General features: G+C 32.3%; 6 protein-coding genes, 1 long non-coding RNA gene and 1 pseudogene across 7 annotated transcripts; 1 reads left to right on the top strand and 7 right to left on the bottom strand.

Moving 5' to 3' along the window:
- Positions 1–1,004, bottom strand: part of LOC126656795 (uncharacterized) — a 1,275-nt pseudogene extending 271 nt beyond the window's left edge.
- Positions 1,005–9,920: 8,916 nt separating this feature from the next.
- Positions 9,921–14,291, bottom strand: LOC126655603 (ABC transporter F family member 5). The gene is made up of 9 exons (XM_050349839.2): positions 13,318–14,291; positions 12,595–12,936; positions 11,733–11,873; positions 11,453–11,632; positions 11,192–11,347; positions 10,958–11,059; positions 10,741–10,869; positions 10,282–10,386; positions 9,921–10,170 (listed from the first exon to the last, which is right to left on the bottom strand). The coding sequence occupies exons 1-9, from the start codon at positions 14,161–14,163 to the stop codon at positions 10,075–10,077; spliced, it is 2,097 nt and encodes a 698-aa protein (XP_050205796.1). The 5' UTR covers positions 14,164–14,291; the 3' UTR covers positions 9,921–10,074.
- Positions 14,292–26,517: 12,226 nt separating this feature from the next.
- Positions 26,518–29,139, bottom strand: LOC126656248 (S-adenosyl-L-methionine:benzoic acid/salicylic acid carboxyl methyltransferase 3-like). Its single transcript, XM_050350761.2, has 4 exons — positions 28,905–29,139; positions 28,393–28,791; positions 27,770–28,024; positions 26,518–26,986 (listed from the first exon to the last, which is right to left on the bottom strand). Exons 1-4 carry the CDS (start codon positions 28,977–28,979, stop codon positions 26,612–26,614), a joined length of 1,104 nt encoding a protein of 367 aa, XP_050206718.1. The 5' UTR covers positions 28,980–29,139; the 3' UTR covers positions 26,518–26,611.
- A 3,961-nt stretch (positions 29,140–33,100) lies between these two features.
- Positions 33,101–35,327, bottom strand: LOC126656794 (uncharacterized). The gene is made up of 2 exons (XM_050351412.1): positions 33,264–35,327; positions 33,101–33,154 (listed from the first exon to the last, which is right to left on the bottom strand). The coding sequence occupies exons 1-2, from the start codon at positions 35,325–35,327 to the stop codon at positions 33,101–33,103; spliced, it is 2,118 nt and encodes a 705-aa protein (XP_050207369.1).
- A 7,507-nt stretch (positions 35,328–42,834) lies between these two features.
- On the bottom strand, positions 42,835–45,863 carry LOC126654465 (uncharacterized). The gene is made up of 3 exons (XM_050348325.2): positions 44,021–45,863; positions 43,389–43,933; positions 42,835–43,311 (listed from the first exon to the last, which is right to left on the bottom strand). Exons 1-3 carry the CDS (start codon positions 44,913–44,915, stop codon positions 42,835–42,837), a joined length of 1,917 nt encoding a protein of 638 aa, XP_050204282.2. The 5' UTR covers positions 44,916–45,863.
- A 3,420-nt stretch (positions 45,864–49,283) lies between these two features.
- LOC130014530 (salicylate carboxymethyltransferase-like) lies at positions 49,284–52,531 on the bottom strand. The gene is made up of 4 exons (XM_050350799.2): positions 52,392–52,531; positions 50,852–51,250; positions 50,157–50,411; positions 49,284–49,794 (listed from the first exon to the last, which is right to left on the bottom strand). Exons 1-4 carry the CDS (start codon positions 52,464–52,466, stop codon positions 49,426–49,428), a joined length of 1,098 nt encoding a protein of 365 aa, XP_050206756.1. The 5' UTR covers positions 52,467–52,531; the 3' UTR covers positions 49,284–49,425.
- A 6,421-nt stretch (positions 52,532–58,952) lies between these two features.
- On the top strand, positions 58,953–61,330 carry LOC126656280 (uncharacterized). The gene is made up of 4 exons (XR_007633190.2): positions 58,953–59,039; positions 59,118–59,195; positions 60,787–60,859; positions 61,267–61,330. It is a non-coding gene; the product is annotated as an uncharacterized LOC126656280 (long non-coding RNA).
- A 2,751-nt stretch (positions 61,331–64,081) lies between these two features.
- LOC126656278 (salicylate carboxymethyltransferase-like) lies at positions 64,082–68,259 on the bottom strand. Its single transcript, XM_050350802.1, has 4 exons — positions 68,107–68,259; positions 67,380–67,778; positions 65,305–65,559; positions 64,082–64,534 (listed from the first exon to the last, which is right to left on the bottom strand). Exons 1-4 carry the CDS (start codon positions 68,179–68,181, stop codon positions 64,166–64,168), a joined length of 1,098 nt encoding a protein of 365 aa, XP_050206759.1. The 5' UTR covers positions 68,182–68,259; the 3' UTR covers positions 64,082–64,165.
- Between the last annotated feature and the right edge of the window lie 3,830 nt (positions 68,260–72,089).

The raw sequence follows: 72,089 nt of genomic DNA, 5'->3' as shown, positions 1-72,089 counted from the left end.
ACACAAAATCACATTTTCACACTTATAAATTCATCTCGTGAATTTAATAACTATTTTCGAGGTCCTACTTAATAAAAATTAGACACGCGCGAAAATAAATACTATCAAATAATACGGGGTATTACAATTGTGGAGCATTGCGCCAATTTCCGTAGGAGGGCCACTGATGACTTCCACGCCCACCGCCATGTCCACCGTGTCTACCGTGGTTGTTGCCCCTATTGCTTCCACGGCCTCGAGTCCGAGCCATGTTATTTCGGTTGCTGCCTCGGTTGCCGGATGAGGATATGAGGCAGGCGGTGGTGAGGAAGAAGAATTGTGTTCGTTATTTGCGGTATGGACGAAGGCTGAATTGTTCTGGACGCTGGCCTTCTTGGCAAAACCAGCTTCTTCCAATACAAGCATAGAACGAGCCTGATAAAACTCAGGTAAAGGATCACTTTGTCGGATTAAGGTACCTACACCGTTATAGGCTTCAATAAGTCCAGCTACCATTTGCAGAACCAGGCGATTATTCGACACCGGAGCACCAACATCTTTTAACTGATCTGAGAGAATTTTTAGACGTTGACAGTACGCCGGAGCATTGGGAAATTTTGCCATTGTCGTGTTTGAAAATTCTTGTTCGAGGGATACTGCACGTGAGTGCTTGTTGTTTGAAATATGTCACTGAGTCGGTTCCATGCCTCCATGGCTGTTGAGTCAGGAACAAGAATTGTGTGCAGCAAGTCACTTGAGATGGTAGAATATATCCATTGAAGAACAGTAGCATCAAGGGTAGACCAGAGATCGTCTTCGTCATCTCCTTCTTTTTCCAGGGCTTTCTCCTTGCTTGTAGGATTAGGAATGATGTGTACAACGACTCTATGGGATTTGCAATGAACTTTGAATAATTTTGTCCAAGTCGCATAATGGACTGTTTCCATCTCAAGGGTGACGGTGATATGAGATTTGATATTGGACACGGTAAGAGCCTGGTGGAATTTTGCTTTTGAATCAGACATGGTGTTAAAGCTGAAGGTAGTGAAAAGAAGCGAAAGATGAGAAAATTGGAAGAAGAAGAAGAAGAAGGTTGAACGGCAGAGAGAAGAAAATAGGGTTTGAATTTGTTAAACCTCTGATACCATATTGGAATATGATTCCTTGCCTTCATCATTTTCAAATAGGGGTAGATATACAACATTTACAGCTATATCAATTCCTATAATGCAGCTGTGCTATTTTATATACAACATTTACAGCTATATCAATTCCTATAATGCAGCTGTGCTATTTGACTAACATAATTACTTTCCTATTACAGTATTACAAGATTGATTCTATTTAATTACATGATTTATTCTAATAATGAGGAACAAAAGGTTTGGATTCCTTCAACCAAACCCATATGAGGATTTCTAAAGGATTATTTATCGTTTGAACAAGGTTAACATTGGCTACTTCCGTATTAGTGCTTTTATATCCAAATACCCTCATGGCATTCATAATCGATCAGAGTCAGGCCCTCTTCTGAAACCACCAGTTATTCCTCAGGCTCCTCGTCCGATCACAAAGTCGTCGACCAATGACAGAAGATCGTATGTCCAGGTAGTGCAACAAGCTCCAATGATTTTTGTTCAATCTGCTAGCTCGCTTTCAAGCATCACTTATTACTGTCAAGGACGTTAAAACAGTTCTATAAGCTGCTGTTTTAGTGAAATCAAAAGGGATATCTTTTAAGGCTTTATCGTTTCTGGGAGTAGCTGACATTCGGATCAGGTTTAGTTCTTTGGAGGCAAAACAAGTTTTTAAATCAATTCAATTTCCTTCTCTAAGGGATTTTTTTGCTTCTTGCAAACAATTTGAGAGGGATACTGCTAGCACATCTCGCTTTATCTGGTTGAATATTGTGGGTTTTCCTATCTGTGCATGGGAGGAGGATTTCTTCATGCAAATAGGAAATCGTTATGGTGCTTCGATTACGATTCACCCTTTAATCCTTTCGAAGGAGAGACTCGATACGGGTTTGGTTTTAATCTCCACAACAAGAGATAATATCAATGAGTCGCTTCTTGTTTCAATTGAGGGAAAGGACTTCATCATTCGTATCTCTTAATCTGATTTACCAATAATGATTAATGATGGTATTTATTCAGAATCTAATTCTGATTCGTTGGCTAACTCGGGTGATAGCAAAAGCTCGGACTAAGAGAATTATATTGGCGTGTACGATTCTTTAGAAGCTAATTTTTATGCCAAATTCCTCTCCTGCGTTTGATAGTGTCCAAAATTTCCCTTTAGCTGCTGTTAGAAATTCTATAGCTACCGTCCATGTTGTTGTTGATATAGACAATGAGGAACAATCTGCTAATGATGGGTTTTCTTTGGGTTCACATGATGGTCATCAATCCTCTGTGGATTTTACACCAGCAAATTTCAAAGGTTTTAATAGTTAGGGACTTAAAAACAAGAAATTTAATTCATCAGGGTATTTAATCTCTTTGACGAACACTCGAGGCAGTTCAGGTTCTTCTTTTTCAAACATTCTTATCAAGAACCGCAATAGATTGATGACAGCTGAATATGAAGCAAAAACGACTTGGGATGTGGGGCTTCATATGGGATTGTTCTCTGCAGTGAATGAAGTAGCGATTATCCAACTGCTATCGCAAAGCATTGCGAAGGAGAAAGCACACTGCCAATGAGTTTTCTCATTCCTCTAGGTATGTCAATTTTGATATGTCGCGCAATTTTAACTTTGTCTCCTGGAATTGCCGTGGTGGATTATCTTTTTCTCGTAAGTCTCGTTTTATTCGCTCTATGATCTCTTCACAGCAGCTTTCTCTCTTGGGTTTGATTGAAACTAAAAAAGAAATATTTGACGATTTTAGTGTTCGTTTGCTTTGGCCAAATTTAGATTTTGATTTTTGCTTTGCTCCTTCTATTGGCGCTTCGGGAGGCTTATTATGTGTCTGGAACAAAAATTGAATCTCTCCTTCAAGGATTTATATAGATAATAAATGGATTAGCTTAGATTTTATTTGGAATGTGGTTCCGGTTAGATTCATTTTGGTCTACGAGAGTAACTGTCCTACTGAGCGGGCATCTTTATGGGTTGACATTCTTTATGAGCTTGTTTCTGATGTGATGTGCATTATGGTGGGTGATTTTACTGAAATCTTAGATCCTTCAGAACGATTTAACTATGCTGTTTTTCTCCTCCTATGCTAGCCTTTTCAAAATTTAATTCGACATCGAACTTGGTTGAGTCTGTTCTTCATGGTAGGTTCTTCACTTGGCAAAACAGGACATCTAGATCGAAGATTGATAGATGTTTTGTATCTCCGTCATTTTTTTCAGTTTGGGCGAATTTCACTTTGAAGGCTCTTCCCAAATTATTCTGATCATATCCCTATTCTTTTTTTCCTTTGAGATTGCAAAGGATTGGGGTCTGAAGCCTTTTAAATCGATTAATGCTTGGTAGAGTCACAAGGATTTTGATTTGTTAGTGGAAAACTCGTGGAGCTCAATCTCTCAAAGGCTTCCAAATGCCAACTTGGTGGTCAGATTGCGGGAGCTTCGGTCAGCTATTAAGACTTGGAATCGTGAGGTTTTTGGAGATTTAAATGTGAAGCTTTCTTCGGTTCAATATGCAATCTCAGCCTTGGAAGCTAAAAATGATCTTCAACCTATAAATGAGGAGGGCGGCATTCAGCTTGCAAGTCTTTTGGCTGATTTTGATCAGCTTTCTAAACATTTAGAATCTTTCTAGCACCAAAATCGAGGCTTAACTGGAATTTAAATTGAGATAGGAACACTAAATATTTTCATACTGTTGCATAGATTCATTCTTGGAACAATGTTATTTCTGACACTTACATTGATGGAGTTTGCTATAGTTCTCCGGATTCAATCAAACAAAGAGTGCATTCCTTTTATAAGGAATTATTTAGTCAGTATTCTATTATCAACTTTTCTCTGGATGGCCTACCAGTTAAATCTTTATCTGGTCTTCAAGCAGCTTTCCTATCTGTTTCAATCGGAGTAGGAGATTCTCGGCACTTTGTTGGGTTGTGATAGCAATAAACCTCCGGATTCTGATGAATTTAATTATTATTTTTACAAGAAGGCGTGGAAAACTCTAAAGCTTAACCTTCTCTCGTTATTCATGGAGTTCCATAGTTCAGCATCTTTTCCCGTTAGTCTGAATACTGCCTTTTTAGTCTTGATTCCGAAGTTTCAAGGTGCTTCTGATATTAAAGACTTCAGGCCGATTAGCTTGATTTATGGAATTTTTAAATTGCCCTCTAACACTCTGGAAAATAGACTTTCTCCTCTCCTGCCTGCTGTGATTTCAGAGAATCAATTCAGATTTATTAAAGGTAGAAGTATTCATGACTGCCACATGATTGCTACAGAATTTGAGTTTATTGCATTGGGTAAATCTAGAGAGGAAGATGAATGGCTACGTTAGCTCTTAGATGGCTGAAGTCAATGCCAGCAATATGTATACATTGCGATGGTCAATCAACTATTGGTAGGGCATATAACTTTATGTATAATGGTAAGTCTCGGTATATACGACGCGAACATAATACCATAAGACTACTCTCGACTGGAATTATTATCGTAGACTATATAAAACCAAAGGATAATATTTCGCATCCGCTAACCAAAGGGTTAAATCAAGCGCTAGTTGATAATCATCGAAGGAAATGGGACTAAAGCCTATAGTAAAACATGTCAATGTAATGGAAATCTAAGTTAGTTGACTAAAGATCTAAGATCTAGGTTTAAAAGGACAATGTAAATTGTAAAGACCTAACACGACTGCTATGGGGGGTTACCCCAACATATTTATATGATGGAAAACAGTGAAATCCGTAGGAAAAGTATAAGCTACTAGTTTTGAATAATTCTTGTATCGAATAGTTTGGGATTCGAAAGAATAGAGTAATGCAGGTTATTCATGTTAATATCAAATAACAAATCACCTATAAGAGAAAGAGAGAAGTGAGGCCGCTTTAGAGAAGAATCGTCAAAAACTCAATTCCAAGAACTCTTGCAGAACCGGGCAGATGATTCATGGCCAAAATGAATATAACCATGAGAATCAAATTTTGTTAGTATGAATATTGTGTGAGATATATTGTCGTTTACACAAAAGTTTAAAACAGTTTAAGGACAATCAACTATACTATTTCGATGGGTATATTCTCTTGAGGGAAGGTTCAAAGAATAACACCTACCTATTTTATGCTATATGACCGTTCAACTTTATCATTTATGTATCAATTTTTTCTTACATTAATTTAATTCATGTTATGGGTGTATAATGAATCGAACAGTGAACTATATCTCAAATGGAATAAACATTGGGCAGCAAATTATTAGATCGTGAGCTTAAATGTTCCTACAAGCACTTTTCTTTCTCAATTTTCAAAAAAAAAAAAAGAATCATATTAACATATTCAACGGTCTAACTTTCAGCTTATGTTAGAATCGAGTAGATAAATTATTCCTTATATCAAATTTATATTTCTTAAGAGACGAGGTTCTTTTCTGCCTATCTCACCGGTATATTTCAACTCTTGGGCGGCGGCTCCAAATATGACATGATAATAATAGGGTGTTAGAGAAATGAGAAGAAAGAGAAAATAATTAGAAGAGAAAAAAAAATTATGTTATATTTTTTAACATCTCATTGGATAGATGCATGAAAAATTTATGGATCAGGTTTAGGTTAATTTTTGTTTTATATTACTATTAGCATATATTTTGAAATTTTCTCATTCAATTTCAACATTATTTTATCCTTTCCCCAAATTCATTGAAGTCGCCGCGGCCACTACCATTACCATCAACAACGGATAATGATGCTGAAACAACCGGTAATTTTCCACTTGAAACCAAAACAAAGAAGGAAAAAAAAAACAAAAGTGACGTGAATATTTTTACAAAATACTTGAATTAGTTTTGCAAAAATAATATGTATACGAAAAGTTATAAAACAAAGGATATATTCATCCCCTTGACACAAAATATCAAATAAATCAATTTTGCCGCTTTTATTACAAACTAATTCAAAACTTACGTTTTCATATAAAAAAACCCCGTAACTTATATTTTTGTATTAACAAACCCTTCTGACATAAAAAAAAAGAGAATGGATTAACTAATTATAATTATTTAATACTAATTAAACACAATTAAACCCTATTTAACACTAATAAACCTAATTAAACCTAATTCTAACCCCTCGGAAACCGCCACCGCCGCCGTCCTACCGAAATATGCCATGAACGAGCTGTTCATCTCTTTTGGTTCATTCCTCTTGTGTTCATCCTAAAAGGGATGAACAAATCGTTCATCTCTTTTGAGATGAACAAGCGCGTTAATCCTTAAGTGGTGGGTCGGTGGGAATGGAGGCAGACGGCGGGGAATGGATAGTAGAGAAGGGAAGAAGAAGAAAAAAAAGGAGGGGGGAGAGAGAAAAGGGAAAAGAGAAAGAAAAGGTCCCTAAATTTTAATTAATAATTAAAATGATTATTAAATTATAAAATTATAAAAATATAACTGAAATTTAAAAATTATGAAGGACTAATTTAAGAGATAAATAAAATAGGGTTAATGTCAAACAAAATCACGAACTTTATACGTTTTCTCATTTTAATCGCCCTGTATAAATTTTCTCATTTTCATGCACGAACTACCGCATTTTCTCAAATTCATGCACGGTGCTGAGGTGGCACTCATTCATTTGTGTAAAATGTCCTCCACCTCAGCGAATTACACCAATAGAGCTGTGACACCTCAACACCGTGCATGAATTTGAAAAAAATGGTAATTTGTGCATGAGAATGAAAAAATTTAAAGTGCGTGATTAAAATAAAAAAACGTATAAAATTTGTGAATTTTTATGACATTAACACCCAATAAAATATTATAGAGGAAATTAGATGGAGCACGTGAATTCTGAAACTATTCCCAAAATTACGTGCTTCTCATTTTCTTTTGATACAAAATAATGTGTTTTGACAAACACGTGACCCACTGTTAATTATTTCATCCAATGCTTGTTATGTTGCTTATTTTTTTTCTTTTTGTTTTTTCCTCTTCTTCTTCTTAATTATTTTCCTCCTTCATCTTTTTTCATTTTTCTTTTTTCCTTCTTCTTCTTCTTGCAATCATCCTTTCATCGATATTTTCCTACCATCTCTGCAGCTCTCTATTTTTTTCCATCTGCTCTCATCTCTGCTACCACCGGCTGCTTGAATAACAAGTAATTTATGGTCACGTCTTCTCTGTCTGCCGCCGCTTGATAATAGTTTCTTTATGCCAATGTATTGGTAGTTTAAAATTCTAAATTGTTTCCCTCTTTTTGGTTGCGTAATTATGCTTATGTTTCAGTAGCTAATAATTAATGCTTGTGTTTTTTGTACTTCTCATTTGTTGGATTGTATATTTTGATTTTGATTTAAGGATATATAAATTTAATAAAATATGTGTTGTTTTATACTTCCAGCATTTAATTGTTGTGAGCTTCTATGAGTGATAGTTTGGGCTTGCAAGATGGAGGATGTTCCAAACGACGAGTACTGGTGGTGAAAAATGTGGAGAAGAGAAAGAAATAGTTTCTTGTAGAGATTATTAATGTTTATTAATTTTCATTTATGGAATGGTATATCGAAAGTATACATAAAATATACAATACTACATATTCCTTCTGCTTTCTAGTTGTTCATTCAGTCAAATGAATTTATCTATAATTACTTATATATTAGAGTTTTAAAATAATATTAGTTATTATCTTTCTAATTATTCTTGTCTAATAAATCACTTTATGACTCAATTTACAGAACATTTATTAAATAGCTATTATTATCTCAATTTTAATATATTATATTTGCTGTCCTATTGTGATTGCGGAGTGGTAATTGTTTCAGCCAAGGAGCATACTGTAGGTAGTGACGTACAAGATGGGAATTATTATACCAACAAACACTTTCATATTAATTTTTTATACTAAAGGTATAAAAATATACAGATAGTATACATAAGTTATACCATATACATAAATTTAGAATTCCTAAAATATACACTTGGTATAGTAAAGGAATACATGAAGTATACATTTGTTATAATAAAATTATACAAAAACTATGTACTCGTGTGTTTTACAGGTTCTAATTTTGTGCAAAAATAGCATACGAAAGGTGTACAAAAGGTATACCAAAAATATAAAATTAAAATACATAAATTGTTTAATTGGTAAACATAAAGTGTATATTTAGTATACTAAAAGGTCTATGTTATTTGAACAAATATTTAATGAATTTCACATTAATATAATTATATGGGTATATATATAATATACAAAAAGTATACAATCACACTGACACCATAATTCTTGAAAAGTAGTTTACTTTTTGTACTTTTGGTATGCTTTTTGTATATTTTTAGTATATAAACTGTATATTTTTAATTGATGTGATTTCTATATATGCTCATACATAGGATATACGTAAGTATATATTTAACATACATAAAATATACGTATAATATACTAAATATTAATTCTAAGAATGTGAATATTTTAATTTAATATTTTTCATTAATTGTACAATTAAAATGAAAGATTAACTGAATATTATTGATGTACAAATGATGTACATAACATATACAAACATAATAAAACCAGAAACTAGAAAATTAAAACGAATATGCAGGATAGACGTAAAGTATATTGAACAACATGAGTAGTAATAATTATATTAAATATAAAAATTAAAAAAATTCACAATTAACTAATAAAATTGTCGCATTATATACTAACATCGTGCACATCTTTCTTTTAGTACAAATTATCGCATTGTATATTTTATACGTAAAATAAAAATAAAGTATACTAAAAATAGACATATATTATATTAATATTAATATTGTGTAAAACTGTATTACAATATTGTGCTATATAATATAACAAAATATTTAACTTGAGGATTAGTGGGTTGAAGAAAAAGAGCACTTCTTGATGAAATAGTATCAAGTTGAACAAATCAAAATTAAACTTCCCTTCTTTCTTATAGTACAAATCGTAACTCCTAAAAATGTATAATAAACAGCAAACTATGGCTTTCACTCTTCCCATACTCAAACATTAAGTGTCACAGTGTCACAGTGTCATTGACTCACTTAAATTTTGTCATATAAAGAACATTCAAACCATACCCAGCAGGCCAGCAATCAAGATAATTTTCAAATAAACCAAACTAAAAACATTAATAGCAAAGAAAATGATTATTGCTTTTGCCCAAATCTTCACCGGTCACCATCATCATAGTTCATAAATTTAACCACTTTGCTCTATTCCGCGCCGTCCACCTCCATGGCAGTCACCGCTGGATTCTTAGAAACCACTACTTAATCAGCCCCAAATAATACCCAATCTCAAACCCAAATCCGCTTTAAAAGGTAGACCAAGAATGAGAAAATCGAGCGGAGGAAGAAGAATCATTATAGCTGGATATGAATTTTTTATCTGAAAAGTTAATTACGTGTTACTTGCAAATTTTAATAGAAAATCACGTGTGAATGCAATTAATTAAGGTTAATAAGTGTTGCTCCCAAAATAAACAGTCAACGCGTGTTTTTGGTAATATTTTAACAATATTAAGTAGATTTCAAAAAATCCCAATATTATAAGTCTTTTTAAACTTTTTCCACTTTTTAAGGAGAGTGTGGTTCACTTGCTTGAGTGGGGTAAGGGCTTTTTGAATTGATCCTTTGTTCAAAAGTTGAGGGGTGAATTGATCCTTTGTTTAAAAGTTATATATAAATCCAATCCAATGTTTTTGCAAAATATAACAAAATAAGTAGATAATTAATTTTTTCTTAATTTATAACATGAATAAGCTCAAGCATGATTTCACATTGGAACCTAAGATAAAAGCTGATTTCTATTAAAATGTATTATTTACAATGGCCAAGTTCGTTGCTGAAAATAGCCGACAACATTGGCCTAAGCACTTTACATTGTAAAATTAGTTCAAATCAAGTGTAGTACTCTCTATCAATTTACAGTGTGTGCATCTTTCAGTTCCATCTCTTGGAATTCTTCGCTCCTTTCGATTTTTGTTTCGCAACCTGAAACGCCTGCATTTTTTGTTTCTTCCTTGCTTCCTTCTCAGCCTGTCGAAAAAATAAATACCGATATAAATAAAGGTTACACTTACACCAGCAATGGCACTAGTAACTGCTTTCTTATTCAAGTAATCGCACTGAATGGAAGAAAAAATTGACCTTCGACATCTTGGATTTGGCTTTCACCTTTGGAGCCTTTTCATCGAGCTCAGCCTCACGTTCGAGTTCTCTTTCCCTTGCATCAAGGTTTTTCTCCAGATAATACTGTAAATCAAAAAAACAAATTCATCAAATTTCGTGTACAGCATACGCTCTGATATAGCATTTGGATATAAAGACATTGCTACAGCAACGGGCAAGATATTTCCGGAAAATACATCTAATAGCAAGGGAAACGAATGAGATAACGACAATAAACTAAGTTACATGGAAACCTATGGAATCACACGTTTCAGCGTTTCGTTTCTTTTTTCTGAAACACTTAAGAACTCTCAAACTTTATATTAATAGCGTAAATTATTTGTTCAGCTGTTTCTGGTATCGGGCATTTATACTTTCATGCAACATAAACTATAAAGAAGATAGAGAAGGACATAAAGAAAAGAAGAATGATCTTACATTGTAATCCCCTGCATAATCCTGGAGCTTGCCATCTTTAACTTCAATTACTCTATTTACTATTTGCTTTATAAAATAACGGTCATGAGAAACTGTGATGACTGTGCCCTGGTATTCTGTTATGGCATCCTGATGAAACATTACGACACAGATGAACCACAGCATTTAAGCAAACTAAATACAAAATGAGCATAAATAACGAAGAAAAAACTCCTACCTCAAGCATTTCTTTTGAAGGAATATCGAGATGATTGGTTGGTTCATCCAAAACGAGCAAAGTTGAAGGTTTCACCATGAATTTGCAAAATGCTAGACGTGCCTGGATATAACAAGACAGCATTAGAAGCATTCAACAAATAACTCAAAATGGAAAAACCATAAATTCTAAAAGAGCAAGCAGCTGAAAAAAATATAAGATTTATGATGATAAGAGAGTGCCACTGAAGTTTACCTTCTCCCCACCACTCAAAAAGGAAACCTTTCTATCAAGCATATCCGCTTTGAAATTACAACGACCAAGGAGTCCTTTTATATCATCAAGTTTCCAGTCCTCAGCAACCTCTTCCACTGTTTGAAGCACTGTTTTGTCCAAATCAAGTGCCTCGGCCTTCAAGAGAAGTAGATCAAACTCAGTCAGCAATAACATCAAATTGAAACAGACAACAAACACTAAATGACTAGAGTGTCTCAACGGTTTGCGACAATAACACACCTGGTTCTGCTCAAAATAGTTGGGCAGTACATTATGCTCCCCAAGTATAATTTCACCTGCTTTTGGCTTCTCTAGGCCCTTGATCAATTTCAATAACGTACTCTTCCCACATCCATTTGGACCAATGATGGCAATTTTCTCACCTCTTTCTATGGTAAGATTTGTTTTATTAAAGAGGACCTGTCACAAAGCACACCGAAGCAGTAAATAATTTGTTGAAGATAATCAGAAAGCACGGAATTAGTTTGTTCAAAGCAGCCTCTCAAGTGATGAAACTCACCTGATCTTCATAACTGAATTCCAAATTCTTAATCATTACAACAGTTCTTCCACTTCTTCCGCGCTCTGGGAACCTTATCTTCATTTGTTTCCGTTGAAATGGCTTCTCTATTTGATCCTCTTCCTGAAGTCTCTCCAATTTCTGTAATTAAGAGTTTCAATAGAAAAAGGCAAAAGAATGTAAGCATCCAGAAAACATTTAACAGAGGCAAATTTAATAAGATGAACAATCAATCCAAGCAAATAGCATTTGAAGAAAAAAAAAAGTGACAACGACAAAGATAAAAACGTCCAAAATTTAGTTTTGGAAAAATAAATAAATACATAATAGCACATCAAATTTCATTTCATATGTCAACCTAGTTAAGAAGATGATCAAAAAGAACAATTGATGCCAAGTTCATCCACTGTAAATGCAAGTGTAAAAACAGGAAGGGATTCAGGTGCTAGAAACTAAAGACCTCTCAGTATCGCTATGCGAAGATATCTTAAATCAAAAATATATTCTAGTAGTAAGAACCGATGACCATTCTAAGTCATACTTTATATTAAGCTTATCATCAATCTATTATAGATTGTGGATTTAAAGGGCATTATGCCATAAAGATTTTCAAGGTTAGCAAAGGAGCAGGGCACATCGTGTCAGGAGAAATGATAAGGAGAAAACACATATTAACGCCATAAAATTCTTCCTTTCAGTAACTTCAAAATTACAATCAGATTCAGTCTATTGCAAATTAAGAAAACATCACAGTACGCTAGCTCAACAAGTAAAAACATTATGCTTGAGTAATATCACGAAAAAACGTTTTAATTGCTACTCAAAGCAATGAAATCAAATAGTTCCAAACATTCAACTGTACCTTTTCAGCTGAAGAAGCACGCCCAGAATTTGCTCCAGCACCCAACCTGCTTATCAAGTCCTTTGTGTGCTCAATATCCTTTTGCTGTTTTTCCCAGGCAGCATATTGAGTTTCAATCCATGCTGCCTTCGATTCAAGGAACTGAGAATAATTTCCCATATATGTCCTAGCCACACCCATTTCAGTCTCCACAATTTTCGTACACAGTTGATCTAAAAAGGCCCTGTCATGCGATATGATGACCATAGGCACTTCTTGCTTCTGAAGATAACCTTCAAGCCACTCAATTGTATCCAAGTCGAGGTGATTAGTAGGTTCATCCAAAAGCAACAAATCCGGGTCCTGAAATGCACATTCAAACAAATATGTCAACCATCAACTATTAGTATCAGAAACTTGCATTATAAATCATTAATGCAAAGAATCAGCATAGAGCTATCCTTTCTTTGTTCATTCAAATCTCAACATGAGTCGCCAGCCACTAGATAATCAGATAAATAATCATATCACATTATAAAAATTAATGTTCATAAGTTGGCACTTCTTCAATAATGATCACATAAAATAAATCTGTATTATCATATATTACAAATATAAATTCATCAGTCCGACACATCCCGAGCAAACATACCAAGTTCAACTCTTAACTAGGAGTCTATGACTACTTTGGTACTAGAGAGAAAACGTTCATTTTACAAACTCCTTTGATAAACAAGAGCATACCTGAAGCAAAATTTTCCCCAGTGACATCCTCATCTGCCACCCACCACTGAAAGAAGCAACCAACCGATCAGAATCCTCCGGTGCAAACCCAAGTTCAGGCATCAATTTACTAATCTTAGCATCAACCTCATCCAAATCAACAGCCTGAGCTCTCCTCTGCAGCAAATCAAACTCATCCAACAATCTCCCCATCAACTCCAAATCCTCAACGGACCCCTCGATCGCCTTCTGAACCTTCTCTAACCTCTCAGAAATCTCCATTTCTTCACCAAACGCACTAGTAAACTCTTCTCTAACAGTCCTACTCAAAGAAACCTCAAATTCTTGACTCAACAAAGAAATTTTCAAATTGGGTTTAGCTTTGATTACATTCCCAGAGTCAGGCTCTTCATGTCCTGCAATAATTCTCAACTGGGTAGTTTTCCCTGCTCCATTAACACCTACTAACCCAACTTTCTCACCTTTTTTCACTTCCCAGGTCACATCTTTTAACACAGTTACACCCTTGTAACTTTTACTGATGTTTTCGAGCTTAATACCTGAGGTAATACCTGAAGCTCCGGTATTCGATTGTTTTTTGTTGCTTTTACGGTCGAATTCATTGCCGGAGTTGCTAGAAAACAAGGACTCAATATCTATGTCAGGCTCAGCAACTGACGTGGCTGTTGATAAACGAGCACTGATTCTTGAACTGGGTTTGAATTTGAATGACTTGGGATTGATTTTAATGGGTTTTAAGCTGATGGGTAGTGATGGATTCTGATTGAGATGAGGTCGGAGTGGTGAACCAGTTAAGAAGGAAGAAGAGTGGAGGTGTAAGCGATGGAATCTGGTTGATAAGTCCATGTTTATGTCGTGTTTGGTTAGTGAGAAAATTGAGGGGAAAATGGGATAAGGGAGTGAGATTTTTCTTTCACCGGAGAGAAAATCGCAATCTCTTAGCCCATTGAGGAAAAGATAATTGTGGAAGGGAGGAAGGGTTTTTGATGTCATGGCAAAAACCGAATTAAAATCTGTCCACATAAATTTTTGTTTGTTTTTTTGCTTTTTGTAAAATGTTCTTAATCTTGTCTTAACTCACTAATTATCCCTCATATTTGAACCTTTTATTACTCACGTTCCTAAGATCGTTTCAGCAACCAATAAATGGTCAACGCGTCTTCTTAACTTGTGACAGACGATCAGTGGCGTAGCCAGAATTTTAAATTAAAAGAGGCAAAATATAATATTTTTTTATATAATACATAAAATTATAATTTATTAAAATTATGGGGGGCAAAGTGTAATATTTTTCTACATATAATCTAAATTCTAAAAGAACTATAGTTGGTAATTTAACTTTTTTCTTAAATTAAAAGGGGCAATTGCCCCTCTTGTTCACTGTGTGGCTCCGCCACAGCACACAATCATTTAATTCAGTTTTTATTTGTTTGAACAACTAACCTAAAAACTCTTCATTTTTAAGTCAGATAACCCTATCATTTATATTTTTATTATAAAAAATAAGTTTAAAGTAACTTTATCGGCACAATTAGGGAACTTTTTAATTTCTATTTCGGATCACTCAACTCCAATTTGTACTTTACGCGTTTTTAAAATACAATTATGGGGTTATCTGATAAAAAAAGAATTTTGGAATTAGTTGCTCAAACAAGTAAAAATTGGATTAAAAGACTTTGTGCCACAAGTTTGAGGGGTGCGTTGACCCTTTGTTCGTTTATCAACTATGAATAAAAAATTAATTTTTATTTTATTTTTATTTTTTATTTAATTTTTGGTCGCAATTGTTTTTGGCCGGCGGTCGCAAAGGCGATTCCCAGTGGGTGTGTGGCAGCAAGTAGGTGGATTTCGATTTCAAATTTTGTGATAAGGGGATAAACTCAGCTGCCATGATTGATTTTAGGTTTTCTGATAGAATGCGTGTGACGTTTTTCTATTTTAAAAATTAAATTATATATATATTAATTTAATTTAGATTTAGTTAAAATAATTAAACATTTAAATTAGTCTTAATTAGATTATGATTTTTTTTGTTAGTTTTTAAAGATGAAGGATCTATTTATCTTTTTTTAATGGAAAAGAAATATAATTTTATCCTTAGACTTGGTTAATTGAATGATTTCATCGTCTAAGTAAACAATTTGTCAAAAATTGAAAAATTGAGGTACAATTGAAACGAAAAAAATACAAAATAGGGTAAAATTGACTTATTTTCAACGTCAGAATAAAATTAAAAAAGGGCTAAAAGGTCGGATTTTTTAAGATATTAAATCTTTCTAAAAATCTCCAATCCTGTTGTGATTTGTAGAATAAATGAGTTTGTAGTTTTGAAGAGTTCTTCTAGATTTGGGGTAATTCTACTTCGATTGTTAGATTTTAATATTTCAATTTATTATTAGATTTTAATTTTAGTTTAATGGGAGATTTTTAATTTTAGTTTAATGGGAAATTTTTAATTTTAAAATTTACTATTAGATATTAGTTTTATTAATAGTTGATTTTCTTTTATTCAATAAACGTTTAGTTTGCTTCCAAACTTATTACAAAACATCAATTGAGACTAAATTTAAGGCTTTGAGAATAAATACCTTAAACTGACATTTTAGCATGTAGTACTCTTTCATATACTAATATGTTAAGGGATGTTTCTTGCGTTATATATAAATTGGAGCTGATGTAGCAAAATATTATTGAGAATATTATAAAAATACCACAAAAATAGCTCAACATTTCATACATTGTCAGCTAACTCCATTATTTATCATTCATACAAAAAAAGTACAAAAGTTTACAACAAACACCATTCCATTAAAAATGTGACACATGGCAAACATGACATTATCTAAATAAAAAGGAATAAAAACAGCTAGCACATGTGATTTGCGTGTCAGAGCGCGTCAGCGCGCGTTATAGCGCGTCAGCACGTCAGAGCGTCAGCCAATAGCACGCAAGCAACAACAAATTATAGACACAGTTTTGTAATATCATCTGATACATCTCCGATACATCTCTGAGATATCATTGATACATTCTCCAAAAAAATAAAATTGACAGTTTTTTATTTATCTTTTAAAAATATATTTTGATTATATATCGTATTTTATTATTCCTGTATATTTATAAATATAAAAAAATCCACAAAATTATTCAAAGTATTATTTACAAAAATTAGAAAGCTAGTTTAATTAACTACAATTAATAATTATGTATCAAACAAATATATGTAAAAAAATATACAGTGTGTAAATTTAGTAAAAATATATAAATTTAGTAAAAATGTATTTATCATGTATCTATTTAAATACATTTGAAAATATATCTATCGTGTATAAATTATATATCAGCGATGTATCTATTAATACATATCTGATACATATTAGATATAGATACGTATTAGATAAAAATAACAAAGTGTCATTCGCAAATTGAATTATATCATGTATTTATCATGTATAAATTATATATCAAAAATGTATCAAATATATATTAAAAATGTATCAAGTATGTATATGGTAATAGATTTACAAAAAAAATAACTTATAAAAGAACAAAAAAAGAGAGTTCCAACGCTTAATTATCGGAGTTGTATCAAATATGTATACGAGATGTATCCAATATGTATAAAACTATATCAAAAATATATTGATAAATTACACATTGATAATAAATATATCAAAAATTTATCTATCATGTATAAAATATGTATAAGAGATGTATAAATATAAAATCGGACCGATTGAATTAGTCGGTTGATTCAATTAAAATCGATTGAATATTTAAATTATGTATTAACGATGTATCTTAGATACATTTAAAAACGAATCAATCGAATTAATCAGTTAGTTCAATTATTGTATCAAATATGTATCTATCATGTATAAATTGTGTATCAAAAATATTCTTTATAGATATAATTAGAAAGATGACCTTTTATGACAAAAACGGAGCTCAATTTTAATGTTTATGCCATTTGAACTATAATTTATTGGTGTACTTTAAATATTTTTAGTTAAACATTGTAAATGAATGGCATGGTACTGTTTATCCATTTGAAAGTTATTTGTTATGTTATTTAATCTTTTAATAATTATTTCAATTTGCTTATTAGGCCATCAAATAAGATTGGTTTACTATTCAATGGACTTATTATACTGTATTTTAGAAAAAAAATGAGGTCATGTTTTATTGTTATAGAGATATTGAGGTCATAGTGAATGGTTTAAACAAAGTGGAATATAATTATCGAATTAAATATATATTATATTTAATTAGGGTTCGTAAATTTCGTGTGGAAAGGATTATGATCAACCTCAAAATTCCAACCATTATTTGAATTTGATAAAGCCAACTAGCTTTCCTAAAATTATAATTTCTCACCTTCAAAAACATGCAGCACTAAATAACGAAAGAATGTCATATTACTGCCAAACTACTTTATTCTCTTCTTATTCTCCTATTAATGCCATTATGTTGCTGATTTTAACGAGAGACTCCACCCATCTCTTCTTCTTAGCCTTGTTTATAACGAGATCGGCGATGCAGAACTGAAACGGGATGGACGGCGGCGAGAAAGGTGGCTGGGTTGCTGTGGCTGGATGACTCCGACTGGCAAAGAGTTTGAGAGTGGCAGTGGTGGAGAGTTTGAGAGTGGCGGTGGTGGAGAATGATGGTGGTGAATGATAGGAATGGAGAAGAATAAAGAAATTATGAAGAAAAATGATAAATGAAAAGTGTTACACGTGTGATTTGGTTGGACACGTATAATTAGAGAAGAAAGTGGTGGTGGTTGAAAATAAATGAGGAAAGATGGTGATTATGAAAATCAAATGGTAACAATGAAAACAAAATTATTAAAATTGTATTGTGTGAAAATAGAAGCACTTTTTTTTTGTTTTCTTGTTATTTTCTCAATATTATTAGACAATTTGAAAATAAAGGTGAGTTAAAATGCCACATTTAATGTGTAATTTTTTTTTTCAAACGACGAGCTTGATTTTAATTAATTGATCTTTTGTGCCATATACAGAGAGTGAAATGAACTTTTGTTGTTTTTTTATTATTTTAAAACTTAGCATTTAGGCATAATGTATTATGAACACTTTTTTTTCAAAATGAAATTAAGCATATATAACGAGTATTTTAAAAAAGAATAAGTATAATTTTGATTATTAGGTGATAAAAAATTTCTAGCACATGGTAAAATCAGATTATTACATATATATTTTGATAGAAAATTCTCTATCAAAATAAAATTAAAGTTCTTTGACAAAAAAATAAAAATAAAATTTAATAATTAGAATAAGAAACAAATTAAAACTAATCATCAAAATAAAGAGAACCAATAGTTTGGATAATCTCATGTTGATTCCCCTTCCTAGATTTGCATAATACTATCATTAGTCATGATCTTGAATTTTAAGTTTTAACGTATGTAAATATTTTAGATATCGCTTTTTTGAGATTAATGAATTTTATTAGACTCTATCGCTTTGGATGAATATAAAATTATTGACTTATATGAATATTTTTAGAATAGTAAAAAATTTAAAACAACTTATTGTTCTTTAAAAAAAAAATCAACTTTTTCAAAAATAAAATTGAGAATGAGAGATTTTGATAATTCATAAAATTTTAGAATTTTTTTATCCCATCAAGCAATTCATTTTATGAAAATACATAAATTATGTAAAATCCATAAATTTTTAAAAATTCATGAATTTTCAGCCTTTAAAAAAAATTCCTTAACCAAATTCCTTAACCTAAACAGCGCTTTGGTCAAAATTAATATAAATGGTCAAAATTAATATAAATTAATAGCAAAAGCATATCATTTTATGAGTGACAAAATTTATGGCCAGGAGATCAGATAACCATTGTTTTGTGTGGTGCACATTCAAGTGTGCGAGTTTACGTAATTCACTCTGCCTTGTCATCGTTTGCCACGTATCAAAAAAGCGTGATTGCTGTTGAGCCACGTGTCTGGATACCAATGCTCATAACTTTTCAACACTTGGATAATTGAAAATTTGGTTCCTCATCTTTTCTGGTTTTTCCATTTCAGCTCTCACAAACATATTCTGCAATTAAGTTTTTCGATCCCCTAAAATGATAACTATGAAGTGCGTTTTTGGATTTGGATTTGGATTTGGATTTGGATTTGTATCTTTTATAAAAGTAACATTCATAGCAATCTGAAGTAAGAAACATCAAATGCAAAAACCAATCATGGAAAATAAACTTAGAAGGAAATAATTGGACCTAAACTGCAAAGAAATACCCATGTTAAAATTAACCAAACATTAAAAATAATTAGTGATCCGCAAGGCCAATTTTTTTTTCTATAAATTAATTCAAAATAGATAAAGTTTGTAATTTATTTGAATTTGACAATTTTACTCTAAATATATTGGATTTTACATAATTAATTTAAATGTTTTAAATAAAAATATAAGTACGATATCCATTTTCTTTTTATGTTCATTTGAACTTTAAACTTCTTCAATTTTTTTGCTTTTCCATTAAAAGAAAAAAAAATTGAATTTAATTTTGTTTTTATATACAGTTTTGTATTTAAAGTTAGTATTTTGTAGTTATTAAAAATCAGTTTTGCCGACTAAGAAAACATACAAAAAAATTAACTACAAATTAGAGTCTAAAAGATGAAAAGTTGACGCAGTTAAATTAATTATGGCACTGTTTGCATCGATGGTTTTTAAAATTTAAATTTTTACTAAATACATGAATTTTAAATCCATAAATATAGAATTTGTCAATTTATAAATTTGACCATTTACACTGAATATGAAATAAAAGGGATTTATGGATATATTTTGAATAATTAAATTTTAATACAATCCATCATTCATAAATAAAGATGATGAATTTTAACTTTTTAACCTAGAAGAGGGGATTTTAAATGAAAAAATTAAAGGGATGAATTTCATAATTGTTTTTATATCTATAAAATTTGTAAATTGTATAAAATTTATAAATTGTATACCTTTAATATTTCTCAATTTAAACGGTCTTATGAAATTAGATAAATTTACAATAAAAACGTCAAATTATAAACTTTAATTGTTTTGATCGGAAAAAATTAATTTTTTTATTGTCCGCAGTGAAAGCGGCAGTTGTGGCGGCCGGCCACGTGATGGTGGTTATTAAAAGAAAAAAATGGATTAAATATTTAACTTCTCATGATAAATATTGTTACCGATAATAATAGTTAGACCATCAATCAAACAACCCTCTTTGATGATTAAAGAGCCAGTAGATGATCTTGCTACATATAATAGGAAGTTTGATTTAGGAAAAGTTATCCAGATTTGATAAGATTAAGATTAGACAGAGCTCTTGCGTCTGAGAGTTGGTTGAATTTGTTTCCTTATGCAAATGTTCTTCACTTGCTAGACTTGGATTCTAACCATTGTCCATTGTTTATTAGTACTCGTACATTTATCCCAAGAAGATCATATCTTTTTAGATTTGATAGAAGATGAGGTGAGAATAATGAGGTATTTGATATTATTAAAACCATCTAGCAGAAACCTGTTTCAGGCTCTAAATAGTTCCAAATATTTACTAAATTAAAAATAACTAGGTATAAATTAAGAACTTGGAATTTTACAACTCAAAGGAATTCTAAAAGGACACAAACTTTACTTCAAGATGGTCTTATCTCACTTAAACAAAAACCAGCAAGAGATATTGATTGCGACATTATAAAAAATTTAGAATTCCAACTGAGACATACACGATTAAAAAAGGAATTTTTCTGGGCATAGAAATCCAAGCAATAATGGCTTCAATGTGGGGACAGTAATACAAAGTATTTGCATGCCAAATATAAAGAAAGAACTCGCAGAAATACTATTACTGGTTAACTTAATAATCAAGGTGTTTGAAATACAGATCAACATATAGGATATTAACTTTCACATTCTTACTCATTTTCAACAACTTTACCAGACAAGTAACCCCATTAATATTAAAGCATGTTTGGCCAATTTCCCATCATAATCACAGAAAAATGAATGCTTCTTTATGTTGTCCTATCTCAGCAGCAGAAGTACATAAAACAGTATTCTTTATTGATTCTTGGAAAGCACCAAGTATAAATGGATTTTTTTTTCAGACTTATTGGCCCATTGTTAGAAATCAAATTACACAAGTTGTTCGATCCTTTTTCATTAAAGGCGGAATGTTGAAAAGTCTTAATCATACCCTCATAGCTTTAATTCCAAAGATTAAATGGCCATAAAAGGTTGTTGATTTCAGAACAATAAATTTATGTAATGTTATATACAAGGTTATTTCCAAGATTTTGACCACCAGATTGCAAGTGATTCTTCGACAGATAATATCTCCAACTCAAAAGGCATTTGTAAAGAATAGGGTTATTTCAGAAAACATTGTGCTGGTCCATAAAATATTACACTCTTTCAAACATCAGAAGACCATATTTAATCACCAACTAGCTCTAAAGCTAGGCATAAGCAAAGCTTATGATAGTATATAATTGGATTTTCTGCATGCTATTCTGATTAAATGGCGTTTCTATGCTATGCTTATACATTGGATTATATAATGTGTCACTACTTTGTCTCTTTTACTCTTTGTTTTATGTGCACAAGGATTAACCCATATGATAATCATCTTTTCTACAGTTGATATTCCATATGTTCTGGTATTCAAGATCTGCTGCAGAGGTATGCTTTAGCAAGTGGTCAACAAATTAATTTGGCCAAATTTGAAATCTTTTTTTAGTGCTAATCATTTCAATTCTCCTACATAACTCAACAACAATCATTAACTCAAAAATATCTTGGCGCACCCGCATTTATTGGGGCATCAAAGACACATTTTTAGTTATATTCTTCATAAGATTCATCATAAACTTCAGGGTTGGAAGAAAAAATTTCTTTCTATGGGAGGCAAAGAAGTACTAATTAAAGCCATTATTATTGCTATTCTTGTTTACACAATGATGTGCTTCAAATTGCCTAAGTTCCTTTGTCGTAAAATCAATTGAATGATAGCTTCTTACTGGTGGGGACATCAAGGAGAGGAATATGAAATTCACTGGATTGATTGGTCATCTCTCTGTTATAGTAAATGGACTAGAGGTTTAGGATTCAAAGATTTATTTTGTTTCAATCAAAGTTTACTTGCAAAACAAGTATGGAGATCGGTTCAAACAAAAAACTCTTTCCTAATTCCACTATTTTTAATGCTACTATTGGTAGAGCACCTTCTTTGGGATGTAGAAGTTTGATACATGGCCTAAGATTGCAAAACAAGACTTATTTGGCAAATTAATATAGGTAAAAAAGTTAATTGCATTTCAGATCTTTAGATACCTCCCACCTATCCTTTTCTTCATGGAGTTAGGGAATCCATTACAACTGAAGTGTTTAAGTTAATGGTGGCTGATCTTATTTTTCCAGCATCTTCATTTTGGAATTCAGGTAAAATATATACTTTGTTTAATAAAGAAGATGCTCATAAAATAGTCTCCATGCCTTTGACTTTGTTTTATACTGAAGACAGATTGATGTGGGCTCATACTAATAGTGGAGAATACACTATAAAATCTGGTTATCATGTTGCTCTAAAGGCACAGTTTTCTGTACAACAATCTTCAGTCCATCATTTAAATCCTTCATAATTTCAGTTTCTTTGGAATTTAAAAATTCCTATTGAGATAAAATTGTTCCTATGGATAGCAATTAAACAAGTTTACCCTATGGTGCAACTTTAGAGCATAGTTGTGATGCAGAGGAATCTATAGAGCATGTTCTCTTCCAATGCCCTGAAGCAGCTCAAACATGGTTTTTAGTCCCTTGTTCTTGTGAGTTTCAGATTCACCATCATTACAGTTTTTTCAAATTTGGTTGCATGTTATTAATCAATTAAAGCAAATGGATTCACCTATAAAAGTTTTCAATTATTCTGCCTGCTTTTATGGAAAATCTAGAAAGCAAGAAATCAAGCAATTTTTGATAAGTTGAAACTTTGCAGGAATTTATTGTTTGTTTATTACCTAATACTTCTCCATTACCTCATCATAGTGCGGTTTCAAATCATCAAATTCAGAGATAGAAACCTCCTGCTTCATGTATGATTAAATTAATCTATGATGCTACTGCAGATAAAAACTTCAGCTTTGGAACAATCAGAGTTGTGGCTACAAATCATTTAGGTATTATACAAGCAAGATATTCAGCTTTCTTCAAACATTTTTGGGATCCTGGGGTGTTGAAATGTTTAGCGCTTCGTCAATCTATGCTCTGTGTGTAATCTAATGGCTGGTATAATGTGATTTTTTAGGGAGATGCCTTACAGATTTCTCAAATTTGAATTCACATGCTTTGTGTAACTCTGTTAGATCGGATGTCGAGAATAACAGTTATGCCATAAATAAACGGGCTGGTACTTGTACCTTTCTTAAAAAGATTGAATTGGATATATACGGAAATAAATTTTAATCTACATATTATTCGTGTTATATAGTGTAGCTTTTACCCAGTCTCCACATATGCAACAACTTCAAAGGGAATTTCGTCCATTTTAGAGGACGAATCCGGATCAGATGTCTTGATGAAAGTTGTAGGTATTCGAGTTACCTTTTCCAGAGACTTTTGAATCAATAAAATCCGACTTCGGGATAACAAGTTATGACATAAATACTCAATTTGAATATATATAGATTTCGTCATTATTTACACATCAGCAGCTTAAAGGCAACTTTCGTCCATTTTTCAGGTCGGATCCGGATTGTACGTTTTGACGAAAGTTGCACGTATTCAAGTTATCTTTCAACGGATGTTTGAATCAAATAAAATCCGATGTCGGAAACGAGTTATGACAGAAATACGCAATAGGAATATATACATATTTGATGCATGCTGCACACATGTAACAGCTTCAAGGGAACTTAGGTTGAATTCGAATTGGATGTCTTCATGAAAATTGTAGGTATTTGAGCTATCTTTCCATAGACATTTTAATCACTTAAATCTGACATCGAAAAAACACGTTATGACAGAAATTCTCAAGCCGGGTTTTGAAAATATATTTCTATCCGCTTTATTTCGCTTGAAGAGCCAACAATTATTAATAAGTAAATTTAAAAATAATAAATTTCAGTTAAATAAAAATAGAGAAGTTGATCGCATGTTGAATTATTCGGATAAAATATATTACTATAAATTAATAAAAACGAGGTATTCTGATTGAAATTCGAGGTTGAAAGGTAAATTACAAATTAATAAAATTAACAAATATTTAAATTAAAAAAATTTATAACTTAGAAATAATTATTTTATTAAATTTTGATATTTTAATGTTTATCTATTTTTTAGAAACATGTAATAGGTATAATCTTTTAATTTTAACAAATAAAAACATTTATTAACTAATATTTATGTTTAAATAATTAAATCTACTCTTATTAATTAATTATATATTAGAGAGTGTATTCACTCCCTTTATTCATGAGCATGAAGTTGTAAATATCAAAATGTGTAGATTAGGGTTTTTTTAACAAATACCCTACATGTGTCAAAATAATCTAAATTTTACTAGAGCAAAAAAGAAAATTGAAAAATACAATTACCAACTTTCAAATTGCACAAATAACTTATTTAATTAAAGAAATACGGTCAACTATTATTAAGGAAACCAACTGTTATAAAATTAAAAAATCCTACAAAATCTCAAACTTACATATATAGAAAAGATTTTCAAGAATATTCAAGAATCATTAGTTACAATAATAATTTATTTAAAAGCAATTCCCATTTATAGCGACAAATATATGATTATTCAAATACATGATTCTTCAAACCAATAACAATTTATTTAAATCAACTGTAATTATTTTTTCAAAAAAAACCGATTTGAATTTTTTTAAAATAATAAAATTTTACTAATAGTTAACTAATGGTTAACTAATATGAAAATTAACAAATTTTTTATTTTATAAATGCAGGAATGGCAACATTGAAGGTTCTGATTTATTATGACGGAGTTTGAAGGAAGATCTTTATGTGGACATTGAGTTTATTTTCAGTTAACTAAAAGTATACTACTACTCATTAAAAAATATTAATTTATTTTTAATAACTCAACATTTGGTTGAAAAGTAAAGTTAACATGAAGTTAACATGCAGTTAACTATTAAGATATTATTATATAATCCATTCTCATGTTATCTATAATATTACTACTTCAAAAGTTTCTTTATTTTGACATTGTGTTTACTTTCAGTTAACTAAAAGTATACTATTACTCATTAAAAAACATCAATTTGTTTTTAATAACTTAACATTTGGTTGAAAAATAAAAGTTAACATGAAGTTAACTTGCAGTTAACTAGTAGGATATTATTAATACACCATTGGTTAACCAACTAGAAAATCAAGCCATAAAATACAAAAATTGAGGTTGCTTCGCGGACATAAATTACAACGATTATATCAGATTCAAATGAATAGAGAATACAAAAAAATCGAATAAAAGAAATACAAAAACTCCATCTTGTTAAAGAAAAAATAGCACTTTTGATTCCATCTTGTTGTTGTTAACAACGAATCATCTCTCTTCTTTAAAACTATCGGAGCCGTCGTCGCTGCCGTTGAGAAAGATAAAGAATATGGATTTGCTGTTGTACTTGGGGATGGCACGAACGGTTGGCGATGAGTGGGTGGCTGCCGGAGCGGAGATGAAGAGATCGCCGGTGGAGAGAGGAGAGCCGAAGGAAAAGATTTCGCAAGAGGGAAGAGAAGAGATCGCCAAATGAGAAGAAGATGCGGACCGCCGTAGGAAAAGGAAAAATTGTTAGAGGAAAAGAAAAAAGAGAGAAACAATTAAAATGAAATGGAAAGATTTGGTTAATGGGGTAATGGAGAGAAATATGGCAAAAATCTATGAAAAATCTAAGAGAAATGGAAACATGCAAATCAATTATGAGAGTTTACCAATAATGAGAGAATCATGGGAGGTTACCATTTTAGGTAGTTGTATTTTGCTAATTTAAAAAGTATCTTTGTGCAAAGCAAAATCATTAAATTCAAATTAGAAAATTGATAATAGTATAATTCAAAATGGACTTTTGCTCCAGTAAAATTCAAAATAAAATGGCCTAAGCTAGTAACCTGGGTAATTTTCTCTGTAGATTATCTCTATTTTCAGCGGGTAGTAAGTAACTTTTGTTTTATTATATCATCAAAATACTTAGCTAATATTAAGTTGGAACGGTCCAGCGCTAGATTGAATTCCGACCCTTAATCACTCACATGAAAGCACCTTTCTTAGTCATGGACACTATTATATTAACAAACCATGTCCTCTCTTTTGCCATGCAATCCTTAAGGATTGTGGAGTACCTAGCAAAAATCTTATCAATCATAGCTTTTTGAAAATCAAAGTGGCTCCTAATATAAGGTTCAATTATAGCTCTCGCACACTTGCCAAAAATAGACCCTTCATCTTCAATAGTACTATTGGGATCAAATTGGCCGCCACTTTCATTCCAATCTTGTTCGTAAAGCTCTAGTGTATCAACATGAAAAGATTCTTCTTTTTCTATTTCATTTTTCACTTCACATGGAGATGGTGTATAGTAAGGAATGTTGAAGGAGTGGAATTTTTCTTCATCGATCATTCCCTGAAATATTAACATATAATTTACATTTCTTTATTATTGTTTTCTACAAATTAGAATATGCAATTTAGGATACATATGCTTCTATACGTAATGCAATGCCATGTGCTAGTATGTTAGTATATATGGAAGTGGGTATCCATAGCATGCAAAGTATTATGAGGAATTATGGTATGATTTTTTTAAAAAAAATAAATTGATAGTGATTTACATTTACTACGGATTTTAGATTTACATATTAAAAAATTAAAAAAAAATTCATTTATTAAGCCATGGAGTTTAAAAAAATATAATTTTTATTTATATTGGTGTAAAAAATAAGTGTAAAGAATAAATTTAAATTTGATTATCAAAATATGAAAAATAAAAATAATTTAGATACTCTCGCAAATATTTACCTGTAATTAGATTAGAGAGATTCTTAGATAGAATTAGTCTACCACGTCATCCGTGAACTAGCCTATCATATTATGACACGTCATTAAAATAGTGGCATTATCGTAATTTTATTTATTACTTATTTACACTTTGAATAGTAATATCACGATAGTGCCATTATTTTAATGACGTGTCATAATATGATAGGTTTAGTTCACAGATTACGTGGTGAACTGAGTTTACTTAAGAATTTTTCAATTACTTTTGGGTAGAGATGAAACCTAAAAATCCAAAATTGGGTACAAATGATTTTTTTATAAGGTTAGAGTATAAACGGAAAAAAAGTTCAAGCTGGGTTTTTTTTAATTAATTAAACCTTAAAATAATGGAGAAGTTTATAATTTGTACCTCTCTTACGAATTGATTGAGAGCTATAGCCAAAAGATCCCACATATAACAACCCTCCTTGCTACAAGGATCTTTGCTTCTCCTACCTTGAAATGTTAACACCATGCGCCCTCCTGCTATCATCTCCTTAGAGCGACATTTCAAGAACATAGAAAAATCCATTTGAAATTGGACGTAATATGCCTTAAGCACGCATGGTGGACTTGTGCTAGACATATAAATGTTTCCTTTATTACTCTCCAACCCTCTTGGAATCTAATCAATTCATCAAAAATAAGTATTTATTAATGAATGCTAGAAAGATTTTATTATGGTCAAACCCATCTAAAAGTCCCTTTTTTTTCCGGAAATCCTTATACTTCATTTTTGTATTATCTGATCGCTCTACTTACCTATTTTTTTGTTTTTCTCGTCATTTTTTAGTTTTTTCCAGGTGTAACAGGAGGAAATAAAAATTGTAAGTACAGGGACTGAAAATAGAAAATAGATAAATAGAGGGATCAAATAATGTAAAAATAAAGTATAAGAACTTTCGGAAAAAAAGAGACAAATACAAAATGAGACAAATACAAAATGGCACACTCCATAACATGAATAAGTAATGAATCCGGTAGCAGTCTCACCTGAGATAGCCAGTGGAGGCTATAAGAAGAATAAGCAAAGTGAAGAGTGTTGCTCGGAAAAAGTCTGCCGTAGAACGAACCGGGGGTTCCAGAAATGAAGCACAACCCTCTAGTATGTTCTTTCATTCGCCTCCGAAAATCCGGCAGCAACGACTTGAAAACGGTGTTGAAGTCATTGCTTGGTAGATCATTCAAGAACACATTATATTCTGGTGGTTCATGCTCCACATTTTCGCAGATCTTCTCGACTACATCTATGATTTCAGATACAGCAAATAGAGTGTTCGGCCCTGAAGAACAACCAAAGTCCGCAATGGCTAATCTTTTCGGAAAGCTGTTGTTATAGAGATTGGTTATGGCTTCCTTTATTGTTGGCTTTGACCTTAATATCACTCTTTGCTGTAAAATTTAATTAGTTTTCTGATTAGTAATAGTATTATGAATGTTATTTAAAATACAATGTTTAATTATTTTGACAGCCTTAGCTAACTTAGACATTAGTAAAAGATTACCTGAAGCACTGAGTTTTGAGCATAACTGGTTTCTCCATTTCCACTATTCATGTGAAGCACTTGCACTACTTCCATCTCTCTCTATCTTTTGTTTATTATCTCCTATATTTTTGATGGGTAAACTTTGATTTAGCGAATTAATACTTTATATACCAAATGATTGAAATTTTTTGAAAAAGAATTTGCAGTATAATATTGAATTATTGAACATGTCCATTCGGTACAATTAATAGTGTAAAAAGTAGCCCAAAGATAAGATAAGACCAGTTGGGATGGCCAGCAAATTTCTCCTATATATGTTTAATGTTTTTCTACAAAAAGAAGAAGATCTTCGTAAGTTTTTTATGCAAAAGGAGAACATGCCTTACGCCTTTTAGTTTTTTTTTTCCTTATAAATTTACTCTTTCAAAACTTGTGTTTTCAAGCGTGCTTAATTTTAATTTTTTATTTTCAAAAGTACGCTCTTTACCTAACCAGCTGTACACTTTTATTTGTTTACAAATTGTGCAGTGTAATATCTCTTATAATATGATTTTTTTTTGATAAATGATGATTAGATTAGCATAACCACAACAAGTGGAAGGTAAAAACGGAAACACTAGCTCGACATAAAGAAGTCTAATGATCTAAATACATCATTGCTAAAGAAAATTAGGATTGTGAAATTTATAATGATTCACACCCTTGAAGATATAAATAAAAATCAAATCTGAATAATTCGTAGCTTCTTCTCTGAAAATTATCCTGTTATGAGCCTTCCAAATTTTCCACACACTGGAAAACCAAATTGTACTCCAAAGCTCTCCATGCCGATAATTCGAAGTTTCTATCCATTGACGATAAAAGCTAAGAACATCCGAAGGAACTGGCCAAGCTTGAATGCCAATTTTGCCTAAGAAACCACACCAAAAAATCCAAGCTGTTGGACAATAATTCATATATGCGCCCCCGATTCCGAACCCGAGCACATAGAACAAACATCTAAATCAACTATATGTCTATGAAGTAGGAATCTATTTGAGCAAATCCGCTCCTTAAGAAGAAACCACACGAACAAAAGAATTTTAGGCGGAGTTTTCTGCTTCCAGAATCCTTTAATCTGAGCTATTTCAATAGAGTTACCTGCTGCATAATAAGTCTTAATGAAATCTGCCGAAGAAAAGCCAGCCATCTTACCTCTCCAAACAACCATATCCATGTGATTAGGGGACTGCAAAACAGCAGGTATGCTGTCAACAATAATCTCAAAAATTTCTGCCTCTCCAATCCGCAATCTTCTACGCCAAGGGTTCATCAGAGAAGGGACATTCACAGCTTCAAACATAGCTGCCAATGTGACATTCTTATTCAAAGCTAATGAATATAACTGATCATGAGAACAACAAAGTGGTTGAATTTGATTAGGCATCCACTTATCTCTCCAAAATAATATATCTCTTCCATTACCCATCTTGTAGCTTATATTTGATTCAAATAAACTAAGAATCTGATCATTCGAGATACAAGCTTTCCGAATTCCTCGCCAAGTGATAGAGAGAGCTCCTGTATTAGCATAAAAGAATCTGAAACCTTTGAGAGAAGATTGAAGATTGAAGAAAAAATTAAAGGAGAAAAATGAATTATTTTCATTAAGTGAGAACTGTACTCAGCTCTCTTGATTTATACAACGAGAGAATTGACACCTGTCAATTCTTTAATGATTAATCACTAACAGCTATTTCTGTTATTTCAGCTAACAGAATTGTTGACTGTACAACCACTAACTTATTTACGAACAAACTAACTTCCTATTTAACAAACTTAAATTAACAAACTTTAACAGATTTGTTTAATTAAAGCCTCTTGCTTCTAAGCTTGATTTTGATGCTCTGCTACCCCCCCAAGCTGGAGTATATATATCATGTATACCCAGCTTGTTGAGAAGTTTCTGAAAAGAAGAGGTAGGAAGAGGTTTTGTAAAGAAGTCAGCCAATTGTTGATCTCCTGAGATTGGAAAGAGATGTATCAGTCCTAATTGAATCTTTTGTCTGACTATGTGACAATCTATTTCGATATGTTTGGTTCTTTCATGAAAAACTGGGTTGTGGGCTATGTAGCATGCATACTGATTATCACAATAGAGTTTTCCTGGAGATGTCTGTTTTCTTGAAGATCTTTCAGTAAGAAAGTTATCCATTGAAGCTCACAGACAGCGTTGGCTAAAGCTCTGTACTCTGCTTCTGAGCTTGATTTTGATACTGTCACCTGCTTTTTTATTTTCCATGATACTAAAGCTTCTCCAAGAAAAACACATAAACCAGTAATGGATTTCCTGGTATCTGAACATGTGGCCCAATCTGAATCTGAGAAGGCTCTTAGAGATAGACTGTTCTTAGATGGAAAGAAAATACCTTGTCCTGGTGATTTCTTAAGATACCTTAATATTCTGGATATTGCTTGAAAGTGAATCTCAGTTGGACAGTCTAAGTACTGAGAAAGTTGCTGGACAGGAAAGCATATATCTGGTCTTGTACTGCAGAGATAGATTAGTTTTCCAACTAATCTTCTATATGTTGTTATGTCTTTATAAGCTTCAGAACCATCCTCCTTAGTTAGCCTGGTTAATGCAGTCATAGGAGTTGCAGATGGTTTGGATCCCAAAAATCCAGTTTCTGTGAGAAGATCCATTGTATACTTTCTTTGACACAAGTTAATTCCAGATTTAGACCTTGCTACTTCAAGTCCTAGAAAGAACTTCAATGATCCTAAGTCCTTGATTTTGAACACATTATCCAGAAAAGTCTTGATACTATCAATCTGACTTTGATCATTACCAGCCAGAATCACATCATCCACATATACCAATAAAGCTGTGAATGATTGATTTTGCTTCTTCAAGAAGAGAGAGGAATCTGAGGCTGCTTGAACAAAACCTTGTGAAACCAAAGCCTCTGTCAACTTCAAATTCCACTGTCTGCTTGCCTGTTTCAATCCATAAAGGGACTTTGTTAATTTACAGACTTGATTTGATTTTGATATAGACAAACCTGGTGGAATCTCCATATAAACTTCTTCATGTAACTCTCCATGCAAAAATGCATTGTTGATATCTAGTTGACTTAAAATCCACCCTTTTGCAGCAGCTAGAGCTAACAAAACTCTGATTGTTGTCATCTTTGCCACAGGAGAAAAGGTGTCTGTGTAATCCACCCCATTCTGCTGAGTGTAACCCTTGGCAACTAACCTTGCCTTGTACCTTTCAATAGTCCCATTACTATGATATTTTATTTTAAAAACCCATTTACAGCCAATAAGAACTTTATTTGCAGGTAAATCAGTTAATATCCAGGTTTTATTTAGTTCAAGAGCATCAAGCTCTTTCTGCATAGCTTCTTTCCAACAAACATGTTTAATAGCTTGACTATATGTTTTTGGTTCTACTGTACTATCAACACTGATTGAAAAAGCTTTATGAGATGTATTCAATTTATCATAAGACAGAACTTGAGAAATTATATGAGGTGTAGTCCTAGACTTTTGACATACATAGTCTTTTAGATGAACAGGTTCAGTAACCTTCCTATGTGATCTTCTAATAGGTACTACAGTCTGTTTACTAGTCCTTGTATTTAACAAAGGTTCAACCTGATCACTTATATTCATAACAGACTCATGATGCATTTGAACATTTAAGTTGTCATTATCATGCATATTTTTATTCATGACAGGCTCAGAATGTAAATTATTAGGCATAGCATATGGCAAATGATAATCTATATCAGGTACTTCAATAGCAGCAAGCAAAACAACAGAAGTATTGGACAATATAGACAGGTTTTTATAAGGAAACAAACATTCATAAAACTTCACATCTCTTGATACAAAAACGTGTTTAGATTGTAAATCATAAAGTCTATATCCTTTTGTATTTTCAGGATAACCAAGGAAAACACACTCAATTGCTCTTGGTGTAAATTTATGCCTGTTATGAGTAAGTGTAGATGCATAAGATAAACAACCAAATACTTTTAAATTATCAAAAACAGGAAACTTTTTATAAAGAATCTCATATGGTGTTTTATTTTCTATTACAGGAGATGGTGTCCTATTGATAAGAAAAGTTGCATGAGAAACACAGTCAGACCAAAAACACAAAGGAATAGAAGATTGAAACTTTAAAGCTCTTGCTACATTTAATATATGCTGATATTTTCTTTCTACAATTGCATTTTGTTCAGGAGTATACACACAAGTAGTTTGATGTATAATACCTTTAGAATCATAAAAACTAGGCATATTAAACTCTTGACCATTGTCTGTTCTTATACATTTTACTTTAACAGAAAATTGTGTCTCAGTATAAGTACAAAAATTTTGTACCAACAACCTAACACCAGACTTTGATTTTAACAAAAACAACCAGGTATATCTACTTTTATCATCAACAATTGTCAAGAAATACCTATGTCCATAAATTGAAACTGTTCTTGATGGCCCCCATATATCAACATGTATCATATCAAAACAATTATTAGAAACAGAAGTACTTAAAGGGAAAGAAAGTTTCTTTTGCTTTGCTAAATGACAAATCTTACAATGAGAATCACTAGGCAACTTTATTATAGAACATTGATCTTGCAAACATTTTAATCTAGAATTGGCCAAATGTCCTAATCTATTATGCCACAAAAAATCATTAGCAACAGGTTTTGCATTTACAGCATTAACAGAAATAACATGTCTATTCTCAAATTTAGATTTATCAAGTTGATAAAGTCCTCGAGTCTTTCTAGCTAATCCGATCATCCTCCAATTGATAACATCCTGTATAATACAAACATCTTTATGAAGAATTAAGCAATATTGATAATAAGATGTTAATTTGCTAGTTGAAATCAAATTAAAGAAAAACTTAGGAACAAATAAGACATCATGCAATTCACACTCTTTACTAAACTTAACAGCACCTATATGTGTAACACTTATTTTCTGAGAGTTTGGCAATGTCACAAAAACATTATCAACAGGCTTATAAGAACTGAAATAACTCATAGAACAAACAATATGATCAGTAGCACCTGAATCTATAATCCAACAATCATTCTCAAAATTAGTATAAACAGAGTTAATATTAGAGATTTTCATACCAGCATCAAGGTCTGTTGCAGCAGAAGTAGAAACAAAATTTGTTGATATTGTATTAATCTTGTGACCACTTGTTGATGCATTCTGCTGTAACATACTCATGAGTTGTTTATACTGCTCTTGTGTAAAGACAGGTGCATGTTCCTCTTCTCTATGCATATCCTGATCTTGACTCATAACACAATTCCTTTCTGCCTTTTCATGCTCAGCAAATTCACCATTATTATAACAAATCTGTTCTTGATCATTATAATACCTTTCTTGTTCACTCTCAGCAATAAACTCACCTACTTGATTGACATAGCCTTGTATTCTAGGCCTAGGTTTATATCCAGGTGGATATCCATGTTTTTTAAAACATATATCCACAGTATGTCCACTTATACCACAGAAAGTACATAATGGTTTATCAACTCCAGAAGACCTATTCACAAACATTCTATTACCAGTAAAATTTCCAGGTCTATTGTTATATCCAGAAGGTCTTGTAAAATTCCCAGGTCTATTAATACCAAAATTATTACCAGTAAACTTTTTCTGAAAACTAGAATTTTCTTGAGTTGCAAAAACTGCAGGTTCAACTATTTGTAAAGCAGAGACAGATTCTGAAAAACCAATCCCCATTTGTCTTTCATGTTGCAATACCAAAGAAAATACTTTATTAATCTTTGGTAAAGGCTCAACCATTAATATTTGAGTTCTAACAGTTGCAAAATTTTCAGTTAAACCTTTCAAGAAACGAATTATATAGTCATCTTCTTGCTGAGTTTTAACAATCTTTAATGCTTGACAAGAACACTGAGGATTACAAGTACAGGTAGGAACAAATCTTAGATTCATATACTCATCCCACAAGATCTTTAACTGAGTAAAATAATCTGTTACTGACAGATTGTTCTGTTTGAAAACATATATTTCCTCTTGTAAGTCAGATATACGAATTGCATTACCTTGAGAAAACCTGTCAAGAAGATCCCTCCAAGCATCTAAAGCTGTATCAATCCAAAAAATACTTTGTGCAATGGAAGGTGACAAGGACCTAAGAATCCAAGAAAGCACCATAGTGTTACAACGTTCCCAAACAGCATAAATTGGATCTTCCTTCATCGGAACAGTAATGCTACCATTAACAAACTTCAGTTTGTTTTTAGACATTAAGCACATTTTCATTGATCTTGCCCAAGAGTGATAATTTTGTCCATTTAAAGGAGGAGAAATCAATATTAAAGATGGGTTTTCACTAGGATGTAAGTAAAATGGATTTGAAGGATTATCAAATTCTGAGTTAACATAAGCCATGTTTTATGAGAAATTTAGGGTTTCAAGAAAAGGAAAAAATCAGAAAAGAAAAGAAGATGATGAAGAACAAAGTAATAAAGAAATTGATATTTGAATGAAGAACGAATTGAATCAGATGAACTTTGAAGAACGAATTGAATCAGATGAAAAGAATTAAAAGTAATTTGCAGCGGTTTTGATTATGAAAGCTCTGATACCATAAAAGAATCTGAAACCTTTGAGAGAAGATTGAAGATTGAAGAAAAAATTGAAGGAGAAAATGAATTATTTTCATTAAGTGAGAACTGTACTCAGCTCTCTTGATTTATACAACGAGAGAATTGACACCTGTCAATTCTTTAATGATTAATCACTAACGGCTATTTCTGTTATTTCAGCTAACAGAATTGTTGACTGTACAACCACTAACTTATTTACTAACAAACTAACTTCCTATTTAACAAACTTTAACAGATTTGTTTAATTAAAGCCTCTTGCTTCTAAGCTTGATTTTAATGCTCTGTTATAGCAGCTTTAAGATCTTGCAGATTTGAAATTATGCTCCCGCTTTTGATAATCGAAAACCAAAGAGAGTTTTTGTCACAAGTAATGAGCTTCCATGTCCATTTTAACAACAAACTCTGATTTCTTAAACGGAGATTAGGAACATTTTAACCCCCATAACGAAGAGGAGAACAAACTGTTTCCGAAGCCACTCGACAAATTCCTCTATTTTCACTTGAACCCGACCAAAGAAAGTTACGCATCAACCGTCCATTGTTGAAATAACCGATATAGGCAAAGCAAAGTTACACATTGAATAAACTGGGAGACTGCTTAATACCGAATTTATCAAAACCAAACGACCTGACATTGAAAGAAGCTTGCCTTTCCAACCCGCAAGATGTCTAGCAAAGTTCTGAATTAAAGGAGCATAATGAACAGCCTGCATTTTTTTTTTAGCAAGAGGTAAACCAAGATAGGAAAATGGGAGAGTTTCAACTTTACATCTCAAGATATTTGCCGCAGCTGTGACCTCTTCAGTACCCATATTCAGACCTATGATCGAGCTTTTCTGAAAGTTGATGCTAAGCCCGGAGATTGCCTGAAAACATCTCAGAATTCTTAGAAGACTTTGAACCATCACTAGATCATTTGGAAGAAAAAGAAGTGTATCATCGGCGAACTGAAGTAGGGAAATCGTTTCATGATAGCCTTCAATTTGAATGCCATTAATAAGACCTGCTGATTTCGCTTTATCAATAATGGCTTTAAAACCTTCCGCCGCTATTACAAAGAGCATAGGCGACAAAGGATCGCCTTGCCGCACACCTTTCTCCATAACAAAACTCTTAGACGGACTTCAATTAATCACACTGATATATGAGATGAATCCAAAAGAGAGGATACCCACCGAACCCACTTCTCATCAGAATTCATGTTACGGAGAACTTCTAACAAATATTTCCACGAAACACTGTCAAAAGCCTTTTTAAAATCAAGTTTGATTATGAAAATTTGCTCCCTTCGTCTCGAGCAAGAATGAATAAATTCAGACGCAATGGAATGGCATTTGTGAATACTACGTCCCTTAACAAATCCGAATTGATTATCCGAAATGACATGTGGCAGCAACGGTGTGAGACGAATAGCTAGGAGCTTCGACAAAACTTTTAACACGCCATTAATTAAACTTATAGGACGAAAGTCTTTTAAATGATTAGCTCTTTCGGAATTAAGACTAAAAAAGCTGAAGTCAAACCTCTAGGGAAAATGCCTGTAGAATAAAAATTCTCAAAAATCTGATAAAAGTCATGCTTTAACAAATCCCATGTCTTCTTGTAGAAAAATATATTAAAGGGTCCCGGAGCTTTGTTATCGTCACAATTTGATAGAGCTGAATAAATCTCCTCCACATTAAATTTGGAGATTAAACTGGCAGCTTGGTCAGGCATTAGGCAGCGAAACTGTAAGGAATTTAACTTGAAAGGAGCAGTCTGATCTTGTTTATAAAACCTGTTGAAATAATCCAGCGGAGACGAGTACCGAACATTGTCAACAAATATCTCTGTAATTTGGTTATTTTTAGCATGCACTGAAGCTGCTAAATGAAAGAAAGCTGTATTTTTTTCTCCAATACACCCACTTGATTAATTTTGTCTTATTCATTTTAGTTTTGTCAGACCATGCACTAATTTTTGTATTTATTACAAATCTTTACAATTCTTAATTATCACTATTTTCATTTATTATATTCGTTTTTTTATTTATATATGCTTTCGTTTGATAGTAATTTTTTAATTTTCAATATTTTCCATTTTATTCATTTTTATGCTTATGAAATTTTATTATTTAAGTTAAAAATGATACTACTTTAAAAATACATATTGTGATGATACCTTAATGGCAAAAGATACAAAAAAATTCTCGTAGTTTTTATAAAAGTACAGATCAATCCTTTTATTTCTTTTAGGTGTAACTAAGCCCTCTTTATTTTTAAATTGAACAAATAACCTCTTTCACCCAACATCATTAAAACATTCGTTAATGGTTGACATGTTTCTCATAATACTATAGGAAAAAAGTTCAAAAATAATTTTAATATTTAAAATACTTATTAAAAATTTGAGAGGGTAAGTATCCCAAAAGTAAATTAAAAGGGTTTATTTGTTCGATTTTAAAACAACGAGGGTTTGATTGTTCCATTCTAAAAATACGAGAGATTAATTGTGCCCAAAAAATAAAAAGGTCGATATGTACTTTTAAAAAAAAGTTATGGTGTTTTTATATCTTATGCCTATGTTAATCTACCTAAAACATTTATCTGAAATTTATTTTAACATTACTATATTAAACAAAAGAGATTGTTAGTATTAGAAGTAGACTTAATCACCAAAAAATGCCAAATCTATACGTTTTGTGTCAATTATAGCCAAACCTTTAAAAATCACCAGATTTAGCCAAATCTTATATGTTCTGTTTCTTTTTTAGCCATTTTTGAATCGAACCGGTTTTTTTGACACCGTGTCGTCCACGTCACCGCCAACTAAGCAATTGGCTAGCATGGCAGCTGAAATATTTAAATAAAATTTAACTATAACTGACATAAAAAATATAGATTTGGTATTTTTTGGGTGAATAAACCTAATTTTAAATTCAAGCCAATTTTTAAATTTAATAATTAGTAAATTAATTATATCATAAATGAAATTTATATATATTTAAAAATAATTAATATTTCCTATTTAATATTTAATATTAATTAAAATTAATTTTAATTTTTTTATTAAACCTAATTAAATCTAATAAATTTATATTATAATATATTTTAATGAATATGTAATTAAAAAAATGAATTAACATATTACTTAGGAATTAATATTGAATTAAATTTGGTGAAAGGATTTAATGTTTATGATGATTTTAAACTTGATTTAGTATTTTTAATGTTGTTGAGATCTTGTTATGACTGTATTTAGGTAATAAATAAAATAGTTATGTATAAATTAAGGTAATTTTTTTGGCTATGCCGAGTAAATTGGCATATGCGTTTATGCTTATAAACATCATGATATATATTGATTACACCGCAATGAGCTTCACTTTTTAAAGAAAAAAATGAGAAAATAATTAAACTCGTCCTTTAAATAAACAGTCTATTCAGTAATTATTTTTATGTTTATGTGTGTATAGTTGACTTTTGAACACTGTCGTATGTTTGTTGTGTATTGATGGATACCGAATCCTACTGTAAGTATAATGGAGCCGAGTTGCAGGAGATCCACTCTCAGGCGACACCGGACTCCCCCTGAAGACGGAAAGATATGAAGGAGATACCGAATCTCTAAGATTCGGTAATACACTAATAAAGACCGAATCCCACATGATCCGCCAAGAGCGCGTCAGGTCCGGGATTCGGATAAACGACTAAATATGGAAACCTTGTCCTATTTGGACACAAACACTACATATGGAAGGATAAGCTCTACTTTAGGAAGATAAGACTATTTAGGAAGACGTTCCTAAATAGGACTCTTATCAGATTAAGGTAGATCTCGACAAATCAGGAGAATCCTTAAGATACGGCCGAATCCCTACAAAGTAGGATTCACCTACCTAATACAACTCTACTAGGTATATTCGACTACTATAAAAGGAGCACGAGGTATGCCTAGAATGACAATTACATTCATATACTCAAAACGCTGCTCAAAGCTCTAAACTGACTTTAGCATCGGAGAGTTAATCGGACAACCACCGTCCGGTTAGCTTCTACCCTGTTTTGCAGGTTCGCTCACCGGTTCAGAAGGCAGACTCCATCAATTGGCGCCGTCTGTGGGAAAAGCTTAACTAAACTTCAAAAGAAGGAGCTTTTCTGAACTCAAAAACAAATCTCATTGAAGAAGATGACTTCTGAAAGAGTAAACCTGAAAGACAAACAACCAATGGACCCAAAAAGCACTCCGGAGATAATCAACGTGACGGAAGATGGGCTTCTCAACTCCGGGGAAAAAAGCAACACCGGAGGGCTCTCTTTCTCAACACCCCAGTACCAAACTAATCCAATAAGAGGAAGCATCCCAATTGCTTTCAACCTAAGCACTGAAAAACAAGCACCAAATGCAGCGACACAAGATCCACACAGCGAAATGCTGAAAAAGATACTAGAATCTGTGCAGGCAAATCTTGACAGATTGGCTAATGAGGCCAAAAGAACAAACGACAGGCACGAAGAAACTATGAGAATGCTAAGGGAAAACTTCAGCCCTACAGCTCCTAGAAGAAGAGAAAGAACAGGAAATGCAAACCCAGGCCGACGGGAGACAAGGGCAGAAAACAACAAAAGCAAGGAACCTCGGACCAGAGGAAACGAAGAGAGGAACGAAGCAAGAAACCAGCGAGAAAAGGAAACCAGCGAAGAGGAAAGTCCTGACAGAGAAAAATCTAACGAGGAATCACCAGAGGCACCCAGAAATGAGCACAACCAGGAGGACGCCCGAAGCGGTCTGAATACGAAACGAGACGAACGAAGGGAGAAGGAAAAAGAAGATGCCCCACCAAGGAGTAAGCGACAAGAAAGAGATGCAGGGAAAGAACAAAATAAGAAAAAACACCAAGAAGGAGAGGGCGAATCGTCAGAGACACCCCAAAAAAGCAAAGCCACATATGTGGTGGAAGAAGATTTAGAAGAGAAGATCGCCAAAGCGCTCAAAAAACTAAAATCTGAAGAATTGGATATAGAGGACCTCAGGTTGAAAGGATCACCCCTCTCGCCCGAGATCATGGAGGAAACCATCCCGTACAGCATGAAGCTGCCGACCTTGCCAATTTTCAATGGGGAAGGAGACCCCCGAGACCATACCTCTAGGTTCACAGCAACCATGGGGCTACTCAGCGTATCAGACGCCATCCTCTGCAGGGTTTTCCCTACCACGCTCACGGGCACAGCCCAGAGATGGTATAACAAATTAAAACCAGGCTCCATCAAAAGCTTCGCTTCGCTTTCAACAGAATTCCTCAACAGATATCTCACAAACATCCCAGCTAAAACCACTACCAGTATCCTAAGAGCCTGTATCCAAGAAGAAGGAGAAACCCTGCGAAGCTACATCGAACGATTCAACAAGCAAGCTATGAAGATAGACAACCTGAACGTCGACATGGCGACAGAAGCATTGCGAGACGGGACGCGATTCGGAAAGCTGGTGGACAAGCTGCTAGTCAATAAACCCACAACTTTCTCGAACTTAATGGGCATAGCTCAGAAATACTTCGAGTTAGACGAAGGGCGAAGGGCGATTCGCGGAAAGGAAGCAAAAGGAAAAGAATCAAAAGAAAGATCCAGAGAAAAAACCAAGTCCAAACCTGATGACAGGAGAGGAAGACCCGAAGAAAGCAGACGATTCGCCCCCCAGACAAGATATGAATCGAGATACGATCCCAGAGATGATGAGAATAACTTCACTCCATTAAACACCAGCCGAACTAATGTCCTCATGTGGATCAAAGAAAACATCAAAAACGTGGTATGGCCACCCAAAATGAAAGCAGAAGCAAGAGACACCAGAAAGTACTGCAAATTTCACGACGATTACGGACACGAAACGGATAGCTGCAGGGACTTAAAGGTCGAGATCGAAAGAATGATCGACACAGGCGAACTGAGGAAATTTGTGGCCCGAAAAGAGAAGAGCAATGACAAGGGAGAAAAAAGAAACAGAGAAGACAAGCCAAAAGAAAAGGAAGACGAGCGCCCATCCAAAATTCTGGGAACCATACACATGATTAATGGTGGAGGGCATAGTAGCTCCACGATCAGGAGGAAGCAGAGGAAGGAAGTAATGAACATACGAGAAACTCACATGCCGCCAGTGATCTTCGATGTAGAAGACTATGAACACGTCAAAGCACCTCACAACGATGCTTTGGTAGTAACTACTATCATTGAAAATTGGAACATGGAGCGGATCCTTATCGACGAAGGAAGTGCAGTAAACCTCATGACAAATGCAGCATACAAAATGTTGGGAGGAACAGCGTCAAGGTTACGACGAGTCCCAATTCCGCTATCAGGACTCGGTGGACCCTCCATCACCCCGCTGGGAGCAGTCACCTTGGAAGTAATAATCGGCCCAGAAAGAGGAATGAACAAGAAAATCATGTCACTATTTAACATAGTGGACATGGAATTGACATATAATGCCATCCTAGGAAGACCTTTCCTCCATGACTCGGCAGCGGTAACCAGCATCAGAGCACTGGCAATGAAGGTACCGACTGAAAAGGGAGTAGTGACGCTGAGAGGAGACCAAGGAATAGCCAAGAAGTGCTATGATGAGTCAGTGGTGGATCTCCAAGAAAACAAGACCGAAAAGAAGGAAGAATAGGAATGAAAAACGACCCATCATCGGTAACGACTCTCCGTCTTACCAGATGGCGTCAAATCTATCTTTAATGCTTTGTATGCCATCTTTTTATCAATAAAAATTCAATTTCGCTACCATCTGATTAGCCAGACGAACCAATAAAGAAATAAAAATCAAGAACAGCCACGAATGATTAAATCAAAGACGAAAGAAGAAAAAATAAATTAAAGATCAAACTCAAGAAAAGCTAAAAGCCAAGAAAATGAGTTTAAATTAACTCAAAGCAAAATCGCCGAACCAGGCAAATCGCCACGAAAGGCTAAAAACCAAGAAAACGAGTTTAAATTAACTCAAAGCAAAATAGCCGAACCAGGCAGATCGCCACGAAAGGCTAAAAATGAGTTTAGATTAACTCAGAAAAGGCGAATCGCCAAAAAAGAGTTTAGATTAACTCGAAACAAAAACAAAAATAAAAAGAGTTTAGATTAACTCTACAAAAAGCAACGCCAAGAACAGGGTTTAGAGTAACCCTCGAGGCAAGACAAGTACATAAAGATAAGGCAAAAGCACATTTCGAAGAAAAACGAAGAAAATATATTCATAAATTGCGAATTACAAAAAGCAAAATTAATACATCAGCAAATACAATCAAAAGAAAACTACTAAACACGGTCTTTAGAAATCTTGACAAGGAGATCACGGGCGATGGCCTGGGGATCCAACCCGTTAACCCCAGAAAGATCAATATTGGGATTCTGCTCCAGAAGCTTCTTCCCAATCGCAAGGCGATACTCGCTTATCAGAGCAGAGTAAAAAGCCTTCGTATCTAGCAGACGGATGTGAAGACCTTCAACCTCCGTTCTAAGACTATCCCTCTCCCCACCAACAAGGGAATTGATCCGAATGAGCTCCTCGATCTCTTGAGTCAAGTCATCGGTCTTTTTCTCAATCACTTTCACTTGGCGATCATTAATCGCATCCTGCGCCTTGAGCTGCGCCAGAAGGGAATCATGCTCTTCCAAAGAGGCCTTCAATTTCGCCCTTTCAGACTCGGAAGTCGCCAAAAGAGCAGACAGACGCTCGACCTCCTCCTCGGCACACTGTCGGCGGTCGTTCAATACCAGAACAGATTGAAGGGCCTACACACCAGAAATAAACAAATAAGAAAGCAACTGAATACAAAAAACATATTATACTCAAGAAAGAAAGCACTTACAGAGAAACCATGAAAACAAGCCAGATCGGAAAGCTCCTGACCCGGCCTACCACAGAACCACGTGACATCATCAGGAATCGCCAAAGTCCGGATATATTCCGCTAGCACTCTCGGATTCAGCAAACTGGCAGGATCCTGACCTTCGACCCATTGAACCAAGTCTGGAGCAGAAGAAGAGCTTCCAGGAAAACTCTCCCTCGTAGGAGAATCATCGACAACTCGACGTCTTTTTCTAGACGGAGAATCCGGGTCTCGACCTAGAGAAATCTCCCCCGAATCAGCAACAACAGGCCCCTCTGAGGCCACACCCCCAACTCCCCCCGAAACGATAGATGATGCTAGAGGGGGGAGTAGTGACGGAATCGCCTCGTCGCCGACTGGAACAGCCGAGTCATCACCATCATCATCATTTATAACAATAACCTCAGGCAACGCTACCTCGGCGGGAGCTAGGGGGATATCAACAGGAGCCCCATCCACGACAATGTCGCCAGGAATAACGTCGGCGATAGGAACGTCAGGACCACCCATCGGAACGTCCAAATCTACTTGAAATCCGGAAAGGAAATCGTCAGAAGAAGAAGACATCCTACAAAAGAAACATTAAAAAGAACTTAAGCAAATTAATATACCTTGAACAAAAGAGTAGCAAAGATCCGCCAAGCCTCGAGGAGGATCCTCCAAAGGAAACCATCGACTCCGAAGATGACTATTAACCAAGACATCTAAAATGGGACGCGACACAATACTACAGGAAGATATGTCAAAAGCAAGCTTTGACTCGGATAAACTTAAAGGAGAAGAATAGCTCCGAACTGGATGAGAAGAAAAACCATCCGAAAAATGAAGAAAAGCAAATTTATGATAGACAATAAAGAAGCGCCTTCGCCAGCGACTGGTTAGGCAAGGAAGATAAATACGAGATCGCCCTTCTCTACCAAGGGCGAAAACGAAGCAACCATCACACTTCCTAAAGTCTACAAAATGATATAACACTTTGAGAGAAGGGGCACAGCCCCGGAGCCTACATGCCTCCGAAAAGGCGAGCACTACTCTAATCGTACCAGGGTAAAGTTGCCCTAGAGCAACCTTTAAATCCCTACACACTTCTACTAAAAAGGGATCCAAAGGAAACCTAAGACCAGCAGCAAATTGCTCTTCAAAAAGAACCGCCCTACAAGAAGATCCGGGAGAGTCAGACGCAGCCATATCGGCACCGGGTAATATTACCCTATAATCAAAAGGAAAACTATACTTAAAATAGATATCTAAGACTTCATCCCTACGAAGCTTCGATCGGGTAAAAGCCATAGCAGCGCAAGCATCTTCAACTCGACTAAGAGGCATCCTAGAACAGGGAATCACAAACATAAACACAAAATAAGGATCAAACAAAAAATATATTGAAGAACACGTTGAAGAACACATCAAAGAACAACAAGTACAGAAGAAATTTCCAGAATATAAAGCATGGAGAATATACAAAGAAGAAAGCCATATTAACATCCAAACGACGAAAGAAAACATACCTGAAAAATCTGGAGAAAACAAGTCACGAAGAATCAAACAATCAAACGAAGAACGAAAAGGAAATAGCTACAAGAAATGAGAGTAAATTCGAAAAGCAAAGTAAGAGGGAAAAGAAGAAATGCGAAGAGATTAAATACAAAACGCTTTTGAATCATTAACCGTTTAAATCATTAAATGCCGACACGTGGCAACACAGAATCTTACTAAAGAAGAAACGTCACCCACAAACATATGAAACGACTCGCCCGGAATGCAAAGCGACTCGCCCGCATAAAAGAACTCAGCTCCAAAAGAGCTAAAATCCACTAAGGCATAAATGCCAAACTACTTCAGCTCACTTGCGGGGGGGCTAATGATGGATACCGAATCCTACTGTAAGTATAATGGAGCCGAGTTGCAGGAGATCCACTCTCAGGCGACACCGGACTCCCCCTGAAGACGGAAAGATATGAAGGAGATACCGAATCTCTAAGATTCGGTAATACACTAATAAAGACCGAATCCCACATGATCCGCCAAGAGCGCGTCAGGTCCGGGATTCGGATAAACGACTAAATATGGAAACCTTGTCCTATTTGGACACAAACACTACATATGGAAGGATAAGCTCTACTTTAGGAAGATAAGACTATTTAGGAAGACGTTCCTAAATAGGACTCTTATCAGATTAAGGTAGATCTCGACAAATCAGGAGAATCCTTAAGATACGGCCGAATCCCTACAAAGTAGGATTCACCTACCTAATACAACTCTACTAGGTATATTCGACTACTATAAAAGGAGCACGAGGTATGCCTAGAATGACAATTACATTCATATACTCAAAACGCTGCTCAAAGCTCTAAACTGACTTTAGCATCGGAGAGTTAATCGGACAACCACCGTCCGGTTAGCTTCTACCCTGTTTTGCAGGTTCGCTCACCGGTTCAGAAGGCAGACTCCATCATGTATATTACTCTCAGATTGTTCGTCGGAAGACGAACAATTGGGTCTCAAACAGCGGCAGTGTCAAAGAACCGACGACTGGAATTTAAAAAAAATAAATTTTAAGATGAATATGACATTTTTTATTTTTATTAGAATTTAAATTAATTATATATCTCTCAAATATGTAAAACAAATTATTATAATTATTTAAATTTAGTAAAAATAAATTAATTTTAATTAGCTTTAAATAAAAATATTATTTTTTAAATATATATAAATTTTATTATAATATAATTAATCATTTAATTATTTAATTTTAAAATTAGTTTTATTCATCAAAAAATACCAAACCTATGCATTTTGTGTCAGTTATAGCCAAACCTTATTTAAATATTTCAGCTGACATGCCAGCCAATTGCTTAGTTGGCAGTGACGTGGACGACACGGTGTCAGAAAAACCGGTTCGATTCAAAAATGGCTAAGAAATAAACATAACATATAAGGTTTGGCAAAATCTGGTGATTTTTAAAGATTTGGCTATAATTGACACAAAACGTATATATTTGGTATTTTTTGGTGATTAAGCCTTAAAAGTACTTACAAGTTACTGAAAAGCTACTAACAAACTATTAATAAGCTACTACTGAACTACTTAAAAACTACTAGAATTGTTGGAAACATGATGTACATTTATATGTGCAGTTAATACAAATGAAAAAAAATATAAACATATTTAGTTATTATAAATTCACTAAAAAATTACATATATTTTTAAATACTAAAATGATTGTTATGATCATTTTTATTTTAATTGCTCTTTAATTTTTCAGTAAATGAATAAAATTATAGTTTTCCTATAATATTATTTTATTTATTTTAATTTTTACATATATTTAAATTTATTATATTATAATGTTACAGGTTTAGTGACTCCAACAATTTTACATCTTGATCAGCATATTTTGTTTCGTTGACATATTCTAGCGGTTCATTAAACTTTAATTTAATTTATTATTAAAATTAAGTAAAATTGGTTATATGTATTTCAAATTCTGTTAATATTAGATATTTATATGAATCTTGAAATGTATATAATTTTTTAATTTATACTACAATATTTTAATATATTAAAGGAGATTAATATACATAACTTCAAATAAAAATATCTTATTTTTTTATTATTATTAAAGAATTCAAACACATAATTCATAGAAAATAAAAAAAATGAAATTTAAAGATAAACAAATGTATGCTATATTAAAAGATTATATATTTGAAGATTCAAGACATGTGTTCACATATAAAAAAAATTAAATATTTATATATAAATAATTATCATGATAAAATAAGTAAATTTATTAATTTTTTAAAAATATATTTAAAGATTAAATATTTAAAGTTAGAGAATATAAGACATGTGTTTACATATAAAAAAAATTGTTTAAAGATAAACAATTGGTTTGATAAAATAAGTAAATTTGTTAAATTTTAAATTTAAAAATTAAATATCGTTATTGTAATAATGATAATAATAATACTAAAAAACAATAATACTTTGTCTTCTTCTATGTTATGAAATAGGTGGGTTTAAATCTTGAAAATTATAACACCTGTTTATTACTATGTCTACAAATGAGAGATAAATGCAAAACATTTGAAAGGAAAAAAGTTCATTTGTAACTAATTGTTACGTAGCGTATAATTATAAACAACTCTACAAAAACAAGTATCTATCCAAAAAGCCCTAAATAATTTACATAAAAAATTTAGGATTTGGATTCCTTAATGGCTAATCCTCTAAAAAATCCCTCACCTTTCAACCCTCTTTCGTTTGCACCCTTAATTTTTGAAATTTCCAATTTTACTCAAATTATCACCTTTCATTTTGAATTACCCTAAAAATACTAAATTGACCTATTTTTACTGAAAAAAAGTTCAAATCAATACTTTTTATTTTGACTTATATTATAAAAAGTACCCAATATTAAAATTTAAACGAAAATACCATCTTCACTAAAAATATTTCAAAAATTACTAAATGTTTTAATAAAATATTCAATGATTTGCTACAAAAAAAAAAACAAAAAATCGAAGAACAACCCATATCTCATCTTTTCTTCGACTCCGATATATATTCAAAAAAATTTAATATACGCAAAATTTTAATTATTCAATTTAGATAAATTTTAAAAATTATTTTTTTAATTAAAATTTTTTTTTTTGAAAATCTGTTCATCTTTCTCGTGACTAACGCCATAACCCAGGAAAGTAAAAATAAGAAACAAAAGAAGGTTGTTCTAACTTGAACAGAGCATGGAGTCTCCATGAGCTTCTTTGTAGCCTATTTTGGTTGGGTTAAACAAAACCAGACAACCAAAACATACTACAAAAAGCACAGATAGAACCCCAGAAGAACAGAAAAGACTGAAAATTGAAAGCCGCATCGGCCGTCTCAGATATCCATAAAAGAAGTAGATATTGGCACATACGGAAACAAGCGAACGTGACAACACCCACGACTGGAGAACAGGACAAGACGCAATGTTCATAGATCGCAATAATCAAAATTCGGCATAAATACCCAGCCATTGCGATAATCAGCAGGGGGGATTAATGATGAAATATACAAATAAATCAAGAGAAAACGGAGGAATCATAAATCCACATTGACTAGGAAAGAAGGAGCAAATAAGGCGTGCCATACACATTATAAAAAGGCCACAAACTCATAAGTTCGGGACACGCAGTCCGAATGAAAAATGTCCCATACGCTAAACCATTTACCACTAGATCGACATCCAGTACCGATACTTAAATCCGTAAATCACAAACCACATCCGACATCCGCATCTATAAGATATAGATATCTCAAATTTTTAAATTAGTATAATATTTAGAAAAAATATTTACAAAGTATATAATAAGATAGCTCTTTTTTTAATTAATGATGGATTGTTGTTCATAAAATTAAAAAATTTAAGATATTATTTATATATTAATCACTTTATAAATATTGGATTATTTTATTATGGTTCAAAATAATTAAAATTTTTTGAAAATATTATGCTAATTTAATAATTATTTATTTGTTGAACTTCAAAAATAAATTTGTGCTCATTGACCATGTAATTAAAATTTGTGCTAATTGACCATCACTTACAAGTTGATAGACCAAATTGCCAATTAAGTATGGCACTGAACAATATGTACTAAGTCGGGTGCAAAAATAGGGCAAAATGATAAAAAAGAAAAAGAAAGTGAATGTATTAAATTGACCATAAAATCAAAATATATGCTAATTTATCATAATTTGTAAGTTGAGGGGGGAAATTACCATTTAAGTCAATGTAAATCGCACAAGTTCTACAACATCATACTAATAATTTATGTCCTTAAAGCTCTGCAAATGCTCATGTACTAATAAAACACAAATTCATATTTATTCATAGAATAGCACTACCATATTTCATATTACTTGCCTTATTATCTGTACTAATAAAGCACAAATCCATATTTATTCATACAAAGCACACATATTTCATATTACTTGTCTTATTTTTGACAGAAAATAGAATTGAACTTAGTCATCTTTTTTAGTGATGGATAAGGTTAAATAGACAAACTCATTCTTCTCCTTTGCCATGCAATCTTTGACGATCGATGAGTATCGATTAAAAACCTCATCGATAACGGCTTCCTGAAAACCGAAGTGGTTGATAATAAGGGGCTCCATTCCAGATCTTATGCAGTTTGCAAAAGTATATCCCACATCCTCTGTAGCTTCCGAGGGATCAAATTCATTGAGACATTCATTCCAATTATGTTCATGAAGCTCCAATTTGTCAATGATGAAGGATCCTTGCTTATCAATCTCACATTTCACTTCATATGGAGATGGTGCATAGAAAGGAATGTTGAAGGAATTAAATTTGTCTTCGTCGATCATTCCCTAAATCATTAACATAATTCATAAGTTTAAATTCATACCTCAAATCATGTCTTTATGATTTATTGCAAAATAAAACTAATTCATTATTACATGTAAAACTAATTTGAATAAGAAAAATATATGTATAAAAAACATAAATAAGAACCAATGGGGATTGGTCTAAGTGGTAAGCAGTTTGGTATCGTTTAAACAAGGTCTCGAGTTCGAGTTTTGTGAATGCAGAAAATTCCCACTGGCAGACTCACCCACCATGCCAGGTGCGCGACGTGTGTCGGATCCGGATTAGTCAAGGCGAAGCCCTGAAAACCGGATGGGCTAACAAAAAAAAACATGAATAAGAGAGAAGTTTGCAGAATCGGTACCTCTGAGACTAATTGATTGAGAGCCATAGCCAAAAGCTCCCAAAAATAGCAACACTCTTTGCTAGATGGATCTGTGCTTCTCCTTCCAACAAAAGTTAATACCATGCGTCCTCCTGATATCATCTCCTCCGAGCGACTCTCCAGAAACATGGAAAAATCCTTTTGAAATTGGCCACAATATGCCTCAAAAACGTTTGGTGGACTTGTTCTATTTATGTATATATTTCCTTTGTTACTCTCCAATCCTCTTGGAACCTAATTTATAAATCAGTGAAAAATAATTATTGATCAATTTATAGGGTAACAATTAAATTTGAGTCGCTAAAATTTTCAAATTATTTTAAAAGAATACTAAATACCAAATTTTAGTTAAAAATATTCACCACATCAGCAATCCAATCATATGTCACGTGGCATACATTTAATTTAATAATTAAACTTTTCATGTACGATTCAAATTTTAAATACAACTTCTAAAAGATTGCCAAATTACATTTAAATATATACTAACTTACATAGAGTCTCACTGGATTGCTTATACGACAGATATTAATGGGCCACGTCCGTGAAATCCGATCGATTTTCAAAAAAATAAAATAATAATCTTAAATTAAAAAAAAATTATTTATTATTCTTTCGAAATAATTTAAAAATTTACGAACATTCATAAATAATTCGAGTTCTAATATTTTTACCTGCGATAGCCAGTGGAGACTGCAAGATGAATACGCAAAGTGAAGAGTGTTGGCAGGAAAAAGCCTACCATAGAAGGAACCAGGGGTTCCAGAAATGAAACATTGCCCTTTAGTATATTCTTTCATTTTTGTTTGAAAATCTGGCAGTAAGTACTTAAAAACAGTATTAAAATCATTGTTGGCAAGATCATTCAAGAACACATTATATTCTGATGATTGACGGTCCAGATCTTTACAAATTTTCTCTACTGCTTCGATGATTTCAGATACAGCAAATAGAGTGTTTGGCCCTGAAGAGCAACCGAAATCGGCAATGGCTAAACTTTTTGGAAAATTGTTGTTATAGAGATCGGTCATGGCTTCCTTTATTGCTGCCTTTGATTTTGATATCACCTTTTGCTGCAAAAATTATGAAATGTAGATTTTTTAAAGTTTTATAACGGACAAATTTGTTTTGAACTAAAATAAAATAAACAAAATATATTTAAACTAAATATAGTAAAAATGTAAATATAACTATTGATAATTTAATTATTTTAATCCATAATTCATAAAATATACAGGTAATTAATTTAGTAAATCTATAACAAATAATTTTTTAATAATTTTGTTGGAATAATTTACAAATTTTGAAATCCTTATCTTTATTAAAAGTAAATTGTGAAGATTTAAATTCATATAAATTTAAATTATAAGAATTATGATATACTTTGTTAAGAATATGAATCAACACTATCAGTATTTGTTTTATAGAAAGGCGTGTTCTTATTTACAAAATCGTATAGGATTGCAATATTACAAAAAATAATTCACATAATAGAGTAGGTCAAATGTATAATTTACCAAAATGTGGAATACGTTGAGGGTACTATGGTCAACTTAAAAAAATGAAGTGCTGAAATCGTTACCCTTTTTCATATACTAGCTACTTTGTAATGTTTTCATTTTACTTCAGATTTGTAAAAGTAATTGAATAATATTAGGCTTGACCTTTTAGCCCATATTCAATTTCACTCCCATGTTGTAAAATAGTCAATTGTATCCAAATTCATACTTTGAGTTTCAATTGTAGCTAATTTTGTAAATTGTTTTATTCGAAAAAAATTCAATAAAACCCTTATAAATAATTTATTTGACCTATTTTCCATTTAAAAAATTCGGAATGAATGATTTATTTGAATTTTTTTAAAATGAAAAATAAACAATTTAGTACTTGTACAATTGAAAGTCAAACGTATGGATTTAGATATGATTGGCGATTTTACGACGTCGGGGTGAAATTAAAAAAAGGTTAAAGGATCGAGATTTTTTGGAACATTAGGCCTTGAATAACATGAGAAAAACAACAGTTAGATTTACAATAATAGTTTCTATCAAAAATTAATATAATATAATTTAATTTAAATTTCATTTCATATTTTAAAGATCTTTGCTAATAATAATCAAATAAATAAGACTAAAAGGACAACTATTATTATAAAATAATCAATCAAATAATAATATTCACATGTGTATAACATGAAGATGTGTAAAAGATTACCTGAAGCAATGAGTTTTGAGCATAACTAGTTTTTCCATTTCCACCATTCATGTGAAGCACTTGCACTACTTCCATCTCTCTCTATAATTTTTTTTACTATTCTTTTTAAAGTTTGTTTAAATTGCTTTTTGTTCATCAGCATTTCCCTCTATTTATAAGAAGCATTTTGAAGTTTTAGAATTATATGCATAAAAAATAAGTTAGGCAATACCTATATATAAATGATGATTTAATAGGTTACGGAATCCATAAATGATAAAGATTCAATATACATTTACGCGGCCACGGGATATCATTTCATTGATTCCACTCTCATTTTGAATTGGGTGGGGCTTGGGGCATGTTTGGCTAAGTCTTTATATTGGTTGAATTACATTCTAACCAATATTACCATAACCAATCTTCGAGGCACATGTGAGATAATAAAACGTGCTCTATTTTAAATAAGGGTGCAGGTTGGTACGGTCTTTATATATATGGCCGTTTAAAATGTAAATTTAAAATTTTCCGTCCCCAACTTCAAAACGCTGATGAGTTGGTAAGGCGCTCTCTTGGCTAAAGTGAGGTCGTGGGTTCGAACCGTACTCATGTATGCAGCTGTTTAAACTTAGGGCCAGAGCTTTCCCTCCCGTAAGATATCTACCAGACTCGAGTGGGGGTTAGTCTGAATGTAAAAGGTTTAAAGGTGTCATTTCATAGTTGGAATCTATTCAGTACACCTCATGGAATTGTCAACAAAAAAAAAAAAACTTCCCGTCCCACCAGTGACTTATCTAGCTTGAGTGAAAATTTGTTCGAATATAAAAGGCTTCAATCTGCTATTTTGTAGTTGAAATTTATACTATATATAAAAGCACGGATGGGAGGGGGGGTACAGACAAATTTACTGAATAATCCTTTTCAATTTATTACTAAATAAAGGTTTTATAGTCATTAACTAATTAGTTATTTAATTAATCACTATTGTAATTAAAGTCCTAATTAGTATAGGTATCTAAATTATCTCCAATTTAGTTTTTAGTATGTAAAAATTAGCTAAATTATCTCCAAATTAGTAGGAATAATTATCTTTTAGTTTGATTTAACTACAAAATTAAAATACTGTATTTGGTCATTATATTATTATTTAAATTTTTATCTTATTATTTTTAAAAATATTATTAATAAAATTAAGTTAATTATTTAATTATGGTTATTATAAAAATCAAATGAAGAATAAATTCAGTATGGAAAAATATTTAATAACCGAATATATTATATTTACTTTTACAAAAATTCTTAACTAATTTAATATTAATTATAAATTAAAATTTGATATAATTATTATAAATTTACTAATATGTACATTGACGAGTTACGTTACGAGCCACGTGCATAGCACGTAATGCGAAACTAGTTTATTTAAAACATCTCATAGTTAAATCAAAATAAAAAGGGTTAATTCCATAAAAAAATCACGACCTTTACACGAATTTTCATTGTAATCACGACTTTTAAAAATTGTCCTATAAAATCACGACCTTTCATTTTTTTTCAAATCTATCACCAAACCAATTTTTGGTGTAATTTTTTATGACGTGGCCACCATAATCCGCTAAGTTTGAAAACAAATGAAAGGTAAAATTCACCGGAAAAACAGTCGGTGATAGATTTGAAAAAAAACAAAAGGTCATGGTTTTATATGACAATTTTTAAAAGTCGTGATTAAAATGAAAATTCATGTAAAGGTCGTGACTTTTTATGGAATTAACCCAAATAAAAATTAGGCCTAACCCATATAGAGGTCTCTGTACTTTACACATTTTTTTCTGTAGGTCCTTATACTTCATTTTTGTATTATTTGGTCCCTCTACTTACATATTTTTAATTTTCAGGTCATTTATGAGTTTTTTCCGGTCCTATTCTGGAGGAAACAAAAATTGTAAGTAGAGGGACTTGAGGAAACAAAAATTGTAAGTAGAGGGACTAAAAAAAACTCACAAAGGACCTGAAAATCAAAAATAGGTAAGTAGAGGGACCAGATAAATTAAAAATAAAGTATAAGGACCTACAGAAAAAAAAGTGTAAAGTACAGAGACCTCTATATGAGTTTGGCCTAAAAATTAATATAACCATATTTTATGGCTAATGGACTGAAAAAAACCAGACCTTTGTTTTAATTTTCAGTTCCACCCCGACCTAGCAATTTTTTCAATTATACCCTATTTTGTATTTTTATTTTTCAATTGCACCCTGATGTATTAAATTGAACTCTTTTCATTTAGTTAATATTAAAAATAGGTCCTTCATTTTTATTAAAAAACCTAAAAGTCCTTTAATGTTATAAATTATACCAAAAACCATCTTCTCTATAAATTAAAAAAAATTAAATTTAAATTAATTAAAAAAATAGTATTTTTTAAAATTTGCGGACTCCGGCAGCTCCTCAACGGAGGAGCAGAACTGCTCCTCAAAGCAGATCTGCTCCTCCGTTGAGGAGCAGATGCTCCTGGCCTGAGGAGCAGCAGCTCCTCAGGCCAAGAGCTGCCGGAGGAGGAGCAGCTGCTCCTCCTCCGGAAATTAAAAAATAAAAAAAAATTAATTTTTTTTATTTTTAGGATTTATTTGAATTTTATTTAAATATAAGGACTTGTTAAAAAAGTATGAACTAATCCTTTAATGTATTTTTTTATATATTTTAGTCCTTATAATAATAAGTTTATTTAATATTTTTAATTCAGGGTGCAATTGAAAACTGAAAATGCAAAATAGGGTATAATTGAAAAAATTACTAGGTCGGGGTGGAATTGAAAATTAAAATAAAGGTCATGGTTTTTTCAGTCTATTAGGCATATTTTATTTGCTATCTACAATTTATCATTAATTGCGCTTTCTATTTTTTTACTATAATTTCACTCTTAAATTATTTAGGGTTAATCACTTATAAAATCATGACATTTACATCAAATTTTAAAAATAACATGACATTAATAAAATTATTTCTTTTTGAATTCCATCATAGGCACGTTTTTCGGTGAAATTTTGCTGACTTGTACACCAAATGGGTATTGCCACGGTAGTAAAAATGCCACTAAAAATTGTCAATGTTATTTTTTAAAAGAAATAAAAGGCGATGTCCGTAACTGACACGTTTAAAGGTTATGTTATTTTTAAAACTTGGTGCAAAATTCATGATTTTATATGTAATTAACTCAATTATTTAACACTATTCTTTAAAGTTGAGGTAATATATTATAGGCAAAATATCTTTAAAACACTCACATTTATGAAGTTTTTCAATTATATATATTTCTTGTAAAATTGTAAATTTTACTCAAATTACCACTTTTCAGTTTCAATTGTAAATTAGACTTTCCCCCACTCGGAAAAAATTCAAATAAATCTTTATTATTTGACATATACTCTAAATAGATATTTAATGTTATAAATGATACATAACAACCTTCTTTTCGCAAATTGTTTTTAGAAAAATGATCAATCTTTTCCGGTGGTTTTCCTGAGCTCCTCCAATGACTTAGTAACATCTCAAATAGCATATTTCCCATCATGCAAAGTCTATTTAGGAGAAAAACAAAAAAAACGAACAAAGAAAGAAATTACAGAAATGTTTAATACTGGAAATAAAACAAACAGATGTATAATTGTATTATAATGATTAACTAACCTTAAATGTCATTTTTCCACCTCGGTACTCATCGGCATTAGGGTCAAGGTCTGGAAGAAGAGAAAACCAAGAGTTATCAATGTCCTTTCAATCATCGACGCGACCATCAAAGGTGATGAGTCCCGGTCTGAACTCGACTTATAGTCGGATCATTAAGTCTGATTCGCGGCTCCACTCAGTAAACTCCTTGTGTGAGCTAGCCCACCCGATTAAAACAGAATCAAAAAACAATAGCCCCATCTAGAGTGTGCCTTGAACCATCGTGAAGAAGGAGGAGAAGTTTCCTTGCTAGATAAAAGAAAGTAAGAATAACTGTTTCTTCATATTTATAAGACGACGAAGGTAAAGATGTTACTGTTAAATAGTTCGAGCATATTCATATACATAAGAAAGAAAACCTTCTAGAAGCGGCAGCGATTTGCGGTGCAACTCTAAGCGAAGCTGATGATGAGAGTCTTGAAAGAGGAAGAAAATATGCAAGATGCATTGGAATGTTATTTCAAGTTGTTGATGATATTTTAGATGTTACTAAGTCATCTGAGGAGCTCATAAATGTTATATGTTAATTTTGAATTTGTTGCGTAAGCTTAACAATTATTACTAGCAAGTCACGTATTGTGCGAAATAATTATAACCAAAAATTCCTAGGAAAGAATGGTGGGTCACAAGCAGATGATAGGAGTAGAAAAACTCCTATTTCCGAGGGCTTTTCTGTAATACTCCAAATATTTTAAAATAATTAAGTCGTGACACGTGTCGTGAATTCCGCTAAATTAAAATTAAGAAGAATTTAATTTAATAATATCGGGAATTTAGAATAATTTTTACTAAGAGTATTACCGGGATTTGAGAGAAGAGTTTAGAAAATTAACATAAAATAAAATATAATTTCCATGACGGAAATTATTTCGCAGAAGTCCGCAAAATATTTTATAGTATTTATGGTAAAAGTTTCGAGTCAATCGAAAACCGTTTAAAATTTGGACGCGGATAAGTTTTGGACTAAATTGCAACTTTTAAAAGTTTCAAGGACCAAAGTGCAATTTAGCCAAATATACATAAGAAATGGATATTGAATGAAGGATCCAGAAGCCTTCATCCTCAGTTCATTCATTTTCATCGTCAAATTTATCATTTCGTCGCTCGATCTCCGTTTCTCGTCTGTTTCCGACGTTCTATAGCTCGAATCGATCGTATTTCAACGGGGAATCACGGTAAGCTTGACGTTTTACCTTTTTAATAAATAAATTTGATTATGTATCAAGTTAAAGTTTTAGGCTACGGAACGGTTTTATCGTTTTAACGATTTTAGGATCGATTTTGGCGTTTTGAGTTTATATTTCGTGATTTTGATGTTTTTGAGCGTTGGGAGATTGAATTAGAGCGCTTGATAAGTTGGAAGCACGTCTGAATCGAGACCGAGATGAAATCTCGTCGCTGTGCGTCGCAAAACAGAGCTGTGTGCGCGCGCAGCCAGACAGTGCGAGCGCACAGTCTACGAATTGTGCGAGCGCACAGTCTACGAATTGTGCGAGCGCACAGTCTACGAATTGTGCGAGCGCACAGTAGACTGTGCAAACACACAGTCTTGAGACTGTGTCGGCGCACAGTCCCCTATGCAACCGCACAGGCAGACGCGCGCACACACAGTGAATCGAATCGTCGTTTTGTTTTGAGAAATTTTTCGTACATGTGTATAGTGATCGAAATCGATTAGTTATCGATTGATTTGAATTGTTGACCTAAAGAGGTTAATCGAGAATCGATTCAATAAAGCGATAGAAATCGAGATGAGTTACAAGTCGTTTATCGGGATTGAACACATGAAAAGCACGATGGTTTAAGAGTTTAGCGTGTCGTGTCTTGAGTCTAGAATCAATCCTAGATTAGGATTTTGATGTGAGTCAATTGTTTTGAAAACGTTTTAGATCCGGCGAGGCAAGAAGCAGCTAGACAAGGAGCTCGGGAAGCTTGACGTTTTTGAGCACCGAAATATTTTTTGGATAGCGTTTTCTGTGAGTTTATATAAATTTACTTTTAAAGTATTTACACAAGCAAATATTTTATATTGCTTTATGTTAGAATGGAATGTTTTCAAATGCAATGTATTACATGAAACGCATATACGTTGGTTTAAAACTAGTATCGATCTGATGGAACGTGCCTTCCTATTCGGCGGAAATAGGACTGCGTGATCACCAGTTTCGATTTACCACAACTGTGAATATGTTTATGAATACGATATGAAAGTTAGATATATGAAATGTAGATACGAGGTTGAACTCGGTTGAGTTATCCCGAGACCTGCATCTAGTGGGTTGAACTCGCTTGAGCTATCCCGTGACCCACAACTTGGGATTAAGAGGTTGGTCGCGGCTGACGCGGTTGAGTTATCCAGGGACCAGACCACTTGGATCAATTTGATTTGATTATATACGTTTGGCATGTTCGAGGATTAGGGTTTCAATCAGATTTTTTGCTCGGCTGCACGTGATTCAAGTGTTTATTGCATTGTTTTATATTTTATATGAATACTTATTAGTAAATATATGAACTCACTCAGTATATTCCCGTATACTGACTGTAATATCCCGTATATTTGTTTTTTTTTTAAAAGAAAAATAATAATTTTCCGTTAATTTCCGGTAATAATTAGAGTCGTTTACGGATTTGTGGTTTAATTGGTAATTTAAATTAATTGTTGGTTTGATTATTTTGGTTAGGCCCATTTTGAATGGCCTAATATCAATTGCTCTCTTCTTGGCATGGGTCATGATGGCCCATGCATTATTTTCTTTCAATTATGAATGTGTCTCCTTGTTGCCAAACTTCCTTTATTTTTCTTGCAAATTCTTACCCTACTTATTACGTTTCTTAAACCTAATTCTCTCTCTTTTATTTCCTCCTAACCCTAGCTGTTATCATTAGCTTTTAATCTCTGAGAATCTTGAAACAAATTTTTATTCAACTCTTATGTTCCTTCGGTAAGGGTTGTTTTTAGTTTTTAGTTTTAAATTTATAATCGGCACTTCCGTATTTTGAATCGTTCTCTTTCGTTTTAGTGTTATATTTGGATCCGTCTCGTCCTAGTTGAAGTAGACTCACGCCTCTCCGATTCTCATCTTCGTTCTCGCCAAACGGTACGTAAATAATTCCGTTATAGCCGCCGCCGTTTCATCGTTTTTGAGTATTATTCTCTATTTTTGTTGTGATGTTTGTTTCTGCCGAATTTGAGTCCTTGGTTAACATGATTTATGGGTTCCTTACCTAAACTACTTCCTACAGATTTCTGGTTGGCTAAATCATGTTTATAAATTGCTAGAGTTTCTCAGTTGCTCTTGTTGCTCTTCGTTGTTCTTGAAACGAAGCCCACGTGATTTCTGTGTTGTTCTTGATTTATTACTCTTAGGTTGTATTGATTTTAAAATTTGCTGAGTTTAGATTAGCAGTTACGGCGGAGCCTATTACGACGGCTTACGACCGTACTTTTCCCGTCCCAATAAACATAATACGACCACTTTTAATGAATTTACGACCACTTTTCCCTTCGCTAATGAAGCAGTTTCTTGTAGTGTACTGTTAATTGCTTAGTATGGTTTTGGGGATCAGTGGTTTGATAGTTTTCGATTTCTTTACTCTGTGTGTTATGAGTTTTTGTTATGTAATCTCAATTTGTTGATGATAATGGTTGGCGGGGTGGGTTTTAATTGATTTGTGAGATTGAATTGGTTAAAGGTGGGCCACTGTTGGTGTTGTATTGCTTTGCGCAGTGGGCTTATTTTGGTTTGAAATTATTTTGGCTAAAGGATCATCTAGATCACTAAAGTATTTGTTATTGTTTCAATTAGTTATTTAAGGTTTATTTTAATTAATCACTTTTAATTTCATTTATTTGATTTTTAATTTTTAGTCTATGGATTTAGTTTCGAGTTATAAATTGACATTTTGATAACATTACATTTTTGTTATTTAAATTATTTTGATATACTATTATTTATAATAAAGTGATAATATTATTATTTATAAATTACTTTAACAACATCATTTTAAATCTAAGAATAATATTAGATTTATTTATTTTTTAATTTATTTCGATTATTATATTCGAAGATCGATAATTATATTTTTATTCATTAATTTACAATTACTCGGGTAATTATTAATTTTGGAATTTTTACTTAGACGTGTCAATTGGACGTTTTAAGATTTTAACAGTTTTTTTTAATTTACTTTAATAAAGTAAATTATTTGTAACTATTGGTTACTTGAGTTATAAGTTATTGAGTTCCGTTTTAAATTCAACTATTATTTTATCAAAGTTGTTATTATAATTATAAACTCTGGTTTATAATTGAATATATAAATATATTTATTTTAACAAAATTAGTTTTGGAATTATAAACTCTGGTTTATATTTTTGATAAAATATTTTGGGTCGGGTTAGACTTGGGTCACCCGACATGTGAGATAGCTTGGTAGTTTATTGGTAACTCGGCTAACCCACTATTTGAGGAATTGATTTTATTTATCAATTAAATATTATTTTAATAATATTTTTCGGATTGGATTTAAGTGCGAACTCAATAGTCTTGAATTAATTACGGCATTCAATTTATTTGAGAATTGTGTTTCTCTGTGATTTATCTGGTTATTTAATTGTGCTAGTCCTACGTGGTGTCTAGTAATCTTAGAGTTAGGGGTCAACGGATTTTAACCTATTTATTATTTTAGACCCGTCGACTGCTCGTGCTTCGGAGTCTACGCAGGGTTAGCTGTTTGCCAAGATCACGTGGATAAGCAAGCAGTGAGTTTGTAGTGCTATTTACCGCTTTATTAAGTACCGCATCGTATTTTAATATTATAAATGTTTGTGAACTGTTTTTACGGATTATGGATCTGGATTGAAACGAGCTACTCGATAGGCTTGTATCGAGACTGTGTGCACCGGTAAGTACTCTGGGAAACGGCAGACTAAAGTCTTGCTTACGCTGGTATATTTATATGACGAGGATTTGTTCCCGTCCACTCTGGGTTTATCGGTATGCTATGTCATACTTACGCTGGGATCATTTCAATACTGTTTTCCATAATCATATATATTATATTAGTATAAAAATATTTTGATTTAAGGGTTTTAAACTTAATAAATGTAAATAGTATTGCGAACTCATCTCAGTATATCTGACCCCGTTGTTTTCCCAAATTTTCCAGGTTTGTGATTTGAAAGCTGGTCCACTCCGATTCTTTTGATTCCTCGGAGGTTTTTATGTTATTTAACTAGTTTCTGTTTTCAAACTCTTAGACCGCAGTAGAATTAGTTTATATATTGCATTTGTTATTGCATGGGGATTGTCGATTAGACCGATTATTTATTATTGGCATATTTACACTGGAATATTTTATTATTATATTTAAGGCATGTTGTGGAATATTCAAGATATTTAAGTTATTTATATTAGAACCGTAATATAAATTGCTAGACCTAGGTTGGAGTCTCGGTTGCTCCCGAGCAGTTTCTGCAGGTTTAAATGTTTAATTGATTTCCGTAAGGCTTGCTACGGGTTTTGGTACAACCATACCCATACCCTAGCGCCGGTCACGATTCATGAAATTGGGTCGTGACACTGACCCCTCACAGTTTTCCCTCTCAGGTGAAAAAGAACTTTGAAGCAACGGATTTCTATCCTTGTTCCATAAGTCTGATATTTTTGAAAGTATGTAAAGAAACAGTACTTTACTTCTAGAGCTGCAGTAGATAGATGTTTGTCTTTTGGGTTGTATGAAACTATTTTTTTTTTGTAAATATCATTCTGACGTTTTAAACTTATGTGTATATGATGCTTGCTGCGTTATTACCGTTTGTGATTTCCAGAGGAAGATATATAGCATGGCATATTTTTTCCATGACATGTGTTTATGTTTGTCATGCTTGACATATGATATTTGTGAAACATTTATTTACTTTTTAAGGCTTGTTACGGGTTTTGGAGCTACCACCCCCATTCCCTATCGCCGGTCTCGGCCCATGAGATTGGGTCATGACATTTTCGATATTAATTATTGTGCTTTATACTTGTCAAATTCATATTTACTTTTGGCCATTATTTGTTATGTCTGAGTATTACAGGTTTATGCATGGAAATGTAGGGATTCTGAGCTTAATTGAGATATATTAGACCCATGTGAAGAATTGCGAAGTATAAGCAGTTTCGTAGACAAGTCTCACGTCGTGAAAGGGCACACTCACGACGTGCCAAATGATGGGATGTAAAGGACACAAACAGAAGAAAGCGCACGTTGGCCTCAAGACAAGTATCACGATGTGAAAGGCCATCTTCACAACGTGAGAATCAGTTCTCACAACGTGAAGGAAGGAAACACAGATTGGAGATTTGGCAGAAGAAACGCATGATGGGCGCACGATGAACCTCGCATCGTGATAAAGAAGTCTCACATCGTGAGACATCATTCTCACGTCGTGAGGAAAGTAATTGTTTTAAATGAAAAGATCGCGATTAGGAGACCGAAGTCCCAGGGCATTTCAGACATTACATAGAGCTCAAAATTAGTGTTAACCCTTTTAGCTTAAGGGTTTAAATAGGCTTTATCATCATCTTGTAAAAGGGTTTGCACAATTTATATTAATCATAAACCCTAATTTGAGCTTTAGTTTATTATTCTTTCGATTTGATTACTCTTCGGTTTGGATATTTATCTTCGATTTTTGTATTTGGTTTTTTATTCAATTAAGGTATGATAATTAAGAGAGATTCTTATCATAGTTTACCTTATAAATTATGAATTCCATTTATTATACTGTTGGTTTATCTTTGATCATGAGTAGCTAAATCCATTATTAGGGATTATTGATTGACTTTATGCCTCGTTAATTAATTGGTTTAATAATTTCTTGTTATAATTACGCATTGATTACTATTCTAAACTCTAAGTTTAATCTGATCACCTAACTATTGCCTTGTGTTTTAATTGTAATTTGAGAGAGTTGAATTGAAATAGACCGTATAATCGACAACGCATGAGTTGATAACACGAGAGTGAATTAACGAGTGCGTGTTCTTAACGTTTGCTTAACAAACATCAATAAACTAGTTAATTAGGTCAAGTATAACACGAGAGTGAGTAGTTTGCCTTTTAATTGATTAATTGTCTGTTTTTGCCTGTAGCGGCTCGAGAGAGAGAGCTATAGGTGCTTTATATCAGCCTAAACCGCAAGTTGACAACGAATTCCATAAACCATGAGATTAATGGCATGATGAAGATATATAATCACTGATCTTCCTCATTATTGTTTGAACCTTATTTTAAGTGCAGCTTTAGTTTACTTTAATCATTAATTGTTTAGTTTTGTTCTTTAATTTAATTGCTTCACTCAAATTATCTTTTTGGCTATTCAAATTTAGCATCGTATCTGGGTGTATTCAGTAGCTTTCTCTTTTGGTACGATTCTGGACTTCGCAGTATATATTACAAGTTGACATACATACGCTTGCGTATTTTTATCAACAGTTTTTTGACACCGTTGTCGGGGAAAGCATATCTTTAACATCTAAGTTAGGATAGCTTGGCTCTATTTAATGTTTATTTTTCTTATTTTACGCGTGGGAATTTTGTTGTTTTTGTTATTTCAGGTACTCTTCTAGTAGTGTATGCATAATACACGACGTAAAGGACTACCTCTACAACCTTTTCAACCGGATCCCACAATCTTAATATGGCGTAGAAGATGGTGTTCCACCTGGTTTCAATAATGTGGGGGATAACAGAGTGATTCTCAAAGAGCAGAATCAGCAGGAGAATAACAGGCAGAGGCAGCCGACATTGATTGAATTCTTTCAGCTAAATGTAGGAAATACTACTCATAGTTACTTTGCACATCTTATGCGGGCAAACCATTATGAGATCAAGAATTTTCGCTGCAATTTTTTTATGGTTTTTTAATATATTATTATTTATCAGAAAAATAATATTTTATATAATTAAAGCTCTGCAAATGTTCTTGTACCAATTACACACAAATTCTTACTTATTCATAAAAAGCACATCTATTTCATATTATTTGCCTTAGTATTAGACAGAAATAGAATTGAACTTAGTCATATTTCTTAGTGATGGACAATATAAAATAGACGAACTCATTCTTCTCCTTTGCCATGCAATCATTGACGATCGATGAGTATCGATTAAAAACCTCATCTATGACGGCTTCCTGGAAACCGAAGTGGTTGATAATAAGAGGCTCCATTCCAGATCTTATGAAGTTTGCAAATATATATCCCACATCCTTAGTAGCTTCCGAGGAGTCAAATTCATTGAGACATTCATTCCAATTATGCTCATAAATCTCCAATTTGTCAATGGTGAAGGATCCTTGCTTATCAACCTCACATTTCACTTCATATGGAGATGGTGTATAGAAAGGAATGTTGAAGGAATTAAATTTGTCTTCGTCGATCGTTCCCTAAATCATCAACACACTTCATAAGTTTAAATTCATACCTCAAATTATGTTAGTTTTTTGCAAAATAAAAATAATTCGTTATTACATGTAAAGTCCAATTTGAATAAAAAAAATTTATATAAAAGAATCCTTGAATAAGTAAAGAAATATACCATGTCATACTGATAAAGAACGCAGTATAGACAGAAAAGTAGAAGGAAGAAATCGATAAATTCTTACATAAACCTAGTTTTTCATATTATATTGTGAACCATCAACTTACCTTTACACTTGATAATAATAAATGTAGTAATCAATCCGTGAATATATTATTAATTGTAGTTAAAATATGGCTTAATACATAGTTTGACCCCTGAACTTGTACCTTTTTACCCATCTAACCTCTAAACTTAACGTCTCACCTATCGAACCTCTGAACTTGTTAAATAATCCGATTTGACCCCTGAACTTGATAAATATGTAAATATTGAACCCTTCGTGTCCACCTGTCACTTGAAACATTCTAGAAGAAATTGTGTACGGAGGGGTTCAATGTTTACATATTTATCATGTTCGGGGGTCAAATCGGGTTATTTAACAAGTTCAGGGGTTCAATAGGTGAGACGTTAAGTTTAGGGGTTAGATGGGTAAAAGGGTACAAGTTCAGGGGTCAAACTATGTATTAAGCCGTTAAAATATTATCAATTTTTATCATATTAGTTGGTGAAAATAAAAAGAAAACATTGTACTATATAATGATATAAATTCTTCAATGAATACTAATTATTTACCTCGGAGACTAATTGATTGAGAGCCATAGCCAAAAGCTCCCAAAAATAGCAACACTCTTTGCTACAAGGATCTGTGCTTCTCCTTCCAAGAAAAGTTAATACCATGCGTCCTCCTGATATCATTTCCTTAGAGCGACACTCCAAAAACATGGAAAAATCCTTTTGAAATTGGCCACAATATGCCTTGAAAACATTTGGTGGACTTGTTCTATTTATGTATATATTTCTTTTGTTACTCTCCAATCCTCTTGGAACCTAATTTATAAATCAGTGAAAAATAATTATTGATCAATTTATAGGATGACAATTAACTCAGCAACTCAGCAAAATTTGCTGACATGACACATTCACTAACCCAACTTAATCAAACCAAATAATAAACCAAAAAACATCAAACCCAAATAAATCAAATTAATTATTAATTAATTACTAAAACTCATATTTCAATTATCTCAACATTATAATATTAAAAAAAATTCACCGTCATTTTAATTAATTTTAATCAATCAAAAATCGGCCGCGACCGAGACGCATACGAAAAACCGACCGCCGGAATAATTTTTCAATGTAATTTCTGAAAAAATTAAATAATTTTTTTAAAATTTTTTTTACCAAAAAATCAGACCCACCATGATGATGGTGGGTCTGTCAAAAAATGACAAACCCACCACCGGTGGCTCTGTTCTGAACAGACCCATCGGTGATGGTGGGTCTGTGAGAACAGACCCACCATCACCAGTGGATCTGTCACAGACCCACCTCACAGATCCACCATCACCGGTGGATCTGTCACAGACCCACCGGTGATGGTGGGTCTGTTCTCACAGACCCACCGTGGTGGTGGGTTTGTTTGAGAACAGACCCACCGGTAATGGTGGGTCTGTTCTCAAACAAACCCACCGTGGTGGTGGGTCTGTGAGAACAGACCCACCGATAATTGTGGGTCTGTTCTCACAGACCCACGGTGGGTCTTTCATTTTTTGACAGATCCTCCATCGGTGGTTCTGAATTTTGATAAAAAAAATTATTTCATTTTTTTAAAGAATATTTAAGCATCGAAAATTTTAATAACATTATTTAGAAAAAATTAGCGGTAATTAATTTTTTTTATATTAATTTTAGATGATTTATATTTTTTATTTAACTAATTAAAATTTATATATAAATTAATTAAAATTAAATTCAACTAAATTTATTAGTCGGCGTGAATTTTAATCGGAATAAAATAAAATATTGAGATAATTAATATTTATTTTAATTAAATATAATTTAAAATAAAAATTGAATTGATTTGAATTAGTTGAATTTGATTTTGTTTGATTTAATATTTGGTTTGGTTAGGTTTGGGTTAGTGATTTTTAATACCATATCAGCTTGTTTTGCTAAGTTGGCAGTGACATGGATGACATGTAGGCATAAAATTCGGTTCGATTCAAAAATGGCTAATAAAGAAACACAACATATAAGGTTGGGCTAAATCTGATGGTTTTTAAAGGTTTGGCTAAATCTGACTCGAGACGCAAAGGTTTGACAATTTTTGGTGGATAAGCCAATTATATATGAATGGATACTAACTTACATAGTGTATCACTGAATTTCTGATCATAACACGAATATTAATAGGTCACGTAGGTAAAACTATATCGAAATTTAAAAAAAAAATAAAGTTTAATGATCTTAAGAAAATAAATTAATGTTTAATATTCTTATTAAAATAACTTAAAAGTTCATTGACGTATAGTATATTGGTACTGATAATATTGGAGTAGTTTGATTGATATTCTTATTTTATAAAAGATTATATAATATATTGCTGGATTTAAATGTATGGCATGGATTGCTTATATGACAGATATTAATGGGCCACGTCTATAAAATTAGATTGAATTTTTTCTAAAATAAATATTAAAGTTTAATAATCTTAAAAAATGAATTAATATTAAATTTATTAATTTTTGAAATAATTTAAAAATTTATTGACGTATGATACATTGATACTAATAATGTTAGAATAGTCTGATTGATATTCTCAATTTATGAACATTCACGAATATTTCGAGTTCCAATAATGTTACCTGCGACAGCCAGTGGAGACTACTAGATGAATACGCAAAATGAAGAGTGTTGGTAGGGAAAAGCCTCCCATGAAAAGAACCAGGGGTTCCAGAAATGAAACATTGCTCTTTAGTATATTCTTTCATTTTTGTCTGGAAATCTGGCAGCAAGTACTTAAAAACAGTATTAAAGTCATTGTTGGCAAGATCATTCAAGAACACATGATATTCTGGTGATTGACGGTCCAAATCTTTACAAATTTTCTCTACTGTTTCGATGATTTCAGATACAGCAAATAAAGTGTTTGGCCCTGAAGAGCAGCCAAAGTCCGCAATAGCTATAGTGTTTTGAGAGCTTTTATTATAGAAATTGGTCATGGCTTCCTTTATTGCTGCCTTTGATTTTGATATCACCTTTCGCTGTAAAATTTAATTATTATCATCTTAATAATTTTAAATTACTCTAATTCAAACAAATAAATGTTATTTTCCATATATTAGCTATCTTGTAATGTTATTGTTTTTTATTTTGTTACGAAATCATCGTTCGACTTAGAAAATTTAAAAGTTCACTTCGGATTTATAAAAAGCCATTGAATAATATTAAAATAATAGTTTAATTTACATTGATACACTCTATGATTAATTAATATAATTATAAATTAATAATTATAAAAATAACACAACTTTTTAATCAATTAAATTTTAAAATGATATATTGACATATTGCAGGTATGTAAAAGATTACCTGAAGCAATGAGTTTTGAGCATAACTAGTTTTTCCATTTCCACCATTCATGTGAAGCACTTGCACCACTTCCATCTCTCTCTATAATTTCTTTTACTATTCTTTTTTAAGTTTGTTTGAACTGCTTTTTGTTCATCAGCGTTTTCCTCTATTTATAGTGGCTAAACTATGATAAGCAGTACTGCTATCTCGTTGAAGTTTAAAAAATACTTCTTCCGTTCTTTTTTAGTTGTCCATTTAGTAAAATATATTTGTTTCTAATTAGTTGTCTATTTAGAATTTCAATGTGATTTTAGCTATTATCTTCCAAATTTACCCATTCATAATAAATGATTATGTTTTAACTTAAAAGGCACTTATTAACTAATAGGGTTACATTAATTAGTATTTCTCTTTAAAAATTAAGACAAAAGGAGTAGTATCTTGGTATGTGCAATATTCGCTAAATGGACAAATAAAAAAGAACGGAGGTAATATATTTTTTAAAGGTTAGGCAATGCATGAACATTAGGTTTGGCAGTACATAAACAATAAAGATTCAATAAAGATTCTGTCCCATTATTTGCCACATTATTTTGAATTGGGTGGGGCATGTTCAGTCATGAGCCTATGAGAAGTGAGCAAAGGCAATTTGGCTAAATCTTTATTTTGGTGCATCCACTTTATACATGACTTGTATGATATGATGCATGTTAGGATAATCTTGAATTTAAAATAAAAAGGAAAGTGTTTATGTGGAATGAAAATATAAATTTTTTTGTAGTTTTTCCACATTGTTTAGGAGAATTCAATTTATTGAATTTATAGATTTGGTCTTTTTTCATCTAAAAGATACCCAATTTTGTGAACGGGTTTGACGATGAATCATTCCCAATTTACCATGTGCGTGCCCGGCCTGGTCTGGTTTGGTTCAAACATTTACTTTTTTGCTTACCATAATAATATTATTTATTAAATGTGTAACAGTTTTTATTTTTGAAGTCATTGTTCGCTAAATCATTCAAGAAGACATGATATTCTGGTGATTGACGGTCCAGATCTCTACAAGTCTTTTCTACTGCTTCGATGATTTCAGATACAGCAAATAGAGTGTTTGGCCCTGAAGAGCAACCGAAATCGGCAATGGTTAAACTTTTTGGAAAATTGTTCTTATAGAGATCGGTCATAGCTTCCTTCATTACTGCCTTTGATTTTGATATCACCTTTTACTGCAAAATTTAACCGAAATATTTATATTGGAGCATAAATTTTGAAATGTAGATTTTTTTAAAGTTTTAGAATGGACAAATTTGTTTTGAACTAAAATAAAATAAACAAAATACATTTAAGCTAATTATAGTAAAAAGGCCTAATGTCTTAAAAATACCCCGACCTTTTAGCCCCTTTTCAATCATATCCTGACGTTGAAAATTTGTCAATTTTACCCTATTTTGCATTTTTGTGTTTCAATTGTACCCTGAAAAATTAAATTAACGTCTTTTGCGTTTGGAAATTTGTTTAAAACATTCTCCATATCTCGCATATATTGATTGTATATTTTTAAAATTTATTTAAATTTAGTTAAATTAATTAAGAATTTAAATTAGTGTTAATTTGATTATGATTTTTAGTTAGTTTTTAAAAATAAAGGACTTATTTGTACTTTTTTGAATAAAAAAGAATTGAATTTCATGTTTAGACTTAATTAATTGAATGATTTCATCATTTAAGTAAAAAAATTAACAAAAATTAAAATATTGGGGTACAATTGAAAACGGAAAATTCAAAAGTGGGTAAAATTGACAAATTTTCAACGTCGGGGTAGAATTGAAAAAAAGTGTAAAGGTGAGGGGTTTTTGAGTGATTAGACCTAGTAAAAATGTAAATATAACTATTGAAAATTTAATTATTTTAATCCATAATCTATATCTATACTATATATAAAAACACGGATGGTAGAGAGGACATGCCCATTTACAAAATAATCCTTACTAATTGATTAGTTAATTAAAGGTTTTATGATAATTATTTTATTAATTAAAAAATTAAGATATCTATTTAAATATTTGAGTTAGAATAGAATTGTAAATTAAGCAACGAAAAATTGTTTCTTAATATAAAATCTACCAAAATTCCTCTCAAAAAAAAATTCGGATTTGCAAAAGTAATTGAATAATAATAGGCTTGACCTTTTAGCCCCTATTGAATTTCACTCCGACGTTGAAAATAGCCAATTGTACCCATTCATTCTTTGAGTTTCAATTGTAGCAAATTTTGTAAATTGGTTTATTCGAAAAAAATTCAAAAAAACCCTTATAAATAATTTATTTGATCTGTTTTCCATTTAAAAAATTCAGAATGAATGATTTATTTGAAATTTTTTTCAATGAAAAATAAATAATTTAGGTCCAATTGAAAGTGAAATGTGTGAATTTAGGTACAATAGATAATTTTACGAAGTCGGGCTGAAATTAAAAAAAGATTAAAAGATCGAGTTTATTTGGAATATTAGGTTTTGAATAACATGAGCAAAAAAATAACAGTTAGATTTACAATAATACTTTCTATCAAAAATTAATATAATATAATTTTAAATAATAATATTCACAATTCTAAAAAAAGAAATTATAATTTTAAATAATAATATTCGTAATATATATATATATATATATATATATATATATATATATATATATATATATAAATGATGATTTAATAGGTTACTTAATCCATAAATGATAAAGATTCAATATAGATTTCCGCGGCCACGGGATATCATTTCATTGATCCACACTCATTATTAAATGGGTGGGACTGGGTGCATGTTCAATCATGCCTATGAGATGGATAAAAACAAAATAAGTTTGGCTAAGTCTCTATATTGCGCTTTCTAGTTTTACTATAGTTTACTCTTAAATTATTTAGAGTTAATTACTTATAAAATTATAATCTTTACACCAAATTTTAAAAATAACATGATATTTATAAAATTATTTATTTTTGAATTCCATCATAGGCACATTTTTCGGTAAATTTCGCTGACTTGAACACCAAATGGGTCTGCCACGGTAGCAAAAATGCCACTAAAAATTGTCAATGTTATTTTTTTTTTAAAAAGGCGGTGTCTGTGACTGGCACGTTTTAACGGTAAAGGTCATGATTTTATATGTAATTAACTCAATTATTTAACACTGTTCTTTAAATTGAAGTAATATATTAAAGGCAAAATATCTTAAAAACACTCACATTTATGAAGTTTTTCAATTATATTATTTTTTTGTAAAATTGTAAATTTTTCTAAATTATCACTTTCAGTTTCAATTGTAAATCAGACTCTCCCCACTCGAAAAAAGTTCAAATAAATTCTTATTATTTGACATATATGCTAAGTAGATATTTAATGTTATAAATGATACAAAACAACCTTCTTTTCTCAAATTATTATGAGAAAATGATCAATCTTTTCCGGTGGTTTTCCAGAGCTCCTCTGATAACTTAGTAACATCTCAAATAGCATATTTCCCATTATACTAAGTCTATTTAGGAGAAAAACAAAACAAAACGAACAAAGAAAGGAATTACAGAAATGTTTAATACTGGGAATAGGATCAATCAAAACAAATAGATGTATAATTGTATTATAATGATTAACTAACCTTAACTTTCATTTTTCCACCTTGGTACTCAACGACATGCGGCTCCACTCAGTAAACTCCTTGTGTGAGCTAGCCCACCCGTTTAAAACGAAAATTCCTAGGAAAGAATGCTGGGTCACAAGCAGATGATAGGAGTAGAAAAGCTCCTATTTCTGAGGGCTTTTCTGTAATACCCCAAATATTTTAAAATAATTAAGTCGTGACACGTTTCGTGAATTCCGATAAATTGAAATTAAGAAGAATTTAATTTAATAATATCGGGAATTTAGAATAATTTTTACTAAGCGTATTAGGGGGATTTGAGAGAAAAGTTTAGAAAATTAACATAAAATAAAATATAATTCCTGT

Source organism: Mercurialis annua, linkage group LG7, assembly GCF_937616625.2.
Source record: "Mercurialis annua linkage group LG7, ddMerAnnu1.2, whole genome shotgun sequence".
In the NCBI taxonomy this organism is placed as follows: domain Eukaryota; kingdom Viridiplantae; phylum Streptophyta; class Magnoliopsida; order Malpighiales; family Euphorbiaceae; genus Mercurialis; species Mercurialis annua.
Note: the sequence above shows the minus strand (reverse complement) of the source record. Positions and strands in the feature narration are given on the sequence as shown.

Coding starts and splice junctions, on each gene's coding strand:
- LOC126656248 (XM_050350761.2), bottom strand. CDS start 28,979: ATGGAAGTAGTGCAAGTGCTTCACATGAATAGTGGAAATGGAGAAACC. Junction 28,792..28,904: donor CTCAAAACTCAGTGCTTCAG/GTAATCTTTTAC, acceptor TAAATTTTACAG/CAAAGAGTGATATTAAGGTC. Junction 28,025..28,392: donor GCCTCCACTGGCTATCTCAG/GTGAGACTGCTA, acceptor TGAATTGATTAG/ATTCCAAGAGGGTTGGAGAG.
- LOC130014530 (XM_050350799.2), bottom strand. CDS start 52,466: ATGGAAGTAGTGCAAGTGCTTCACATGAATGGTGGAAATGGAAAAACT. Junction 51,251..52,391: donor CTCAAAACTCATTGCTTCAG/GTAATCTTTTAC, acceptor TAATTTTTGCAG/CAAAAGGTGATATCAAAATC. Junction 50,412..50,851: donor GTCTCCACTGGCTATCGCAG/GTAAAAATATTA, acceptor TTTATAAATTAG/GTTCCAAGAGGATTGGAGAG.
- LOC126656794 (XM_050351412.1), bottom strand. CDS start 35,327: ATGGCTTATGTTAACTCAGAATTTGATAATCCTTCAAATCCATTTTAC. Junction 33,155..33,263: donor AGTCTGGTGTTAGGTTGTTG/GTACAAAATTTT, acceptor ATGATTCTAAAG/GTATTATACATCAAACTACT.
- LOC126656278 (XM_050350802.1), bottom strand. CDS start 68,181: ATGGAAGTGGTGCAAGTGCTTCACATGAATGGTGGAAATGGAAAAACT. Junction 67,779..68,106: donor CTCAAAACTCATTGCTTCAG/GTAATCTTTTAC, acceptor TAAATTTTACAG/CGAAAGGTGATATCAAAATC. Junction 65,560..67,379: donor GTCTCCACTGGCTGTCGCAG/GTAACATTATTG, acceptor TTTATAAATTAG/GTTCCAAGAGGATTGGAGAG.
- LOC126654465 (XM_050348325.2), bottom strand. CDS start 44,915: ATGTTTTCTTTCGTCGTTTGGATGTTAATATGGCTTTCTTCTTTGTAT. Junction 43,934..44,020: donor TTGCTACTCTTTTGTTCAAG/GTATATTAATTT, acceptor GATTTCAAGTAG/ATTTGGACGTTCCGATGGGT. Junction 43,312..43,388: donor CTTGTTTTCATGGTTTCTCT/GTAAGTGCTTTC, acceptor TCTGGTGTGTAG/GCCCTTCAATCTGTTCTGGT.
- LOC126655603 (XM_050349839.2), bottom strand. CDS start 14,163: ATGGACTTATCAACCAGATTCCATCGCTTACACCTCCACTCTTCTTCC. Junction 11,874..12,594: donor GTGCTTCTTCAGCTGAAAAG/GTACAGTTGAAT, acceptor TCTTAATTACAG/AAATTGGAGAGACTTCAGGA. Junction 11,060..11,191: donor TTTTGAGTGGTGGGGAGAAG/GTAAACTTCAGT, acceptor TGTTATATCCAG/GCACGTCTAGCATTTTGCAA.